Source organism: Populus euphratica, unplaced genomic scaffold (genome assembly GCF_000495115.2).
Source record: "Populus euphratica unplaced genomic scaffold, PopEup_1.0 scaffold36.1, whole genome shotgun sequence".
Lineage (NCBI taxonomy): Eukaryota > Viridiplantae > Streptophyta > Magnoliopsida > Malpighiales > Salicaceae > Populus > Populus euphratica.
In genome coordinates this window covers 601,272-652,680 of record NW_011499908.1, presented here as the reverse complement: position 1 = coordinate 652,680, position 51,409 = coordinate 601,272, and the positions used below count along the sequence as shown (strand labels likewise).

The 51,409-nt window shown below is 33.9% G+C and overlaps 9 protein-coding genes across 11 annotated transcripts; 1 reads left to right on the top strand and 8 right to left on the bottom strand.

Moving 5' to 3' along the window:
- Positions 1-1,385: 1,385 nt before the first annotated feature.
- Positions 1,386-2,315, bottom strand: LOC105133622 (WUSCHEL-related homeobox 7-like). Its single transcript, XM_011037695.1, has 3 exons — positions 1,848-2,315; positions 1,547-1,751; positions 1,386-1,515 (listed from the first exon to the last, which is right to left on the bottom strand). Coding segments are annotated over exons 1-3 (546 nt in total). The 5' UTR covers positions 2,188-2,315; the 3' UTR covers positions 1,386-1,514.
- A 4,568-nt stretch (positions 2,316-6,883) lies between these two features.
- Positions 6,884-9,618, bottom strand: LOC105133619 (eukaryotic translation initiation factor 3 subunit F-like). Its single transcript, XM_011037692.1, has 6 exons — positions 9,297-9,618; positions 9,051-9,130; positions 8,567-8,796; positions 7,703-7,824; positions 7,511-7,624; positions 6,884-7,219 (listed from the first exon to the last, which is right to left on the bottom strand). The coding sequence occupies exons 1-6, from the start codon at positions 9,522-9,524 to the stop codon at positions 7,130-7,132; spliced, it is 864 nt and encodes a 287-aa protein (XP_011035994.1). The 5' UTR covers positions 9,525-9,618; the 3' UTR covers positions 6,884-7,129.
- A 5,425-nt stretch (positions 9,619-15,043) lies between these two features.
- On the bottom strand, positions 15,044-16,631 carry LOC105133620 (probable aquaporin PIP1-2). Its single transcript, XM_011037693.1, has 4 exons — positions 16,155-16,631; positions 15,732-16,030; positions 15,478-15,618; positions 15,044-15,353 (listed from the first exon to the last, which is right to left on the bottom strand). The coding sequence occupies exons 1-4, from the start codon at positions 16,486-16,488 to the stop codon at positions 15,264-15,266; spliced, it is 864 nt and encodes a 287-aa protein (XP_011035995.1). The 5' UTR covers positions 16,489-16,631; the 3' UTR covers positions 15,044-15,263.
- A 6,363-nt stretch (positions 16,632-22,994) lies between these two features.
- LOC105133621 (3-dehydrosphinganine reductase TSC10A-like) lies at positions 22,995-26,161 on the bottom strand. Its single transcript, XM_011037694.1, has 4 exons — positions 25,505-26,161; positions 25,239-25,386; positions 24,383-24,672; positions 22,995-23,470 (listed from the first exon to the last, which is right to left on the bottom strand). Exons 1-4 carry the CDS (start codon positions 26,036-26,038, stop codon positions 23,420-23,422), a joined length of 1,023 nt encoding a protein of 340 aa, XP_011035996.1. The 5' UTR covers positions 26,039-26,161; the 3' UTR covers positions 22,995-23,419.
- Positions 26,162-30,250: 4,089 nt separating this feature from the next.
- LOC105133618 (glycosyltransferase family 64 protein C4-like) lies at positions 30,251-34,992 on the top strand. Its single transcript, XM_011037690.1, has 5 exons — positions 30,251-30,459; positions 31,435-31,831; positions 32,476-32,639; positions 32,734-32,804; positions 34,447-34,992. The coding sequence occupies exons 1-5, from the start codon at positions 30,260-30,262 to the stop codon at positions 34,605-34,607; spliced, it is 993 nt and encodes a 330-aa protein (XP_011035992.1). The 5' UTR covers positions 30,251-30,259; the 3' UTR covers positions 34,608-34,992.
- A 1,786-nt stretch (positions 34,993-36,778) lies between these two features.
- Positions 36,779-39,180, bottom strand: LOC105133617 (uncharacterized). 2 transcript variants are annotated; one of them, XM_011037688.1, is made up of 2 exons: positions 37,760-39,180; positions 36,779-37,289 (listed from the first exon to the last, which is right to left on the bottom strand). In XM_011037688.1, exons 1-2 carry the CDS (start codon positions 39,091-39,093, stop codon positions 37,055-37,057), a joined length of 1,569 nt encoding a protein of 522 aa, XP_011035990.1. In that variant the 5' UTR covers positions 39,094-39,180; the 3' UTR covers positions 36,779-37,054. The 2 variants fall into 2 exon arrangements, with proteins under 2 accessions (XP_011035990.1, XP_011035991.1); XM_011037689.1 differs by having other exon boundaries at positions 37,139-37,284.
- A 1,196-nt stretch (positions 39,181-40,376) lies between these two features.
- LOC105133615 (B3 domain-containing transcription factor VRN1-like) lies at positions 40,377-43,080 on the bottom strand. 2 transcript variants are annotated; one of them, XM_011037687.1, is made up of 5 exons: positions 42,928-43,080; positions 41,384-41,975; positions 41,131-41,300; positions 40,781-41,054; positions 40,377-40,688 (listed from the first exon to the last, which is right to left on the bottom strand). In XM_011037687.1, exons 1-4 carry the CDS (start codon positions 43,051-43,053, stop codon positions 40,788-40,790), a joined length of 1,155 nt encoding a protein of 384 aa, XP_011035989.1. In that variant the 5' UTR covers positions 43,054-43,080; the 3' UTR covers positions 40,377-40,688; positions 40,781-40,787. The 2 variants fall into 2 exon arrangements, with proteins under 2 accessions (XP_011035989.1, XP_011035988.1); XM_011037686.1 differs by having other exon boundaries at positions 40,377-41,054.
- A 953-nt stretch (positions 43,081-44,033) lies between these two features.
- On the bottom strand, positions 44,034-45,187 carry LOC105133614 (uncharacterized). Its single transcript, XM_011037685.1, has 3 exons — positions 44,669-45,187; positions 44,441-44,524; positions 44,034-44,093 (listed from the first exon to the last, which is right to left on the bottom strand). Exons 1-3 carry the CDS (start codon positions 45,185-45,187, stop codon positions 44,034-44,036), a joined length of 663 nt encoding a protein of 220 aa, XP_011035987.1.
- A 3,446-nt stretch (positions 45,188-48,633) lies between these two features.
- On the bottom strand, positions 48,634-50,306 carry LOC105133613 (nematode resistance protein-like HSPRO2). The gene has a single exon (XM_011037684.1). It carries the CDS (start codon positions 50,091-50,093, stop codon positions 48,654-48,656), a length of 1,440 nt encoding a protein of 479 aa, XP_011035986.1. The 5' UTR covers positions 50,094-50,306; the 3' UTR covers positions 48,634-48,653.
- Positions 50,307-51,409: the final 1,103 nt, after the last annotated feature.

The following is a 51,409-nucleotide window of genomic DNA, read 5'->3' as shown; positions in this document are numbered from 1 at the left end:
GGGGGGGGGGGGGGGTTGTGCGTGCATACATACTGGACTGTTGGAAATTAGCCAGAAGTCCTCCAAGTCTCTTTGAGAAGAAATTGCTGGACACTGCCCATTAGTGTTCTCCGCTCTTATTTTTCAGTGATGAAGCACTAAAAGTCAGTTGTGTGACTTCTCAAATACATACATGTCATCTCTCGCCTCCATTTTCTTACAAATCGAAGAGAAGCATTTTTTGTTAAATAACAGTAACAACAAGAAATTAATAATGTCATTTTGATAATTTGTACTGGTAGTGCTAGCTGACCGCATATATATCAGATTAGAGGATTGCAAGAATAAGTGTTGTTCTATGGTAGACAGACAAATTCAACACAAATAAATTTAGTATAGTGGCTGTGTGTCTGTAACTTAATTATAATTATAATTTAAATGTTTTTAGTTTGTTTAGTTACGATAATGTAATAGAGCTTGTGTGTGTGTGTGTTCTGGAAACCAAAGCTGATAGAATTTCTCAATAACGCAAGGAGGCTAAACAAACTTAATCTGGCTATGGAAAAGGTTGATGAATTCCTTGAAACCTCAACATATATATATATAAAGCGTTCTCTCTTTTTGCTGGAAAGAAAAGCGTAATATCACTCTACCTGGTGCCATGTGACGCTGAAGCATGTTTGCACCACTTTTTCATTCTTTTTGCAGATTAGAGAGGAAAGAACAACAAAACCAGAATTACTGCCACTATTTTTGAATTAGTTATGCTTTCAACTCCCTTCATGCTAAAATTAAAATAATAATAATTTAGAGCAGAAGAAATTAAGATGAGTCAGGGAAGGCCACAACGTTATTAGGAAGGACACGGATATTGTATTAACAAAATAATTATTCCTCTTGTTAGGGATGAAATTATTTTTCTCAAGTAAGCCATCTTAGTTATTTACCAGTTCATTAATTAGTTCGTAAAGTATCACTTAAATATATATAATGAAGAAACTTTTTAACTCGCCATGGAAAGAGAGGGCTGCAGAATTGTGATGAACAAGAGAAAAAATTAAATGAAATGAGCATATGCAGTTTGATTCCGCCGTGCAAACTACTAAATATAAATAATCATATTGACGTTTTAAAGACTGCTATATTCAAACCGCATCATGTTCTTTCTTGACTAAAAACTGTGAAGAGATCGGTTGCACATGATGAATTTTAAAGTTAGCAAACCCTAGGCATGAACCATTTCTACCAGTCTTTTATGCACTTCAAGGAAGCATTTCTCGTGAGAGGAAGCTAAATTCCAGTTTCCAAGCATTAATAAAAGTAAATTACTCCAACAGAGTAAGCACAGAGAAAGAAAAAAAAATCTTTTTATGAGCATGCAGAGGAGAATGTCGAAGCCTTTCTAATATTTAAAGAACTATATATAAATAAATAAAAAGAAAAAAAACCAACTTCAAGTACTTGCTACCTCCATTTTTTTACCATCCATGCTAAAACTAATATTCTTCGAATCATTATTACAACCATTTTAAATTCCTTGAGCTTTTTATCAATTCGAAGTTTGTTTTACGCAAAGCTTAATCGCAGATCTAAATGTGGATGATCCATTTCTGTACCAAATTTATAAGAAAATGCAGCTGCAGCTTCATTGCATTCATTTGCTTGCAACCTGAATTTCTCTGGTCCCGCTTCATCAAAGGAGTTTAAAGGGAAAAGTTGGAGAGTCTCAATCACTCTTTCTGGTTCGTTCACATGATTGATCTCAGTAAAATCTGCAAAAGAAGATTACCAAAAAAAAAAAGTATTTAATGCAACTTTCTTCATATTTATTTCTGAGAAGAATAAAGGCTTATGCAAGACTAATTTACATCGCGCAGAAGAAAATCTGTCATCTCTACGAATCATGGCATCCTTCTCATCAACAGAAACCCTGCGCCGCTTCTGTCTTTCTCTAGCTTTATGATTTTGAAACCAGTAAAAAACGTTCTTGCTCTCGATCTTGCCATAAAAACTAAGCTGGGTGGAGATGTTCTGGATCTCGTCAGTACTTGGGGTTCGAAGCCCAGACCGGAACAAGTCAGTTAGAAGTTTAACTTGTTCGGTAGTAGGATTCCAACGCCCACATTTAGTTCCTGTGCCACAGTTATTGCCACTACCACCACCACGACCAGCTTTTGTGATACAAAAGCCTGACATTCTCTCTTCCATTATCTGTGTTAGCTTCAGATGCTTACTTTCGACTTCGATACAAGTCTATGAGAGAACTTTCTTTTTGAGCTTCTGAACTCAAAAGATAAGACCCCGTGTGCATATATAATAGACTACGCGCTAACACACACACACACACACTTTATTTTTTGTTTTCTTTTTGTACTTATCTTTTGTTTTGTTTTATTGGTGATCAAACGATAGCAGAATCATAACTTTTGTTTATTAATTTCAGTCTGCTTTGATTTTAGGGATTGTGTGAGACTGAATATTTGTAAGGATTTGATCATGCCCGGATTTTTGTGCACTTGAATATAGAGAGAGACATGCGCAAAAGCTGCCACTGTTCAACGTATTGGTCTTCGAGCAGACAAGAGACAACAAGTAAGTTTGATCACTACTTATTAGTTAATTATTATTATCTTGTAGTATTATTAATTACATTGAATCTTTGTTCTATTTTTTTTAAATTTTTGATGAATTGATCTCCATAGACAGACAAACAGATAGGGTATATTGTTTGTGTTTTTCAGTAAAGTGTGCACTCGATGCTGTTGCATATGGCTTAATGTAGGGTTTAGTACTGTTTGATGTTGTGTTCGTCATGTTTGTAGTAGACTATCCAACCCATCAGGACATGAGAGTAATCCAATTATACTTTCTTTTAAATCAGTAATCCTAGTTTGTTAAAGAAAACTAAATTGAACTTCTATTTCGGTTTCTATCCTCTTAAGTTGATGTGCATTGATACATTATGCTGCTAATGTTGTTAATGGCTAGATGAATTTATAATATATATATAGCCTTCTAATCAAGCTATTTATATATAAAAAACCAAAAAAATAAGCTTAAATAATAGGCTAATTAATCTAGTATGGTCCAAATTAATTACCAACAGTGACAAGGGGATGAATCCAAGTTTTGTTTATAAACTAGAATTATATAAATATATATATGCTAAACAACACCAGGATGGTTCAAAAATCTCAGAATGTCAGTAAAGAAGATTTCTGTACAAATGAAAGTCAAAATTCACATTGTCTGATTTTGGTTGGACGATTGTGATCGCATCTACTGACATTGATACTTGGTTAGGCTGACTATAAACAATTACAGCTAGATCACTCAAATAATGTTGGTTTAAACCTGCTTTTAAGGATGTGGGAACAGAAACTAAAGGACAAGAAAGCCTCCGAATTGAGATTTGGGAGAGACAACTCATGAGCAACCAAAAAGGGAAGCAAACTTTTATTTTCTAATGTCATGTGGCTCCTGTCCTTGGCAACTACATGCCCTTTTTCTAGTTGTCTGCTTTGCCTTCAACTTTTAATTGGTTCAAATAGGGAACTTAAAAGGGCAGTCACTAGGTGAGTGCGCCCTTGTACTTTAGAGCTTGTCCTTCAACTACTAATTCGAAAGTTTAAAGTTGATAATATTGACTAGATAGGAAAAGCATGGGATTGATCTTTGGATTCCTACCATTTCAATGCCAAGTTCTCTTATCCTGCTATGTGATAGTTAAGGATAGAAATATGAAATGACTGAAGATTTGAACTCATTTGTTGGAGAAGTGTTTTAAGGATGTGGTTGTTGTTATTTTTAAATTGTTATTAGAATGATATTTTTTTATTTTTTTAAATTAGTGTATCAAAATTATTCAAAACATATAAAAAAATTAATTTTTAATAAGAAATTTAAATTTAAATTTTTATAAAATATAATTTGTACCAAATATTCTAGAGTTGCCTGAGATTATTTAATAATGATTTGCTGTCTTTAAAAAGCACTTGTCCCTCTTATGGTTAGGAATCAAAAAACCTGAAACCTGCTGATAAATTGTACTAGCTATTCGAATTGAACAATAAAGTATGAAGCATAAAATTAAGCTGGATTAATGCTTCATAACCTCATGTCTGTAAACATTGTAAGAAAAAATAGTGCTGAGAATAGATGTGACAGTTCTCGATAAATATCCTCTCAAACAACAAAATACAATTCAAACTTGTATTTCTTGGCTAGTATTTCCAATTCTCACTCTCATTCTTTTCTGTACCTGGTCCACCAGTACTGATCCAAAATTTAGGTTCACTTCCACTTTTCTTTTGCACACTTCTTAGTTCCTCCAATTCCCGAGGATGCTCTATACACGATAAGCATGAATTTTTCCCTTAATAATTTGGCACGGCAGGCTGCGGTGTTCTAACTACTAGGTATCTACTTGCCTTAAATAATCTGTAGTACTGTCTTGGTATTAATACCAAACAACAGGAAATAAATCAATCCGTCCCCAAAATCTAATCTAATTAATCCCTGATTTTATTTTTGGTTTTTGTTTTGTTTATTCAACAAGAGCCTTATTGACCATTGGAGTACAGAATGCAAATGCAATCTAATTAATCAATAAGCGTTCACCCTCTACTAAGTGAGATTGAAACTTTAGAGTACCTTCAACTTTAAATTCGATATTCAAACCGCTAGGTGTCCCCTTGGAGACCACAAATTCTTGCATATCTTAAAAACTATTCTGACTTGTGTTGCCAATTAACAGTACTAGGCTCACCACATATCAAAGCAGCCTATATTTGCTAAGCATGGGTGTTTGGCATGTGTAGTCCTAGAAGAAATTGGAGTTCGAGTTGCATCAAATCTTCGATTTGTGATTGAACAAGTTCAACTCAACTAAATCACAAGCTAGGAACTACTACGATCCTGAATGAAACAAGGAGTATATATGAAATGCCCATGTCATTAGAAGTCCTAGTATCAGCTAGAACTGTGAAATATCTTTCAGCCCATGATTAATATCTACAACCCGTATTTCCAAGCCATAATAATACATCTTAAGAAGTGCCCTTAAACTCGTTAGCAACAGGAGTTATTGGAACGATATGCAAACATGCACAAACAGTTATAGGAAGGATTTAAGAGGGAGATTGGAAAAAGTGCGAAGTGTTTTATTTGGCTGTCTTTTGTACGTGTCACCGTTGATTGAGTTAGAGAGAAGCACTTTATTTTGATGAGTGGGAGAGATAGGGGAAGTGGTTCCGACAAACAACAACAGAAAAATGATTAGTGCGAAACGAGGAGTGACATATAGTGCTAGAGGGGTAGAGGCTATGGAGAAATATAGGGCACGCGTGAAATCTAGGCCACCCAAGATTTCCGTCCCTTTTCTCCTGTCTGCTGCACTCTGCACTGCACACCACATTTATCGTTATTGCAAATTGCCCCATAGTGGAAGATCACCAAACATGGCCGCGGACAAAATGGGTGGGAAAAAAGAACTAATCATAGGAATTAAGATCGCATAATCTGCGCTTAACATTCTAGATGCCCAATCATAGGAGGCCCACCAGGCAATCAATCACTATGCAATTACTGCAAACTGTGAGAGTTGCTGGTGTCGGAGGTCAGAGCTCGGCATGGTTTGACACATGATAAAGGGAAATTCTGCTAACACGTAGTTGCTGCGAGTATGCAACCAAAATTACAAGCAACAGACTTCTGTTGCCAAATTTTACTAAAATCACTCCTTATTTCCCAAAACTCGAAGGTTGTTTTCTCGCGAATAAAAAATAACTAGGGTATGTTTGTTTGGTGTAAAAGTGTTTATTTTGAGAGAAAAAAATTTATAAATTTTTTTTTTATTATAGTTTTTATAAAATATTTTACAGAAAAACTAGTCAATATTTATAATTAATTTTTAAAAACATGTTACATATAAAATATTTGAAGGGAAGATATATTACAAAAAAAAAATGTTTTTTAACCTGAATGCAGGCATAGAGCTTGTGCATCTGCCGTGATAAACGGTAGACGAACATCGGAAGTCTTGCATTCCGTATCATTTCCAATATTTTGGTTAAAATATGAGGTACGATAGATAAATGATCGAGCTGGATCCCACCACTTACCTATCCCGCGGCTATACTGGCGAGATCTAATTAAAAAAAAAAAGGGGGTTGGAGGTGGTTTGCAAGCATTCCATGAATGAATGAATGGACAGTTGTTTCTCCATGTGAAAAGGGGATATCCATCAGTCCTGGAGGGGCACAACTTGCCTGGCCCATAGACCAGGCCAGGAGAACATGCTCAGCGGTCCACAAGAGACATAGATTCACAATCCAACCATAAGAATTTAAACCAAGAATACTGTATCCCGTGCAGCGTCTTTCCCTGGCCATAGACCTCAACAGTATTTAGATTCAAAGGGAAAACATGGTACGAGGAATATGAGAGAAGCCTGATCCGAATATGAGTTTATAAGGTAGCTGGTTCAACTTAGTTAACAAAAAAAATTCACAAGCTTGAAGGATATTCTTTACCTGATCATATCACTAATTAAAGTCCCAAAAACCTCAGACCTTAGGACCGCTAAAGCTTATATAAATGTTAACTTTAAGACCCGTAAAATTAATCAAGATACACACAAGCTGATTTAACACCCATATTAATAAAATAAAATAAAATAATTTTAAAAATCACACCCAACACGCCATATGCTAACATATCCCGTGATAATTTTGTTACGCACCGTCAAATGCAGTGCCACCATCCCAAAAGATAACCTAATAATCAAAAGATGTTACTAATCCAGTTTCTATAGCATACAGTATCACCATGTTGCAGATTTCGGATGCGACCCCAATCAGTTTGAGAAAACCCAGGTCAGGAGTTAGGATAACAAGACAAGAACTGAAAACCAAAGTATAACAGCATTGTAAGCAAACCAGATTTAACCTCGAGCTTACAAAAGTGAATAATGTTTCCTGGAGTGTAAATGAACAATTATAAAAACAATCTTGAGATGAAATTGCAGATAGCCTACCTAACAAAAATCAACACAAGCTTCTGATTCCCCAAACTTGACAATACATTACTATAGGTCAACACCTATGAGGATTAATGGTTTTGGGCCGTGAATTCACCCAGCAGACAGAAATCAGAGGATCTGAGCTGCTGTATTCAACTTCTCTGCTAAGCTGAGCTGTGTCCTAGTGATGCTTGACAGGTACAGCAAGAGTAAATGGTCCTGTGGGAACAGAGAAGGCAGAAGAAGCAAATAGAGAAAGATGAAATGATATATAAAGCAGAAAATCACTGACAATGCAGCAGAGTAATATGCCAACAAATTGTCATTAAAAATATCAAATGAATTGCCATTACAAAGTAGAAAACTACTCGCAACAAATGATTTAAGACCTAAATCTGAAACAAAGAAATTAAGCCTAAATTCTAATCATATGTCGTAGTTATGAATGATAACACTCCTGCAATCATCTTTATTCCTAGAAACAATCATATGAAAATAACATTAGCTTACCTGCATGTTGTCATTTACAAGCTTATCAAACACTGGTGGTGAAAGTTTGGGAAGGGAGGCGACCGTGTCTGATATAAAACGCCCTATGTTATTATCTGGTGCGGTATGCCCTTCCTAAGAAGAGAACTGATTATTAGCTTAAACAATAAGGAGGTTAGAACAAATTGATGAAGGGAGGGTCATCTTACTCACCACCACATCATCAACATATTTGTACACATCATCGATTAGAGCTAGTAGCCGTTGCATAGAGATTTCCATCCCTTCCAGATCACTTGGAATTTTGTCAACCATTGTGGTCTTCAAAACATCAACTGCAGTTATGATATAGATAAAACTTCAGATGCAGATAAATCTAATATATGCGCATCAAAAGAAAGGAATTCAACCAGCATTCCACAAACAGAATTCCAGGTGTTAAACAACCACAACAAACCGAATTTTGACAGGGCATCAAGAAATAACAACAGCAAGTGGCAAATTTTTATGCAGAAGAAACAATATGCAGAGCTTCATGAAATTCGAATTTCGTAGTTTTTCCAAAAATAATTATAAACAAGCCATGATCAGAGCTGATTGTTTCATGGAGATAGCCAGCACGGTAATAAGCAGAATCATTGTTACAAACAAAAGGGAACTCTATCCCCAGGAACAAGAAAAAGAATAGGGCGGGAAATTTTGAAGATTACAGAGCTATTACCAACTAGGCCCTTAAGATGTAGTTGATAGCATTGCTTCCTTTCATAAAATGAAATCTAAAAATTTATCACAATTAACTCCTTGGACAAAATCCATTCACGCCAATCCTCTTCACCCCACTCCATACACCCAACAAAAAGAATGAAATTAAAGACTTGAAGGAAGAATGTTTCACCAAAGGGTCAGAATTAACAGCCTAATCTATCATTGTCTCCCTTAAGAAATGTAATAGCAGAAGCATGTGTATGGGAACCTGTTTGTCTTGGCATGTGCACAGTGAGACAACAAAACAGAAAACAGAGAATGCCAACCAACAAAGATTTTACTAGGAAAGAAGAATTCAAGATATATACATACATCCAATGCGCTCAGCTTCAACCATACGAAGATCAAGAGGAACTTCTTGAAATTGTGCCGCAAGTGGACGGTCTCCAAGAGACAGATTCACAGAAACATAAGCCTTTATGGTACCCTCCCCGTTACTGAATCCTGTATCCACCGTCAGATGAATAGGGTTTGGAACTTCTCTGGAATAGAAATCATGAATCAAAGCACTACCGCCAGTAACTCCTAACCCAGTTGAATACCTGCATGCAATTACATAAGCACAACAATTGCATAAGCACAACACGACAAATTAATTAATTCCATAACAAAAAACCCATTGCCTCCTCGTCACCACCATTGGATATTGAAAGCTCCAGCATATAATGGTAAAGCAAAATAAAATTTGAACAATCCAATAAACACTACACTATTGCAACACATTCAAAACCTTCCAAGTTTTTTTCAAACAATAACTTGCATTGACAATAATGAAATCAGTGAAGATGAGAATTACCATCCAACAATAACTTCCTTAGGATTCACTTTTTGATGAGACAGCAGCAAGTTATGATGGTAATCGATATCCAAAGCCACCTTCATCCATTTTATAAACAAAAACCAACACAATTATTACCATGGGAAATAAAAGACTAGGATTGGAAAAAACAATTACAACTAACCTTCTGAGATATTTCTTGATTACATTTTTTCCAAGACAGTAGAAAAAATAGAAAAAATCTGGGAAGAGATATTTGAAAACCTGTTCGGAGGATTCATTATGAGGGACGGCATAAGAGTTGCGGATATCAACGGTGCCATCGGGCAAGACGGAGCCAAGGAGAGTGCCAATGACGCGCTCAGCTTGGTCAGGCCGCCTAACGTAGCAATCGCAGATGTTGAAGATGACAAGAGGGTGAACCTTCGCGGAGAGAGTCGATGAAGATGATGTTGCGAATTGGAGGACTGTTTGCTGCTCGATCGCCGCCATTCTCCGATCTCGATTTGAGGCAAAGAGAGGCCGAGAGAGGGGATACAGGGAGGGGGGTGTGGGAGATTAGGGTTTTTGGGGAGGATGGAATTTGAGGGTTGGTATAGGTTTTGTTTGGATTGTTGCTGGGCTCATATTCATCTGGCCTGGCCCAGTGAGAGAATGTTGTGGGCTTCGTGGAATAAAATAAAAATGTTAAGCTTTTTTTGGATTTATATTTTTTTATTTTCATCCACATGAAATATGAATTTTAAAAAATAATAATTAAAAAATATTTTTAAAAAAATAAAAATAAACTCTTGTCTCATATGTTTTTATTTAACTCCTTTTCAAGTTCAAGTCAATGGTTTCCAAAGGAAATTATTATTGTTAATATTATTTCCAGTGAGAGAATGTTGTGGGCTTCGTGGAATAAAATAAAAATGTTAAGCTTTTTTTGGATTTATATTTTTTTATTTCATCTACATGAAATATGAATTTTAAAAAATAATATTTTTAAAATATATTTTTAATTAAAAAATATTTTTTAAAAAATACAAATAAACTCTTGTCTCATATGTTTTTATTTAACTCCTTTTCAAGTTCAAGTCAATGGTTTCCAAAGGAAATTATTATTGTTAATATTATTTCCAATGAGAGAATGTTGTGGGCTTCGTGGAATAAAATAAAAATGTTAAGCTTTTTTTGGATTTATATGTTTTTATTTCATCTACATGAAATATGAATTTTTAAAAATACAAATAAACTCTTGTCTCATATGTTTTTATTTAACTCCTTTTCAAGTTCAAGCCGATGGTTTCCAAAGGAAAATAGTTGATTGTCCGGTGTGTAAAAATGGACGACATGTAATAATGTTTTCTAACATTAAAATTATGTTATTGGGAGCATGTGATACAATACGTGAGTTTATCGTATTTGGTATTTAGTGTTTCTTGTTTTCTTTTTTTTCTTCTTTTTTTTTCATTATTTCTCATGCACGGTTTTCTTTTTTTTCTTGTTTTTTTTTTTTCATTATTTCTCATGCACGAGATACACACACCAGGCTTACTGTTAGGCCTATTGGTTTGCACACAAAAGAAAAAAATATTGTTGTTTGATGCAAAATACTCATGTTGAAAGTCTTAACAAATTATTTCAGTGTATTTTATAGACCAAGAAAAGGCAACAAGCTATACAACAATGAGGGCTGATTAACATATAGTTTGTTTGCGATGTAAAAATATTTTAAAAATATTTAAATTTTATTTTATATTAAGTTACTTTTTATATTGTTTTAATATGTTAGTATTAAAATTTAATTTTTTTAAAAAAAAATAATCCTGATACATTTATTAATAAAAGATATTTTAAAAATCAATTATTTTTACAATACCAAACAGACTTTGAATCAAATTGATAGGGTTTACTTTTTATAATGGTAAGTGATAGAACCTTTTTTTTTTCATTGTCGATCTTTTATATTTTTTTCAATATAAAAAAAAAGTAAATAAAAAAAATATAAAATTGTCTATACATCAATAATTAGAAGCAACCTAATAAAATTACATGTGGAATTTAATTTAATTTTACATATAATTTAAATTTAATTGATAATTTATTATAATTTTTATATTTAAATAAAAATTTAAATCACATAATTGAGCTGAATTAAGTTTAATTATTCTGTTAGAAATATCTATAAACAAAATAAATCAAACGGACAATATTTACTATTTTACTTTTAATTTAAAAATCAAATATAAAAGGCTAAAAACCTGCATTTTCAAGTACTAGGAACTCATGCGATTCTGTTTGATTACATGATCTGACTCGTAGAAACAAAACAGGTCTAGAAACTTGTGGCCCTTGCAAGTGCTTAACCTCAATTTACCATGTTGTGTCAGGGCGACCAGTACCATGGATCGAAGACATGCATGACATGCTTATTACTATCATGAAATTGCTTAAAGAAACAAGGGGATGCTTGTTTTTGTTTTTTCTTCGGTTGAACCGGTTTGTGACAGCTGAAACTTTTCATGACTGGTTAATACGTAGTAGAAAAGTTAATTTAAACTCGTAAATTACTATATTCTTATCTGTGCACTTATCCTGCACTAGACACCTTGATAGGTTACCGGGGTGTTCTGTGTCTCATATATTTTTATTTTTTATAAAAAAATTATATATATAAATTTTTTCAATGAATTTTTATAATTTAAAAAATCTAAGTTCATATTAAAAATTTATATATACATGTAATCAAATAAATTAAAAATTTTATATACAAATAAATAAATAAATAATTATTTATAATAACTAAAAATAAAATTTAAAAAATCAAAAAATAAATATAAATATTAAAAGATAGGATTTTTACCCTGTTATATTTACTAAATTTATTTATTAAAATATTTTTTTATTTAAGTAAGTAATAATTAAATATATTAATTAAATTAATCGAATAAAACAAGAGGAGAAAAAAATATAATCCAATGCAACACATATTAGAAATTATTTATTAAAATATTATATGAATATTATTTTTTTATTTTAAAAATAAAATTCATTAATATAAAAGATAAAAAATACATAGATGAATAAAAAAAACTCTTCAAATTTAAATATATAATAAAAAATATTACTTAAAAGATGCTCCCCAAACAAAATGAAAAGGAGAATATGCACTAGTTTAAATATAAATTGTAAAAAATATAAAATAAAAACATAAAAAAAAGAATCATTCATTTAAAAAAAATTGTTTATAAAAAAGAAAATTACAAATCTGCCGCTGCTATAGGAACCGCTACACTAACCAATTTAAAAAAAATTTCAATTGTGCAAACTAGGGCTTGGCCTGGGGGTGGAAAGGGCCTGTCTCCTTCCACTGCACCTGGGTTCAAGTCCTAGTGTGCACGTCTGTCACCCCCACGGTGCCTTACATGCCTACTGGGTTTGTAGGATATTTAGTGGGTCATGGGGATTAGTCGTGATGCACGCAAGCTGGCCCGGATACCCCGCGTAAATAAAAAAAAAATAAAAAGTAAAAAATATAAAAAAATATAAAAAAAAAGAATCATTCATTTTAAAAAAATTATTTCTAAAAAAGAAAATTACAAATCTGCCGCTGCTATAGGAACTGCTACACTAACCAATTTAAAGAAAATTTCAATTGTGTAAACTAGGGATTGGCCTAGCGATGGAAGGGACTTGTCTCTTTCCATTGTACCTGGGTTCAAGTCCTAGCATGCACGCTTGTTACCCTCACGGTGCCTTACATGCCTACTGGGTTTGTAGGATATTCAGTGGACCGTGAGGATTAGTCGTGATATGCACAAACTAACCCGGACATTCCACGTAAATCAAAAAAAAAATTTCAATTGTGCTATTTATAACGTGAAATGAGTTTCTTGTACTGCATGTAAAATGATATCTAATTTCAATTTAATGGTTTTGACGCGGGTGCGTTCCTAGTAAATCCAACGCTCACTTTCAATTTAAATAAATACTCTAAAAATAATTCCTGACACCAAAATTAATTTCGCATTTAAAATTTAATTTAATTCCATTAATTCTAAACAACACAAAACAACCTCCATTTATAATATTAAAAATTAAAATAATATTCTTATAATTATTAAAAATTTACATGATTGTTAATTTTAGTACTAGTAACATTAGTTTAAATATCTGTAAATTAGTTTAAATATCTATATTAATAAATAAATAAATAAATAAAAGAGGAAATTTGGAACCCGCAGGAGCTCAATAGTTGCCCCCACCAATTTAGAAAAGAGGAGGTGACCTATCATCCCAGTGTTAGGCAATAAATAGTATTCAGACATTGAATTGATTAATTGCACGCCGTGCCCAAACTAAGACTCTTCTTCTTCTTCTTACCAGTTTAATTGTCACGAAGTATTTTCAAATCAAAGATGCATCAAACTCAAATTCGTTTCTTCAAATGTATTATAGTTATCTAATAACATATCTAGAATTTTTTGAATTGAATCCAATTAAGAGATTTTAATAAAATTTTATATTTAAAATCATTTTAAATATCAAGAATTGAATAACAAATGTAATTTTGTTTCTAAGAACTAGCACAAAAACAAGCCACTCCATTTGATTTACTATTTTAAAAGATAAGAAATTGATATTAAAATTAGTTTTACTGTATACTTATCTCTTTTGTTGAGAGGCATTTAAAGTAATAAGATAAAAAATAACAATGGTAATATAAAAAAATCGAATTATATACAATTCAGTTAAATTACATAACAGATTTGTTTTTAAAGCTCGCGAGTGAATTCAATTTTCATGGTGGCGGTACTATAGTTTCCACACGTGGTTAATTGCAAGCTAGATTCAGCGTGTGATTAGCGGTATGCTTGATCACCTGTGTTTTTAACACTCAATGCTTTGAGCTGAATTCTTTGCTTTAGCCAATAACCCCTCTCGTTGCAAGAAGAACGTCGAACTCATTGATAAAATTAACAAGTTTCTCCCTTATTTATTAACCCACTTTCGAGCTCAACAAGATTTCCTCTAATTTCAGTTCGCATCATGGTGTCCAGTGAGACCACCTTTTACGTAAAGAAGACAGTGACAGGAAGTTCGCCAGCGGTCACACATAGCTCACTCGATGGAGCCCATAAATGTCATCGCCGACACGGTTCACAAGAGCAAGATAAGGAAGATTCCATGGATGTGGTAGCAATGCTCCTAGTAAAGAGAAGGAGACGCAGAGAATAGACGGATGATGACTAATGGTCCACACCATAAAATATTTCCATTAATCTAAATGGGGTAAGGGCCCTTTCATTTCAAGGGGTTAAAAATTCAGGGCCGATTCAAGTGGATTAAAAAAAATAAAAAAAATAATTTTGTATAGTTTTATCGGTTAAATCCCAAGTTTATTTTTAATTTTTAATTTGAGTTTTATAAATTTTAAAATTGTGAAAGATTTATATAATTATTAATTTTAAAACTTTAAATATTAATCAAAAGATTTATATAATTATTAACTTTAAAACTTTAAATATTAATCAAGGTATAAATAAGCTAGTATATATATTTAGAATTAATAATAACAATAATAATTAGAATAGAATAGAATTTTCTTATCCCTGAGTCATCGAACCACCACCATTGTCATCATCTCGTGTAGTGGCTTGGTCCCTTTGTCAAATTCTACCCCGGAAAATAAATCTGAAATATGTAGTTTCACAAACGATCATGTGCCACATAGATATTGGTCAAATGGTAAACAACTAAAACCACTCTCTTATCTCACTCGAATATCCAAATATTATCCTTCCATAATGCGCGTAAGAGGACTCTGCTATGACATTTAACATCATTGGCTCCCTAATCCCACCTTACCATACGGAGAACGGACAAATTGCACAGGTCAGATAAGTTTAGAACACAAAAACTAGAGAGTAGGTCCGGGCATCAACTCGAAAATGACAATCCACCGGTCCATAACCATACAGCCACCCCATCAAACTAAATAGTGAAAACCAGAAAGGAAGAGGTCGTTGAAGAAAAACATTTACTATTATTACATTACATGTGCAATTGGGATAAAAAGCCCCTTCACTTGAAGAAACACGTATTGCTATTATTACGTGCGCTTACTTAATTATAGGTACAAATGCACAAAAGGCCAAACAGAGAAAATGGAACAAACTGGGTTTTGATGTTCATCTCCAAACAACATCATCGAACGGCCAATGTAAAGCACCATAATCATAATAATCACTTCTTGAAAGGAATAGCTCTGATAACAACCTGGTGGTAAAGAGCTGCGAGTGCTGCCCCAATGAATGGGCCAACCCAGAAGATCCACTGCATCCAACCAAAGAACATCATGAGATATCGAGTCAACAAAGGGCACTCTATAATTACAAATCAGGTTCTTGACAACCCAAAAAGGGGAATTTAATTAGCTGGCTAGCAAGCAGAGACTTACGTGATCATCCCAGGCCTCGTCCTTGTTGAAGATGATTGCCGCACCAAGACTACGAGCTGGGTTGATACCGGTTCCTGTAACTGGGATTGTGGCCAGGTGCACCAAGAACACAGCGAACCCAATTGGCAAAGGTGCCAAAATCTGACCAAACATATTTTCATCATCATTAGATCCCATGAAAATGAAGTAATTAATCAACTACAAGGGAGCTTTTATCTTGTTAGTTAGGAAGTGAAGAGAGATGGAGAGCTTACAGGGACATGGGAGTCTCTGGCACTCCGCTTGGCATCCGTGGCAGAGAAGACAGTGTAGACAAGAACAAAAGTGCCAACAATCTCAGCACCAAGGCCATCGCCTTTGGTGTAACCAGTATTAACCATATTGGCACCACCTTTGAACATCTCGTAGTTTTCTTTCCCATAAAATCCTTTCACTACACCAGCACCGCATATGGCACCAAGGCACTGCATCAGCATGTAGAACACGGCTCTCGTCAAGGACAATTTCCTTGCCAAAAATAGCCCAAAAGTCACAGCAGGATTGATGTGACCCCCTGCAAACACCAAAATCACATCGCAGGTTAATTTTTTAAAAAAAACTAATTCTATTTTCTATGCTAGAACCATGTATAAATAATCAAACTAGAAATTCATGGCAGCTCTTTTAATTTGTAAGACCTGAAATGCCAGCAGTGCAGTAAACAAGAGCGAAAATCATGCCACCAAAGGCCCAAGCGATCCCTTGAATTCCAACCGTTGTGCACTTAGTCGTGTCCTTAGAGACGCCCATCACAGTCAAAACGGTGATGTACAAAAACAAGAAGGTGGCCATGAACTCTGCAATACCAGCCCTGTAAAAAGACCATGAAGTCAGTTCGCCTGGCTCAAACAGTGGTGCCGGGGGTGGCTCCTTGTAATCCTTGTCATCTTGGCTTTGAGCTGCCGTGCCAAGTGGCTGCCTCTCGTTGAATTTGTTAGCTCCCAATCTGACATCTTCTTCTTTGCCCTCCATCACTGCTGCCTTTTATTTCTAGCTCGAAAAATGTAAATGCAGCGTTAACAGTGAAAGAAATCTCTTTCTGGTAACTAGCTACAGATCGTTTGGTCTCTGTTGAGAGTGCAGAGAGGTTTGTGGTGTCGAGTTTTATAGGAGGGATAGCGGGGCTTGGTGAGTGATTTTTATATTTTTTTTTTCCCTTGTAAATAATGAGTGTAATTATTATTTTTGTGACCGACCAATTTTTTTCTGAAGCCATCATTGTTTTTGCTTTCGTTTTCGTTTTCATTTTTAATGAATTAACTCTCTTTGTATTTTTTTCATATAAACCGACTTTAAAACATGTAGATGTATACGTATATGTTTGGTGAAAACGACGTTATGCATAGTGAATTTCATAGTTGGCACAATGGTGGCCACATGTATATAATGATGATGTTGGTGACAGCGCCGCCCGTCTTTCAATAATGGAGAGTGGCGCAAGCCAATTGAAGGGAAGTGTGGATTTGATACGGAAACATGGATATGGAAATGCAGTTAATCAGTGGTTCGCTAACAAACGGGTTCAAACTTGAATTTAATCACTGAATTAATTGCATTGTTGTTTTACTTTCGCTGGTTAGCATCGTGATTAGTGTAGGGATCCCATATTATCTGATTGTAATAATTAATTTTGCGAGATCCAAGTGGTAAGGTACCCTCTAACGCTGAAAATGGAATTTTATCGAAAATTAACACAATGTTTTTTTTTTAAATGGAACACCACTATCTTTAAAAAAATATTTTAAAAAATAGTTTATTTAAAAACTACATTAAAAAATTGCGTGATTTTAAACAAAATTATACTAGTTTCAAGAAGTTGGGAGGAAAAAAAACACAATAATAAAATTTTATAGGTATACAAAAATTGATGACAATATTTATAGTATTATTAAAAAAAAATTAATATCAAGAAAAATTAATAAAGTGTTGGTCTAACGATTAAGGTATTATTATATCCATACAAAAATAAAAATACAAGTTCGATCTTTAGAAAATATATTTATAAAGAAAAGCAGTCATGAATTCAAATAAAATTAGTCTCACCTTTTAAAAATAATAAAAGAATATCCGAGTAAAAAAAATAAATGTATAATTTAAAAGCAAGTGAAATTACAATTAATAACTTTGTTTAGTATCATTAAATTTATCTTGTCAAAATATTTTTAATGATATTAAAGATTTCATCATCGAAACTTTAATATAACTTCTAAGTCTTATTTATTATTAATTTTTTTTTATTTTTGAAATTTTTATCAATGTATTTTAACTATTTGTTTAAAATGTAGCACTTTTAAAGTATGAATTTTTTAAATGTCGCAGCTAGTATATGCAATTTTTATCAAACTATTTTATTTCCTATTTTTTAAAAAAACTGGTGCTAGTTCACCAGAAAGATTTCCAAGCTACGTTTTAAAAAGGAAAAAGACCCCTAAAAATGCCTGTACAGACTTGTAATGGCTGTGGTTCATGGTTTTGATCATTTACGAAAATGGATCAAGTTTTGCTAATGCCAGCGCCAGAGCTTTGTCAATGGTAAACGTCAACACACACACCCAACGTTGTTTGTTTGCGAGGTGACCCATGCGGTGTATACTTTACAAACAAACACATACCATGACATCATTTAATAATATATTAGTTTTTGTTTTTCAATGTATTTTATAAACTATTTTTTATTCTTAAAAAATATTAATTTAATATTCCTAGTTATTTTTTTATAATTTTAATGTATTGATATTAAAAATAAAAAAATTTATTTTATTTTATCTTCAATTAAAAATATTTGAAAAAAAAATACCACACCCTGCACTATCAAGAGACACTGGATATACAACTAAATATGATTTCCGCAGGTTTCATTTATCTAGAAAAATAAAATAAAAATGAAGGGGTCGGCTCCTAGCGGTGGAAGCATCAATAAATACTTTATCCTTCGGGTTCTCTATGGTATAAAAAAAACAGGTCGTATTTGCCTATTCTATACCGAATGAATCATCGACCCTTACTTCCTTCAATTTAATTTCAAGCCAATGACGATCCCAGCAAAGAACCAAAGAACCTGACAAGCTGGCGATGCGGTTTAGGTGGTAATGGAGGATTCGGCGACCATGATTATCCTAATCCCGGAGAACAATAACTAATGTGTCTTGTTGCGTATATACGATAGATTATACTAGGAGTGACATGCGAGGATAATGTTAACAACTCTGCCTTATTTTTCTTGTCCTTTTGGCCAGCTTGGCTTTTAGTTAAACTCTCTCTCTCTCTCTCGCCCAGCAACCCTGCATGTCGTATCTCGTATGCGATTGTGCGAATCTTTAATTTGTGATATAGCTTCACCGGCTTGTTCTGGCGAAGACTTTTCAGCCCGTTGAGTGATCAGATCGGACGCAGTGGCACCTATCATAATAGCCTAGACTTGGTATAGATTTCCTGCCTTAAATTTGCTGTTGCCATGAGAGAAAAATTTGAAAGTTTGTTTGCCAATGTGTTCAATCACGGCACGGTGCCTGCCCTCTAGTTTCTTCTTCTTTTCCCTCATGGTCTGATTGCTAAAATACTAGTCAGACGTTTGAGGAAATTACAGCAAAAAAAGGGGACCTATCACCCTACATGCAAGAGCTGTAGCGATCATGCGGGTTAAAAATCAGATAATTTACCAATCACGTCTGCGTTAGGGTAGCAACCTTAGATTGTGTTTGTTTTTTAATAATTTTTGTAGTTGTGATTTTAAAAAATAAATTTTTAAAAAATATGATTAGATATAGTTAGTTGAATTTAAATATATATTTTATAAAAATGATAATTAAAATTTATATATAGTAAAAAGTATAAAGTATGTATAAAATATTTGGTAATTATGTGATTGTGGTTATTTTTAAAGTATTTTTTATACGGAAATGCATTAAAATATATATTTTTATTTTTTAAAAGTTATTTTTAATATCAACTTGTAAAAATAATCTGGAAACTCAAATAAAATATTAATTTGAAGTAAAAAAATTAAAAAAAATTAAAAGTATTTTTAAAATATAAAAACAAACAGTTTTACAAAACTTAATTACAAATATATATAAAAATTATTTCTTAAAAATTATATTTTTAAACTTAATTTTTTTAGTAAATTTCATATTAAAAAATACAATTTAATATATTATCAAACAACTTAGCATATTTTTTAAATGGCAAACACAAAAGCCGGAAGTGAACAAACGCAGCCTTACAAATGTTATTTTCAAGGGCAAGGCGCAGACATGATAAGAAAATTGAGCTGGTGATTTTCTGTTAAACACATGTCAAACAGACAATCATTGCCCACTCCTACAAGATACAAATCATAAAACTAATGCTAGAACGTCACGAACACATTGTTATAATAATGTGCTGGCAACCGCCCATTTAATCAAGGCCATTTACCTCTTGCTTATTTTAACGGAGTTACATGCCCCAGGATTGGTGCTCCTGACGCGAGCAAGTTTTGTCTGTGCAGGAAGGGCCATTCTGCTGTTTGCATGTATTATATATTTTCTAGACCGTTCATGATTCAGATTATCCGGTTTTTTTAGATTGTTTCTTCCTTCCAGAATTATAATGTGAATGGAAGTACATTGCAGAAATTTGGTTTTCAAGCAGAAAACATTGTCTTTATGAATTTATTTACTGAAATGTGTACACGTGGATTTCTACTTCCACGTATAATGGAAGCCATCGCTAATGTTTTGTTCAGCGAAAGTCCTCCCTGAGAGTGGGGGACACGATAACTTTCCTACACTGTAATCAAAATCGTCGGTTAGAAGCAAACGGCCATTAGCTTTTCTCGTAAGGAACAAAAAAAAACTGGCACGGTGTATATTTTTTTCATGATATGAAAAATATAATATAAATTTTAGTTGTAAAACTATAAAATTATAAGTAATTCAAATAAAAATTTATATATAATTTAGGCAACTTAAAATACATAATTCAAATAAAAATCTAATAATAATTTAAATAACTTAAAAATATAATACAATTATTTATGTTCATGGATTTTCATTAACTAACAATTAAAATACATAATTTTAAATGTCAAATTTCATGCGTTAGTTGTTGATAAAAGAAAGAATTATGCAAGCTAAAGTACTGCTAAGGAGCGATTTTGAATTTATTGAGAATTCTGAAACATTAAAGAACCACACAACCTGCTCAAAATGGAGGTCTAATTAATTGTCAGTTTCTCTAGCTAGTTTGCCATCGAGAACTAGATTAACATGGAAACATTGATGGAGCAGCCAAACAATAATAATTGCCCGAATCATGACATACTTTTCTATTAATAATTCCCAGTGTCAATCACACTGTTCGACATCAAAGTATTTCATGTTAGATTGTCAAAACAATCAACAATAAAGAAATGTGGGATTGATAACAGCATCTCATTTTAGACTTTAAACTCCACAAGGATAAGGATAATGATAACATGTCTCTATCAGATAGAAACAATGTTATCACTTGGCTTGGTAATATATAAGTATTTATTTTTTCTTGAAATTAACATAAACTATCATGAACAAGTAAGAGAATGCTCCATGCCTTTACATTTCCAGGTAACCACAGAGCGATTGATGGAAAGACATAGCAACCAAAGACAATGATATGGCTTATCTCTTTTGATTTCTCCAAGCCCACTTTTTCAGCTCCTCCACGGTGCTGTAAATATCAAGATCACTTAATTACTTTGACCTCCATAATTGATTAGTTTTCCTGGCATTGATCAACTCGAAATAACTGATTCAGAAGCTCCATATACAAAAAAATCTTCAAGGAAGTAGATCACTCAACTAGTAGGTTACAATTTGCATATATAATTCTTTTCAACCCAAATTAATTGACTTGCTTCCAGGAGTACAAGTTGGTGGAGATTCGGAGAATGGAAAGGATATCGTCAACCGTCGATAAGTGAAAAAAAAAGGGCTGAAGGTGAAAGTTGCATTTGATGCAGATTGCAGCGATGATTTGTTGTGTGGGACACCAGAAGGACTTGGAGAAATAACGGCTAGGCTTAATGTGGTTGGCTAAGGTTTTTGACTTTTTGATGCAGTATATATATTCCTTGTAAACTTGTAAAAACAGGTTTAAAATCATGATTTAACACAATTTCAATGATTTAATATTATTATTTTATAACTTTTTAAGTTTTTAAGTTGATTCAGCACGATAAACATATGATAACTGTCAACTCATAATTCTAACAATAATGTTCTAATGCATGGTTATAGGACGCACTGCAGTAATTGATTTTAAAAAATAGAACTTGTGTTATTTGATCATTAAGTAAAGTTATATCGATTGTTTTATTAAAATGATATTGTTTCTATTCTTTACATTAATATTGTTTATATTTAAACTATATAATTGTTTTATTAAAATGATATTGTTTCTATTTTTTATATTAATATTGTTTATATTTAAACTATATCTGGTTATGTCAATTAAATCACTAAAAACATAATTGAATTAAATAAATTTTATTATATTAATATCTTTGGATTCAATTAAAAACTTGTTTTTAGCTATGTTCTAGGTCATAAAATTTATATATACACATGCACACGTGTGTATTTTCAACTGAAGACCACCATCATTTTTCTCTCGGAAGCCTCACTCGCACCATATGGAAAATGATAAATAATAATAATAAAATTTTAAAAGTTTGGATGTTAGTTTAATAATGTGGTACATAATATTCTTTTATATATTTTAATTTTTGACGTTAATATATTAAAATTAATTTAAAACAACTGAAAAAACATAAATTTAATATTTTTAAAATAAAATATAGCTTGAAACTTTAAAAACAATATTAAAATTTCGCATAGTAAAATAATATTTTTTTTATTTTTAAAATTAACGTATTAAAATAATTTAAAAATATAAAAAATATTAATTTAAAATAAAAAATAAAATATTTTAAAATACAAAAAAAGGGAAATACAGTTTTTTTTCCTTTTTACTGAAAATACACGCGGAACCGACTTTCACCTTCCCAGGTACACAATTCCTGTCATGATGTTCATGATAGATGTTTTGATATCGGAATGCAACGAGTTTTAGAGCTGCAGTTGAAATGCTTTGGATCGAGAATTGAAATTGGCTTGTGGGCTATTAGCTAGCCAGTAGATGGTCCATGACGAGAACTCTTTCAGCCGGCTAAGCACTCTAGTATCCTTTTTTTTTTTTAAAGAACAAAATTCTTGAGTTTTTGCATTTAAGAAAAAAATCATCAGAATCATTAACTCTTCACTTTTGAGAAATGGTTCTTTAAGAAGATAGCCTTGATCATTTTCTTTTAATTTTTTTACTCAACCTAGATTAGATTTTGTATCCACTCCTTGCCAAAAAGTTAATAAAACTCACTAATAAGAAAGTAGAATTATGCTTTGAGGCTGAGTAAAAATTTTGAAACAATGATTACCAAATATGAGAAGATAAAAATGAAATAAAAATAAAAACCTAGAAAACAAAGATTTCAAGCTTTCGTTTTCCTTCAAGAACTTCCCCTATGCATGACAACATTATAATTCGAATAATGTACACTGATCTGAATTACGACCGTCCCCTGGGAATGTCATCAGAACGAAATAGGAAAAGAAATACGTATCAGTGCTTAACTGCTTATATTAGTCTAACATTGAATGGAGATATAAGCAGTTCCTGATATACAAAGGAGGGATCAGTCGGTGCGAACACAATAACTCATAATCCAAAAATAAACCAGATATGGATCGAATGACTGCTAGTTCACAGTGGCAAAAGAAAGCGGGGGAGAGGAGGAAACCCGGTCCTGAAATACAGAGGCTGGAAATTTTGTGAAGCCCAAAACCCCATTTCAGCAACTTAGGGAGTCTTCGACATACATTGCAGCTTACATCAGAAAAATGCCTGCCTGTTTCAAGCACCAAGAGCTTCTAAGTTCCTGGGAAAAAGAAATCATGAGAAAAATTAGATCCTAATGCTTGTCCCAGAAGGTTCATACACTAAAATTGATATGAAACCAGAGATGCAATGATGCAGCATTCAGAAAAATGACATTCTTGCACGGCAAGTTCTTGAATATATAATGTCGATTCATTAAGGTAGTTTGACTACATAATGCTTAACCACTATCAAAATGCTAAAATTCAACACGAGACCAAAGGATAAAGGAGACTTGTGAAGCAAACACGAAGTTGACTAGATATAGGAACATCACACCACATCCTACTTTAGCAGTCTAGTCAAGTTAGCTTTCGAGTTGATTTTAATTGGCAGTGGAAACAAGGTTTTTAATGCCAATAAGAAAACTCTCTAGAATATCCAAATTTAACAACATGCAAAGTGATACTTGCTATCTCATTAGCTCATAAACAAATATATACTGTACAGAGGACACTAGAAAAACCATAGGCATATAACTTAGCAAGCGTCAAACTAGACTTTCTACACCCAGTTCCTCAGGAATTCAAAGATACTGGCAATAGCGTTAGAAAAGGGAGAAAAATAAAAGAAAAAAAATACTATTTTATTGAGCACGACATGGAAACAACCTCAAATGGAAGTTTACAAAATTGGAAAATTTCTAAACATTGCTCTTATCCAGAACATTTGAACAACAAGGAGCATCATGGAATAGAGGAATAGAAAAGAATAGGTTAGATTGATGACTTGATACTTCATTCCATTACCAGGATCTTCCTACATTGTAATTTTTACTAGGTAAGAAGTGACTCGTGACTTCTCCCTCAACCTCGCACCGCCAGTTTAGCATATACCATGGCCCAAATGCTTTCCTTATTAGTTATTACACAAAAACAAATCACAGAAGTTAAGGGGCCATTTGATGCTTACAGGTTTTTTTCATGTGCCACTTCTCTATGCTTCCATACCAATTCCACTGGAAACACAGAGCTGCAATACGTAATAAACCAGCAGCAACCACCTCAACAAATGCCATCAAGTATGATCTCTGAGGAGATAAACCGGCAGTTGCTATGGCCAATAAGAATCCCTCGGAGTTGCACGGGATTGTAAAACTACCAGATTTAATGCCATCTAAAGCTTTCTTTGCAACTTCATCAGCTTTCATCGCACCAGAGGATGCCGCTATGATACTTGTGAGTTGTGGTTTTCTTTTGTTTTCTGCAATGAAAATTCATCCTTTAGTTCCATGCAGCAATCAAATTACAACAGAATGGATCCCTCCAAACTTTGATGCAGATGCAAATTTAACAAGCAAAGCATATAACAAAGTCTACACATTCATATGTACAGAGTCTCTCACAACTACATAACACAGTATTGCAGTAAATTTAATGAATTTAAGAATTAAAATCCACAATTTACCTGAATAGCACAATAACTTTTCCTGACCAACTATTAAATACATATCAAAGATATATCTCACTATGTGTTCTTTCATCGTGACTTTCACTTTAATAGCAGCGATCTAATATATCATTATGCAGTATCGCAGTCTCTCTCGCCTCGAGTTTAAACATATCAACCATCATGAAAAGGCCATCGTTATATAAAAAACTGACACGGTCCCTTGTGCAGGGCTCGCAGGATAGGAGCCTAAACTGAGTTTGCACATCAATCAGATGCCAGATCTTAGAATCCAAAATAAACTCAGCCAAATTAGCCCACGCTAGGGAATGTAAGTATGTCATAACATACCAAGACCTTGTCCCACACAAATTCCATACCTTCAGTCAGACCAGGAGTTTCGGTATCTGGAGGGAATACTAGAGAGACATGGATATTGTCCCCAATAACCTCCTGTTGCAATGCTTCTGCTAAACCCCGAAGACCAAATTTACTAGCCGAGTAAGCTGTGTATCCATAAATACCTACCTAAACAAAAACAATCCCACATGAAAGATCAAGAACATAGACTCCTACTACCTTCATTGAACCACTAAATGAGCACGCAGGCACGCAAAAGAACAAAACAATATAAATTGATCAGTACCTGGCCAGCCTGGGAAGACATGAGAGCAATCGAACCAGGTCCCCGATCCTTCCTGCTTCTCTTCATTCCAGGTAAGGCGGCTTTAATCATATTGAAACTCCCCGTCAAATTAACATCTATAATGAACCTGACCTCTTCCAATTTCTGCTCCTCCAATTCCTGAGCCACAAAAACCCCTTGATTCACAACCAAGAAATCTATGGGGCCAGCTTCATCAACGGCTCTCTGTACTGCTTCAAAATCTCTCACATCAGCAGCAAAAATTGCCACGTCGATGCCGGTGGACTGTCTGATTGCGTTCTTAGCTTCTTCTAGCTTATCTATGGACCTGGATAAAATTGAGACACGGGCTCCCTCTGATGCGGCCCGGTGTGCCAGGGCTAGACCGATGCCACTGGATCCGCCGGTGATGAAGATATGGCGTTTCTTTATTGGGATTTGGATGGGTCGGGGTCTGGTGATTAGGAATAGAAAAAAGAGGAGGAAGAGAGGGAGAAGGACGAGGGAGATGTAGAAGAGGTTTGAGTCCGCCATTGATGAAGCTCGAGCTCGTCCGAGCGGAGTAGAAAAAAAGCAGTAATTAGGTTATTTCAATCAAGCGGGTCTTTTAGCACGCTAACGTCACGCGGTGTTTAGATTCTTTCAGATGGCCTTTTGTTATTAGGTCAAGATTTATAATTTGGTTTGGATTGAATGTTTATCTAAATTTTATCCGGTTCCACAGCCTGAATGTGTCTGTTTGAGGGCCCATTATGGATCTACCTAGGCCGTGGGCATTGTTGTAGAACCCGGCATGGCCTGGTGCGTGGGTCCCAGACTCCCAGTATCTTGGCCGGGTTTTACAAAACCCTACTCTTTTTTTATTCAATAAACTCTAAAATAAATAAATTTAATATTGTATAATCCTCTGAACCACGTGTCAATTATTAAATTGATCAGCCTACCCTCGCGCTTCTTTTTCTTATAGCCTAAGTCCACGCGCGTTGTTTCAATAAACTAAAATCACAACACATGTATTAGTGAGTTGTATCTCCGCATCGGGATTTGAAAGCACTGGTTCTCAAATCAAAACCAAGGATGTGCGTGCTTTATCTATCACTAAATATCACTAAATTGTTTCTCTTCGACATTGATTACCAAATAAAACCTTTTAGAATAATCGAATACCCAGACAAAATAATCATGTATAAAGCACCATGATCACTTGATGAAGCATAGAGAGAGGACTGTATTTTTATTCTAACCTTTTCGCATGGTTTGCTTTACTTTGATTTGTTTGATGTTTGTGTTTAAACTATGAAGCCGAATGATTAAGGTTTTCAAAAATCTTATTTAGGTCGAAGGTTATGAAAATCCGACAGTTATGAAGTGATCATTTGATAATAAAGAAAGTGATCTGGCACGGAGATGTTGGGATGCTTATGGAACTGATGAAATTGCTCCACGTAATTCTTTTTTATTTTTCGAGGTTAACCTGGGACCTGGTCAACTCACTACATTTCAAAGTTTAAGGTTATTTGAGTTTGAGTTGTAACATAGATCGATTGGATGAGAATCTTAAATTTGGCGTGGCTCTAGCAGGCAGCCATAGATGGCAATTTAAATTTGGAGACTATTTGATAATGTGATAGTTCATGCTTTTGCCCTGTCACGAAAAAAAATTGTTTTATTGGTTATATAATTTTTGTTTTTTGTATAGAGCTCCCGGCATAATTATATTTTAAATATTAATTTTATATAAAAAAAAACTACCATGTTTTTCATTCATGGATACTTATTTTTTATTTTCTTTGCATGCAAAAATTTATTTTATAACAATCTTAACCAGACATGTATATTTTTAAATCACAACTTAGAATGTTTTTTTGAAAAACTACTTTTTAAAACAATAAAAGCTAGTATAATATCAAATATTTAATTTGATAAATATAAGTTTGGATTACTTAAGGGTATTTCTTTAAATAATTATTTTATAATAATAACAATAATCATAACAACAACAACAACAATAATAACTAATTTTATTATTCAAATTAAATTTATGATTTTTTTATAGTAAGAATAATTTTTTCAAGTTTATTATTAATAATATATATAATAATATTAATTATATTAGATCCATGTTTAAGTTGGTCTGACGAGCATATCAAATCTGTCATGTTTGGGACGACAAGCTTGTCAAGTCCATTTTTTTTTATTTTTTTTTCTCTTTCTACCCCTCTTAAAAATTACACTTGATATTCAGAATTTTAAACAATAAAAAAAACAAGACAAGAGGGGCTTCCAATCCAAAAGTCTTGAAATTTTGTACTGTGAAAGGTAAATTAATATTTATATTGCAGCCTGAAAAACCCAGATAAATCATTTTATTTCTAATTATTTATTCAATATCAAATATATCATATAAAAAAAAAATCTCATCTCCAATTGTATGCTTGGTAAATTTCTCTGGTAAAGACAAGTCCATCATTAAATTGCTCTAATTCATAATAATTTGTGTGTAGTTGAACAATATAACATTGATCTCATTTAGTATATTGTTTAATAACATTAACAATAATAAAAATATGAATTTGAATATTAAAAATAATAATATTAATTTTTAATTTTATCCTTCAGGTTAAACTTATAATTTTATTCAATAATAATATTTAAAAAAAAAACATTAATAATAATGAATATGATAATATTTATAATATTAATAATAATATTAAATATGTCTGATTTAAGTTTGAGTGAATCTAACAAATAACTAAACTTATTTTTTTTCTTTATCCTCTTTAAAAATTATGCTGACTATTCAGAATTTTAGTCTTGTATTTAAATTATTTTAATTAAAAAAAACCTTTAACTCAAATGTTAAAATTTCATGTCCTAAAGGGTAAATTAATAACTTTACTGCAGTGCAAAAAATTTGAACAATTAATTTTGTTTTTAATTATTTTTTTAATATCAAATAATAAAATAAATAATCTCATTCAAAATTGCATTTATAGCAAGTTTTGTTAATAAAATTAATTATATTATTACACTATTTCAATATACAGTTATTCATGTCGAATAGCAAAACATTTATTTCTTTTGGGAAATTATATAATGTTAAAATTAGTTTATTAAAATAATTGATTTTTAACTCTCGATATGTCACCTGCTCATTTGCCCTCGCGTGTTCCCCTGTGTAACCTTTTCGGATTTATTAAAGACCGGTATTTTTGCCTTGCCTAGAAGTGCAAAAGGAGATGGTGGTGGTGAAATGGTTGCAGCGATTAAGGTGGGGGTGATAATGATTGAAATAACTTGAAGATATTATATAAAAAATATTATTTATAAAATATATCATGAAGAAAATATTTTTTTAGTGAGTAAAGTAAGTTTGATAGTTAATTGAAAAATATTTTATATTGATTAATACTTTTATAAAATATTTTAGGAGAAACATGTTAAAATATTTTTCATAAAATATTTTCAAGAAGTAAATACAGAAAAATCTATAAAGTCTTTTCATGTAAAATATTTTACATTAAATAAATTGACTCTGAATTTTTTTTTAAATAAAAAAAATAAAAAATCAATTAAATATTATTTTAAACCAAAAATATTTTTTAAAAATATCTAAAAGCATAAGAAAAGGTTGTGTTAAGCACTTTCTTAGATAGTGTTTGTTTATACAGGTTTTCCATGTTTTTGAGAATTTTTAATTTTTTTAAGCTTTGAGTTATTTTTTTATTTTTAATTGTTTTAATATATCTATACTAAAAATAAAAAATATTATTCTAATATATATTTAAATAAAATTATTTTAAAAAATAATACATGCCGCAATTCTAAACACGATATTAATACCAAAAAGAGATTTTGTGTCTTTTTATTTTTATATTTTATATTTTTTAAATATTTTATATTTATTTTTAATTTAATATTTTTAAATTATTGAGATTTATGCTATGAAAATGAGGGAAAGGGGAGCCAGCCCATATACGAAACAAATCTCCATTAGGACGGCCGAGAGGTCAAAAGACGACGATGGTGGCACAGGCCCAGACTTCATCAAACTAATCTCAGAGCATCTCCAATGGAGATGCGGAACTGTTTATTTTTTATTTTTTTAAACATAATTTTAAAAAGATTTATTTATTTTTTTATAAATTTCAAATTAATATATTTTTAGTATTTTCAAATTATTTTAATATATTGATGTTAAAAATAATTTTTTAAAAATAAAAAATTATTAGTATATATTTTGACATGAAAAACTATTTAAAAAGTAACCATAACCACATTTCTAAATAAATTCATATAAATAATCATAAATAAAAAAATTAATATTTTAATATTTTTATTTATTTTTTATACTCAAAAGAAAAACTAAATAAAATATTAAAATACATTTTCTTTCCCTCAAATACTATTTCTGTATATTTCTTAAAAAACTAAAACTAATAAAGTAGACAATAAAAGAATAAGCGAATTAAATCTAACTATATAAAAAAGATAATATTAAAATTATTAAAAAATAAAATATTTATTTATTCCACGTTAATAAAATTAGCTTTTCAAATATTTTTTTATTAAAAGATATATAATAAAAAAAACTATATTTATATTATTTAAAATATCATCTTTTTAAAATAATATTTTTGATTGAAGATGCTCTCACATTCTCGAAGCACTAATGAGCAATGCCCGCCAGACGGGTAAGTTCGAATCAGGTGTCATCTATCACGTGCATGAACACAATGATTAGCACGGGCGGTAATGAGAGGGACGTTATTGGCTAACCGTCGCGGGGTGCAGAGATTCCGGCAACTCGCGATCACAGCCGTTAAATCGTCGAAGATCAAGCTCCTTCTCCTATGCTGCATCGCGTTTACGGTACTCGTGGTCGGTACCCGCTGGTCCGATTTTATGGGATGGACTGATTACAGCGATTCTGTTGATCAGTTTCTTTTTCCAGAGTGCGTATAACTAATTACTAGAAGTGGTGATAATTATATACCAATCCTTTCCATTTTTAAAGTTAGATGAGATTTTTTTTCTTTTATTATCATTAACCATGAATCGTTATCGAAGATTTATTCAGATTTGGTTAAGAAATGACTTTAGTAATTCTTACTTCTTGTCAATGAAAGTGAACTTGGAAAACTAATTTGTCTAGCAAGGAAGTTTCGTGAATTGACTTAAATGTGGGTAGTATCAGTAATAAAGCCTTTAGTTTTTACTTTTATACATGTGCGTGTATGCTGAACTGGGAAAGTTCATTCTTTTTCGGTGTGTGAGGTCAAGAATTTAAATAATGAAAATTTATATATTTGCTTTCAAACCAGATTAGAGTGGACAACGAGAAATGACAGTTTGGAAATGAGAAATTTGACCTGCTTTCATTCCAAAGATGAACAGCAGAGTTGGGAAAGGGGCATACCTTGATGTTTGTATCTTTAGGATGCATAGTTTTTGAAAAGTAAGTAGGAATAGTATGTAATGGAACTGAATCCGTCATGGAAAAATCAACTTTAGGGGTTCAATGTTCCAACCTGCAGAAATTGAGTTGGCCATTGCTCCGATAGAACACCAACTTCCTTTTAATGTTATGATATCTTTTCCATATTTAAGCATGATTGTTTGGTGTTTGTGTCAAAATTGAAGTAATTTTGCATTAATAGATCGAGCCCTTCATGAATCTAACTAAAATTATTAGTTGCAGAAATGCACTGTAATGTTTCAATAAGTGAAAACATCTATCAGTAAATTGTTTCTTTTATTTTTTAGCCAGAACTCAGAAGTTGGAATATGTTTAGAACTGCCTTGTTGATATCTCTAATACTCCATGGTTTTTTTTTTTTTTTGAAAAAGAAGATATTCTTAATACTCTGCATTATGGCAGAGCATGTTAGATCTTATTGTTTTGTGATCAATTATATCTTTTTATACAGGAAAGGATATGCTATTGTAATGAACACATGGAAAAGATATGATCTGTTGAAGCAATCCATTTCTCACTATTCATCATGTGCAGGGCTCAAATCTATACATATTGTGTGGAGTGAGCCCAATCCTCCTTCAGATTCTCTTTCCAAATTTCTAAACCATGTGGTAGAATCAAAAACGAAAGGGCTGCATAAAATCAAATTGAGTTTTGATATCAACAAGGAAGACAGCTTGAACAATAGATTCAAAGAAATACCTGGATTGAAGACAGATGCTGTTTTTTCGATTGATGATGATGTTATATTTCCTTGTTCCTCTGTGGAGTTTGCTTTCAAGGTTTGGCAAAGTGCCCCAGATGCAATGGTGGGGTTTGTTCCTCGTGCCCATTGGGTTGATAAATCGGTATGGCTTCTTGAAGATCTTGCATTTCATATTCTCTTTTGCCCATCACTTTCAAGTTTGCAGTTACTTCATGTGACATTTATGTTTGGTTTTGATATTTCCAAGCTTCACACACACACACACACACACACACATCAAGCTCAACTTTGTAAGGAGGATTATGTTTGTGTCAGAACATATAACTAAAGTGTGGTTTTTGCATGCTGAAAGGCCTTCATGGGTTATCTTCTGGCCAAAGCCATTTTCTTATTTATGGTGTCAAGACCACACACGACCCTGTTTACTCAATCTATTTCTAATGTTCTTTTATGTTCTTTGTCATGGGCACCATTAGAGGAAGCAGCACTAAATGATGACATGTTCATATATCAATTTGAAGGCAAGTTTTAGGAAGCATTTACTGCTTCATAACTTATTGAAAACTATATGTTTGTGCATGAAATTACAAATGTAATCATTAGTTCAAGACAGTTATGAACTCTACCTAGAAATCATTTGTTTCTTGAAGTGCCAATATGCAAATTGTAATCAGGCACAATTTATTCCATTTGTAATTTATTCTTTAGCAATTTTTTTAACAATTTGGCATGATTGAGGATAAAGGATTTTTCGTAAACCATTTCATTTTCTCAAACAATGTGCAGCAAGGAAAAAAAGATTACTACACATACGGTGGATGGTGGTCTGTGTGGTGGACAGGCACTTACAGTATGGTACTCTCAAAAGCAGCTTTTTTCAACAAGAAGTATCTTAGGCTGTACACAAATGAGATGCCAGCATCAATCAAAGAATTTGTGACCAAGAATAGGTTTGTCTTGTACTTAGTTTTTTACTTGGCCACTGTTTGTGTTATATTTATTCAATGGCTACTATTCTTCTTAATCTTGGAATGGATTCACCAGAAATTGTGAAGATATTGCGATGTCTTTTCTTGTTGCAAATGCAACTGGTGCCCCCCCTATATGGGTGAAAGGTAAATGATCTATCTTATTGTAGCTTTCATCTGTTTATCCCCTCTAATTTCATGATTGCTAATATTACTAGTACTTTCCTAATTTAAGAGGGGTGTCATGTTATGAAATGCTCTGGAATGCACTATGTATTTTTATATAAAATCATGTGCAACGAAACTACAAAAAAAGCCATTTCTTGAACTATTTTAGTGGTTAAACTTGAAACTTCTTCTTCACTGCCAAAAAAGGGATGATAGAAAGATTTATTCTTTTGTGGCCATTAGAAAATTGTGTTCTGTTATTAGCTCCTGCAAGGCTAAATTCACTGATTTCCCTGGTCAGCTTGCCTTATTCTCACATCTGGTGGACCATTTTTTTTGTTTCCTTGTCTTTGTATTTACACCATGTCTTCGCTTGTTGCTGTGTCATAGAAATAATTGATATTTCTATTTTTCTTTGTGAGCTAAGGAGGTGAAAAATGATGTCATCCAAGTAATAATGTTTCAGTTAAAGCGAACGCAATGGTCTTCATTCATTATATGCTAAAACCATCTGCATCAGACCAGGGTTGCGAATATATCTACACCAATGTTCTCAGTTCATCAACTAAGTAATAGACTAAAATTAAGTAAAGATGATATACTAAAAACACTTGCACTGTCTCTTACCATATTGGAGGATTTTTTTGCAAGATAGTGTGCCAGTGAGCAGTCTTTGGAGATTCTGTACTATTGTGCATCAACTCTAATAGGGCATGCATCTTATTATACCATGTCGTGCTAGAGTGATTTTCTGTGAATTTGATAACACACAAAGTTGTAATGTATCTTGGTTTGCAAACATGTAGTTCCATTTCTAAGGGTCCAATCAAGGAGAGTGATGCAAACTGTGCATGACACTTCCAGGTTTTAATAACATTACCTGGACATTAGTTGGTTTCTTTCTTGAGCCTTAGACCCAAGGTTGGCTGATGAAAGTACCTAGCTCTTAAAATATCATGTCTTCTGGTATAACATGGTTTTTGTAACTTGTTCCATGTATAAAGTGTGCCTGCTGTGCTCACTATTCATCATACCTCTGATGAAATTTCAATTCCAAATTGTAAATTTTGTACGAAAATACTGAAATTTGTTGTGGTCTGGCATGGTTGAGTAATGGAGCTTTAGGTCTTGGTGTACAGGAGTTTTATCATTTTTACATATCCACAGGAAACTTTAGTAACTTTGTTTCTCTATGGGTGGGATGTAAGAAATAGGAGAAGCATGATACTGGGGCAGCTTTATTTCCACTCTGTGAACACCATTGTTTACTTCCCAAACCCCGAATAAGCCCTACTGCTCCGTTTTGGTAACTATCATTTATCAATAAGCAGCGCGTCTTGGTGAATGCTAGAACTGTGCGCCAGTTATGATCTGGATTTCTGTTCAAGACACATTCTGTCAAATCGTGTAAAATTTACCTTTTCAATATTTCTGAACCTTTTCTATTGTTGGAATCAGCAACAAGGGAGACGAAATTCCCCCCACCTGTTGCATCCTTAAAAATGCTTCTGCTTTAAATATTGCTTTGAAGATTTTAAACGATAATTTTTTGTTATTTCTCCTCCTTATTTGTTTGTGACATGGAAATATTTCTATTTCTTCTTGGCTGTTGAAATTTTAGGTAAGATACATGAGATTGGTTCGACTGGAATTAGTAGCTTGGGAGGGCACAGCGAAAAAAGAACGAGATGCCTCAATAGATTTGTTGCTGAGTTTGGGCGAATGCCCCTGTTACCCACTACTGTTAAGGCTGTTGACAGCCGCATTTCCTGGTTTTGGTGATACTTGAGTTTCCACTATATTTAATTGCAATATTTCCACTTTTTCTGGCAATCCTTCCAGTGATTGCAGTTCTTTTTATTTCGAGTTGTGCAACGCTATGTTCTACCCTACTGGTCTCTTTCCGAGATGGAAGCTAGATCAGCGTGACGCCCCAGAATGTTTACTTGTATTCTTACCATATAGCGTAACTACTAGGGAGTCGAAGTTTGAGATGGTTACCCTTTTGTCTTCTGATGCTGTAATTTTGGTTTAGAACGGGCCGCCATCGCTGTAATTTTGACTATCCTAGGCTAAATCATACATAAGATTTTGATGGTGTGCTCTGTTACGCCATACTTGTCAATGAGCAGCAGAATTAAATAAATGCATCTTGTCATATTCTGTAGACAGACATTTTTAACGGTGCAATCAACAGGACAGCTTGATGCTAACTTGTTTTAAACATGCACCCAAAGCACTACAGGTTAGAGATGCTTTTCAGGCGTCCTCAGAAATTAAAGTGGAAGAAACTATAAATTCCGTATCTAGGTTGACAGAATTGTCCCGGTTCATAAGCAGATATTTTCCAGGCATGCTAGGGATTTGTGATGCACGTGAAGAGACCTATCAACTAACAAAGGATTATGCATCCAAGCAGTTTTGAACTGCAGGACTCTCCTAACTTGCAAGGGAAATGTTTTTATTGTTAATGGCTGTATGAGACAGACTCTCAAAACCCGCCGCTTAGTATTTTTTTAAAATGTATTTTTATTTGAAAATATATTTAAAAAATATTTTTTTATTATTTTTAATATTAGCAAATCAAAAATGTAAAAAAACTAATTTGAAATAAAAAAAATATTTTTTCCAAATGTTTTTAAAATACAGAAATAAACATGTTTTTACTATACAAATTTAATCCATGGAAAGGAAAGGAAAGCAAATGCTTGTGAGGAAATAAAATAGAAGCCTTGTAAAATCAATTCCAGTACTATCATCTTCTTTAGAGTAACTCCCCCCATCTTGATCTAGGACTTCTCTGGACCCTACTTTCCTTCCTGTTTTTGCATCAAGCTTGTAAAAAAACATGTTTCCATCATACACTGGTGAACACAGAAATATAACATCAACCAAACAGCTTGTCTGGGTTTGTTGCTTTAACACCACGTCATCGCTCAAAGCAAATGCCAATGATTTTTTTTTTCCTGGTCCGTGTTCTGATTATTTTAGCCCGGTCAAAGTCAGACCACTTGAAACAAATGTAGACATCATCCCTGCGTTTTGTGGTTGGAGACTTGTGAATCCAGTATTATGCCGGCTCCAGGTTTCTTGCCACAGACCAAGTGCTGCTATTTTCCACCACTTCTACCATTTTTATATTGAGTTGGAGTGCACTAATGGTTCTCAATACAATCAGCTTGACATAATTTCAATGACTAGGTAGCTGTTTAGATTCAGTTGTTTGGTAAAACAGATCATGCATGCTGGGTATCTGAATACTTTGATGGTCTTTTTTGTTCTATTCTATTTTTTTTTGGAGACAAAATTTGACTTTCATGATCATGGCAGCTCATTGGGGGTATGATCCTATTAAACAGGAAATGAAGTGAACGATTTATTAGTCAATCTGACATTTATTTCAACGGCGCCGATCCCTTTCTTCCCTTTTCATCATCCTATCAAACTAAGGTAGCTGCAGAATTAATATCCTCTGTGATATTTTGCAGTGATTCCCGCTCTCTCAACTACCATTCTACCTGGTTGAATTCATGGATATTTTGCTTTATCTATGGGCAGAGCAACTCTTAGTATCACGTAACCAAAGTTCAACGGTAATAGCTTCAAACCGGGAGGATTCTAGATTCATATTCGGTCATTGCATAGGAAAAAGAAGAGCAACCTTCAATATTTGCATTTTTTTTTTTCTTGAAGATTTGTGAAAAGAAGTTTGTCACGGCGATGTGGCCAGCCTAGTCTTAGCTAAAACTAATACATTAAACTGGGAACTGTTCACAATATTTGGGATAGCCACCCATCCAACTGATCCAAGAACAGGATATCGATCTTTTCAGACCTAGAATAAGAATTAAAAGGTTCTAGCTTGTTGGTGCTGAAACTACACCTGCTTAGCTAGCACCTTTGGCTCTAAGAGCTGATTCAACTAACATAAGGATTCAAATCAAATGCTGGTGTTAATTGAAGATCATATTTCATATTTGCTTATACAGTTTCTTGAACTAGCGATGTATATGGAAGATAATAATTTGTTTCCAGAAGAGATCTGCATATCAATGCACAATCTTTTTGCATACATTACAAGTCTCAGAACAGCTTCCTACAGAAGAGAACAAAGTTAAAAGCTAAAATCAGCATTCTTTTCCTTCGTAAGTGCCCTATACTAGGATTATAATGGCATGCTCTTTTAATATACTCATCTCTGTTCAAATTACAAAATCTTATTCTAGTTATCATTGAGAAGCATTAAGAGGAAAGTATGTCTCATCGCCTCCAGTGCTCCAGAGGAAAGAAGCATATTTGGAAGCATGCTCAGTGTTATTCGGTTCAATTGATAAAGCTTGCAGATATCTCTCTTCTGCACTCCACAAGTCCTTCCTTACCCTCCACAAGAAATCTGCGTAGTGACTGAATGCCTCAGCATCTGGTGGTCCAACCATTATAGCACGCTTGAAGCATTTCTCTGCCCTATTATGTTCCCAGATAATTGAGAAAGAAAAGGAAACAGAATCAGAAATCACATGATTGTCACAATATTTGATACCAGAAGAGAAATACTCTCTAGTTTAGTTGGTGGTGAAGGGGAAACCTTTCCGAAAGGCTTCTCAATCACCAACGTCTGTGGAAGATGAATTACATAAGACTCATCATGATTACATAATTCGGTAAAAAGGAGTTATGATAGTGAATGTCTCCATCCCTTCACTAATCGAAGGAAAGAACTAGGATTCATTTTCTTTGAGGAATCAAAAGGTCAAGGCAGCTAAATGAAACACTTCAAAAACTTCTCCATATCTAATTTTACTATGTTATAAGCATGTGGACCAATCTTATGCTGTTATGCAAGATACAATTGCTTTCAACTGATATCTAAAAATACAAGAAAAGGACTTGTAAAACACTGAGAGATTAAATTAAAGGGTAGGAATCTGGATCACCTGTCGTAGTCGTGACGAACTGTGCAGAGGAACTGCGCATAATTAGAAAGCAGAAGAGGGTTTTTTGGATCCTCAGCGATAGCCATCTGATAAAGAAGATCAGTTCTGTAATACTCAACATAATCACTCGGTTCAAGATCCACTGTTACACGTGATACGAACTGTTTCATAGTCTCACGAGCAAGAACCTCATATCCTGATTCCACTTGCATTCTTGAAGCTTCCTCTACCATTGCGTTCCACAGTACAGTCTCTTCCACCGAAACCATTTCTTGATTTCCGGACGAAGAAAACTCACCTGTCTCTTCGGGAACAAGGTTGGGATACCGAATAAAAGGTGATATTCTCCCAAAAAGCCAGTCGCCCCCTTCACTCCCACCGATGCTTCGGTCAACTTTCCCAGCACCACCGTTGTTATTTCCTACAGCATGATCAGCATTTGATTGTCCTTGGTCCATTTCGTCTGGAGTTGTGATAGTCTCTTGGAAGATTCTTGGTGATGGAGCAGCAGCAACACCTATGTTGCCAAACATTGAGTGTACAGTGAAATTGGCTAAAAGGAGCATCACATAAACCATGAGCGTTGGTGTCCGCGAAAAGACTTGTTGAAAGAGCCACACAAATGAAGCATTCAGTTCCGAGTGAACCTTTTCCAGAATCCTTCGAAAATCTTCACCGTGAAGACTCCCCCTTGTATATAAAGCATGGCTCTGAAGCTCTTGAATTATCAACACCATGGAAGCAAAAGCCCTCTTCACAGAGCAGTATGCAGAATTCCGCACAGCTGCAAAACCCTTTTGCCATTTTAACTTCCTCTTAAGCATCCTTAATGACAAGGGAATATCAACGCTATTTGCTCTCAGTTCAATGCTCATCCTTGCAATCTCATTTCTCCCTGGCCAATCTGGTGGCTCTGGTTGAATTCCAAGCAAACTAGGCTCCAGAAACTCAATCTTAGAAGGCAAAAACGAGTCGGAACTATTCCTTTTTTTGCTGCTTTCTCCATCATTACTTGTAGAAATATTAGAACTGTCTGATACTGCATAAGCAGTGTCGTTGTGATCATTTTCGTCATCATCCATAACATCATAACTCGCCAAATATTCAATCTCTTCGTTGTAAAACTCATCAATACTGTCACTGCAAGATCTTTTCAAACCATGACCTTTGAGATTCCTAGAAGAACCAAAAAGGATTGATGGATGGGGTAATAGACAAGCCAAACCTTGATTGCTTCCACCACCAAAATAAGATCTTGCAAAAACAGGTCTTCTACAAGTAGATGATAAAGGGGGAACTACGAGATGCAAGCTTTGCAAAATCTCCAGTCCCATTTGTTATTGGAGACTTAAAATTTTCTAACTCAATAGAAGAGATGGCTAAAAAAAACTCAAGTTTCTCTCACAGAAGGGGGGGGGGGGGGGGGAAGAAGAAAGAGAGACAAGATACAGCAATTTATAGTCAAGTCAAAAGTCCCATGTTGCCCGTGGAAAATCTTGCCTTTCTACATAAAATCAAAGGACAATCAAGTCCAGAAGGTCCTGTTGCTTTTAATTCAATCCCACCTGAAAACATGGCCACAAAGCTACCCATTAGATTAAAAATGAAAAGGAAAGGGAAAATGAAAATGAAAATCTCCTTTTCATGACATTGCTTTCACTTTCTCCACTCGCAGATTTTAATAATTGAAGAACTATGTAAACATGTCTAAACAAAAGTAACGAGGTTTTAATCACACTCACACACACACACACGAAGCTTACCAGAATTTTGATACTAAAAATGATAATCCTGTCATGAAACCTGTCAGGAATTATTTTTATCTCTTCTTGTACTTGGAGAAAGAGAGAGAGCTAGCTAGTACTAGAAGCAAGGGTGCTTGTCACAGAAGAGTATTTATTTTTTTCTATTGTAATATACTAGGTTTTTTTTTTTTTTGCTCCTCTCCCAAAAATTCAAAACTTTTCAGTATCTTTCTATTGGCTGTTACAGGTGAAGATTTTACGGGGTTCTAGTAACTTGCAGGAAATGGACACGTGTCCTGCGATACATGACACGTTGACACTTTTTATTTCTCGTGAGTTGCGCTGTAATATCGTTAGCGACATGGCTAAAGGCCTACAGCACACGTAGGAGTTTCGATACTGTTACACGTCTCTTGCTTTACCGAGTCAAGTGCCCTCGGCGGAGGGGATTTTAACAGCTTTTGCCTCTGGATCTTTTCCTTGACAGGCCCAAGCACCAAAAAACTGCTTCACGGGCATTTATATACAAGTGGCGAATTTTGGATGGGTTACAATTATTAATGGCCCAGTGATTAAGTGGTTATGAGCTTTGAAACTATTCTTGTAAGCATAATAGTATCAGGCCTGTCCTGAGTTTTAAAAGGCGAAGTGGCCCATCAAACATGGACTCCCAGATCTAGGACTGTCGTTTACCCCAAGGTCAGGTTTCCCGGAAATATGAACTGGCAGCAGAAATACCTTCGCAAAATGATTATAGATTGATGCCCGTCAATGTGTTTTGTGCTGGAATCAGATTGTCCTAGTCTAGTTTTTGTTTGTTTTTTAGTGTCTAATGGATCCATAATTAGCAGGGAGATAATTTCCTCTTTACAAAGGAACAAACTGCAGAATATTATACATCAGCAGAGCGAGTTCGTTTAGCAAGCGAACTTTACACAAGGTTATGATCTACATTTATACATTACAAAACACAAAAAGAAATTCAAAGAACAGAATTTGTTGATTCTGTGCTCGTCAGGTTTCGCTTCCATTTCCTGCTGTTGTGTGCCTTCAACTGCATAGATATGAAAGTATAGAAACCAGAAAACTAGTTGCTTATAGCTATAGTTCCGACTAGTTGAAATACTAAACAAAATGCCATTCAGTAAGCTGCCCTCTGACAAACTAACTAATCAAACCTTGATCTGTGCTCATTTGAAATAAACTGTATCAGTAAACAATATACCAAACAGGAATTAGGTGCCAATATCAAAGGATTACTTACAGGTGCTCTTACCCTCAATTTAATCCAAAGGCACGCTGTCTTCAAGTTCATGAAAAATAGCGACTTTCAGCACGAATTTCTCCTTGTTGATTAGCTCAAAGACACATACATCTCCTTCCTTCAGATTATTTTCCTGGGAAAATTCATTCCATCCTTTTGAGATACTCAAATAGCGACATTGGTTTCTATTGATTTGTATAGGCCACTCTCTTCCGTCAGAAACTTGAAGTTTAATACACCGAGGAGCATCGCTCATATGTCTTTGAGCAAATTCAAGTGGCACGTACTGCACCAAACAAGAAAAAATGAGAATTGAATATAAAATTTGAGAATTTCACGAGCTTATTCTATGCATGGCATACCAAAAAATGGTTATAGAAATTATATCGCCGCAATATAACCATGAAAGATGGACTTTTAGGCTTGAACATTCTGGCAGCATGAATTGCCCTCTTGCTTTTTTCCGATGCCTTCGCAAACCCACGAGGAGCAAATTCTATAGCTTCGCATTCTGGCAACAACTCGTTTTCACCTGCGATTAATGGAAAAAAGACATCATAGAGCATAATATCACACAAGGAATGTCGCAACAAATAAACAAAACAAAGAGCTCACCAAGTTTAGATTTTGATTTGCTTTTCTTGGCTTTGGTTTCTCCATGGGGGCCAGACATTCTATGTTTCTTCAATGACGTCCCTCTTCTTGATTCACTAGTATTATCTATATCGGTCATCTCAAGATACTCTTTCTTTACAGCTGTCTCTGATGATGGACCGTGCCCTTTGCTTGAACCCCCCTCTCTAGCATTTAGATTGAAAACTCTACTTTTCAGAGCACGACAATAATGGGTATCCAAGCTTTCAACAGAGCCTTCATCTTTCATTTCATCTTCATCATAGAATGAGCATTTTTCAGCATCATTCATCCCCTCACCTCCAGTTGGTCTCATACGTCGATACTGAATTTCACAAGCAGTCATATCAAATATAAGAACACTGAAATTGGAGTCGCCTCTATATCGAAAGACTACAAGGTAACCAGAACCAATAGAATGATGCTCCACAAACTCTTGCCAACCCTCATCAAACCAAATGTTGTTATGCTCTTTTGTTATTCCTACTTGCCATTCATTGCCATTGGGGACAGCAACTTTAGCAATATCAGAGAGCCCTTCCCCAAATTTCTCCACAAACTTCCTTGGAATTCTCTGCATGAATTTTTTCTTGAATTAGACTGGTGTCCCAGTGCAAATTATATTACAAGTAGAACAAAAGGTGCATCAAAGAGCATTTTTCAGCATCATTCATCCCCTCAATAGATGGCACGATAATAAATCTCGTTTCGAAAGCATTATAGTATATATAGTTTTCATTATAAAACGAACTCACATCGGCACATTTCAGCTACAATAGATGGCAGGGTATCATAAGAATTGTAAGTGGTTAAATACAAAACGATATATGCCATATGTAAATTATATCGATTACATTGAAATGCATCATTGAAATCCAAAGCCCTGAAGTCAAATCCTGTTTTTCCAACTACAGTCGATGCTTTATGATCAAAATCCTTATCAGGCACTTTACTTTTCCACTCCAATAATAACAGCGCCTTCTGAACAACTTTAAGCAGACATGATGAGATAGAGTCTTGTATTGGCCTGGGCTTGGAGGTTTTATAATAATGAAAAGTCTGTGCTTAGGCTATGGCCAATAGGCTCATGACCTGACATTATCAGCTAGGTCTCCTTTTGCGGGAAATCCATTTGTGATTATATATAAAGAGCTGGCATTTTGCTGCATTCAGCTGAAAGATAATTATATAACTTTCTGGAGGATGGCCCAATACAACAAAGATTCCTCACTATAGCTTCAAAATTCAAATTGAACTTTCATTATGCACCTGAACGCGTACGATTACGACTAAATCCCTGTTTTCTTTCCGTTTTTAAAAACAATACCCTTTCTTTTTTGTCCTTTTTGGACATGCAAAGCACAAACAATGGAATTGACTAGCTGCAGAATCAGAATGAACCAGGATTAAGGGTCACTTACTGATAATTTTTAATCTTCAGTCTTTTTACAACAATGAACTTGAATCCACAATACATTACCACATGCAAGCAAAGAAAGCGGAAAAAACGTGTAGTAATTAATTACCAGCTTCTTGTCTTTCAGTGTGCTAGGGAAGACTATTTTGAAGAAATGGCATAGCGGGCTCTCTATCTGAGAGTGTGACCGCAGGTCGCGGCTCCGGCTGGGCCCACCTTCCTTCCGAGAAGACATAGAAGGAGACAAAGGCAACTAGCTATGAGGAAATGCCGGTGCTGCCAGAGATCCCTTGACTTATACTGACACTGCTTCAATACGTGTTGTAACCTGAAAATTTGACAGTACAAGAGGCCCATTATCTCGGTTGATGTGTGCGCTAGTTGCCCTTAGATCATGCAAAATTACAATTATAAACCCAATTGGTTCCATTACGAACAAGCATGGACTAAACATGATTAAGATCCATTTATGAAATTTGAAAATGGCACGGGGGGTTGGGTACCAGTAATACTTAGATTCGATAATAAACCCTCACTAGCTACATCGACATTTTTTTACAAGTAAAGCTGTCAATGAAAAAAATTATTCATATTAGATTTTAGATTGAATGATTTTAATGCATATTAAAAATATTATATTTTATATTATAATTTATTTTTAAATATTAGCTCGATATTCTCTAACGGGAAATTATAGACGAAGCTCAAACAATTGCTTTGAGTTTGATACCATACTTTCAAAAATAAATGCCTTTGGGTCCATAAAATTAATGGAAATTATAGATAAAATAAATTTAAGCATTATTAATAATCAGTTGTTTGAATCAACTCGAATATAATATTTAACCAATCAAATCACGTGTTTTGCTGGCTTCCTTCTCTAGTTGTTAAAATAGTTCGGAATCCTATTTTGATGTATTATATGTACATGGGTAGCTAAATTAATCAAATATTAGATTTACATTTTAAGCATAATATATACAAGCCGTCTCAAAAACTGTATTAATTAAAAAAATAATCTCAAACAATCATTTAATCAAATTATAAGCACTTATCTGATAATAAAAATTTCGATTGCAATCAGAAAGGACATTAATACGAAAAACACCTTGAAGCCAATACAGAGTCGTTTCAACAAAAACTATAAATGTGCCTCGTCACAATTAAAAATCCAAAAAACAGATGCTGAACAAAACAGCCAAATCATCCATTTTCTCACATAATGCAACATCTAGAAATCACCGCCCCAGCGAAGGATGCTGCGAGATGCCAAATCTAGAAAAACAAAAAATTGGTGAATAATATTTTATGAACGTGCCTTGTGGATACTATTATACGCATAGACATTATAAACACGATGCCAGAAATAGAGGTAAATGAAATTGAAAAAACAACATTAATAATTTATAGTTAAATACGATAAGAAAATTGTCTGAATATAATTTTTTATTTCTAAATTTATCATTTAAATATTGAAGTGCAGAATTGAGTGTGCGTCAGTGTCACTTCGATTGAGCATGAAGCAAATTAAAGAAAATTAGTTTGATTAGATTATAGTGTATTTCATGCCCCCAGTGATCATGAAATTAGGCAAGTAGTACTACTAAAAGGCAGAAACTTACATTTCCTTGATGTGGATTGTAGAGGACAACCTCGTGTCTTACAGGTTCGGGGAGCCGTTTCGTGATAACCTCTGGGGTTGGAGCCTGCAACAAAAAAAGATTATTAATAAATTGAGAAATTTTGAAAAACATTTAAACTCCACTCATAATTTGAAATTAAAAAATGCAACAGCAACTGGGTTTACATTCTTCTTTCTTTCTTCTACTCTTTTCTTCTCAGCTTCCAGCTTCTTCTTCTTCCACTCTCTTCTTCTCAGCTTCCAGCTGAAGCTTCCTCTTTGCAGTGTTCTTCTCTTTCAAAGCATCCAACCTCTTGGTTTCGAGGAAAACATAATTATCCAAGAATTTCTTGTGACTGTGCACGTATCGTCCCTGTTCGCAACATGCACAGCAGAGATTGAGGGTCGTATCCTCATGATCAAAGCATTCCATGCAAGAGAGGAAAATTCCCTTCATAAATTCACCGCAACCATCGCAGAATTTTCTTCCACTCTCAATAATGTAGCAAAGTGTCATTGCTTCCATTAAATCTAGTCTGCCAGTTCCGTTTTTGTTTAGCTCTTTGGAGAAGCTGGGACTTGCTATCTCTCTGCGGCCCTCATTCTTAAGGAATGCCAAGAACTCGTGAAGACTTATCTGGCCATCATCATCCATATCCATTCTCTTGAAAACTCGGTGCCCAAGACCTTTATTATCAATATTGGCTGTTTCGTAATAGGCCTTTGCAATTTTGTACAACTCATCCATTTCTAATACGAAACAAGATTGGGAAAAAAGTTTAGTTTATCTGTAGCAACGAAGGAAGACTTCTATTATCCCTATATATCATCATATAATCGGCGGCTGCTTCGTCTTCCACCACAGTTTAGTACAATTAACTCACTTTATTGTTTTCTTTTTTCAATAAAGTATATCATGACTCTTCGTTTTCATCTAATTTTCATTGAATGGATTATTTATTATTCCAATGTCCCAGGTCCCTCCCTCCCTCTCTCTCTCTCTCTCTCTCTCTCTCTCTCTCTCTCTCTCTCTCTCTCTCTCTCTCTCTCTCTCTCTCGATGCAACTCGACAATGTGTGTTCGTTAAGGGACGGAATAGAGATAGGACCACATTTCCACTATATACAAGAAGAAGAAGCTTGTTGGGTTCTCCTCCTTCCTCTATATATCATCATATAATTGGCGTCTGCTTCGTCTTCCGCGACAGTTTAGTACAATTAACTCACTTTATTGTTTTCTTTTTTCGATAAAGAATATCATAACTCTTCGTTTTCCTCTAATTTTCATTGAATGGATTATTTATTATTCCATTATAATAGAGCGGCCGAGAGCATTGTAGCCGAGATACATTCATTCTCCTCCGATGTACTGGAAGCATAAACTGCCCAACTCGATGCTGGAGTGACAACTTACACGTGCATTTTTATTTCGGCCATCCATGTCTGCAAGTCGTGGGCCAAGTTGGCTCAGACAAAGCACACCAGTACTTTAGTGAGAATAAGTATTACAGTTGCTCCAGTAAATCATCATATGCGGTAGTTAAATGATAAGAATTTAAAGGTCTGCAAGTCGTGGGCCAAGTTGGCTCAGGCAAAGCACACCAGTACTTTAGTGGGAAAGAATAAGCATTACAGTGGTCAAATGATAAAAATTTGAAATTAAGAAATTTGTTTTTTTTTTTATTTTAAATTCGAATCCTTGATTGCTCATATAATGATCATTAGAGATTTACATGGTTGCTCATATGATAGTCACTGGAGGCTTGTATAGTCGTTAACTTTAAAGCCCGTGAGATTAATTATGGTACACACAAGCTAGCCCGAACATCCACATTAAGCATTTCAATTCCAACTTCCATGTGATTATTAACTTTAAAATCTATAGAATTAATTATGATACACGCAAGCCAACCCAGACATTCACATTAATCTGAAGAGTATTACAGTTCCAACTTCCATGTCACATGTGTACGTGTCTTCAATGAGCATGGGTTTTCTGCCTTGCTTCTTTTTTTTTAATTCCAAATTCAACGTCCAGAAAACATACTCTTGTAATTTTGACTAGTATTTTTTTTTTCCAACATTGACTCGGTACAATAAAATATTTAGCACTCGGTGAATGACATGGAAAGATTGACCAGACAGGCTCCTTGATTAATTTGACTAATTAGTTATGATTCTTAACATGAAAATGGCAAGATCTCCTAGGATTATTTTCTCAAATGTGTATTAATTCGTTGGACGACTGTTGACACGAGTGAGGTGTTCAATTCTTGTGTTGGCCGCTGCCTCATCAACTTGAAAATGTAAGAGTGAAACGATCCAGATGAAAATGATACGTCACAGATTTTTTTTTCTCAAGTTGGATTTGAACCAAGTTGTTTGATGAAAATGATACGTCACAGATGACATTTTTTATCCAGAAGTTTGACGTGCTGATTTAAATTACAAATATTGTTGGTTGGATAAGCTGCGGGATAAAAAAGTTTTAGATATAATTTTTTTTTTATGTTTGTAAATTTTTTTATAGTAAAAAATTTAAATTTTATAAAAAATAATTTGATATAACCTTATCAACTTCACCTGTTAAAAATAACTCAGATAATTATTAAATATATAATTCGATTTTAAATAAATATTTTAAAAAATATTAAAACGATAATATATTATATTGATTAAAGTCAACCTGTTAATTTCTTTACATACTAATAAGATTATGATAACTTAATAAAAAATAAATTATAAAATTTAATTTTTAATAAATTTAATGTTTAATAATGAAATAAAAATAATTAAAAAATAATCCAAGTTAATTTCTAATTAACCTACTAAAACCTAGAACTTAACATATGGGATTGAATAACTCAAGTTAAAGCAAATTATAATATTTAATTTTTAATAAATTAATATGAAAAGAATTAATTAAAATTAAAAGTCAATTAAAAATACATAAAAATAGCTCCAATCAACCCATATTAATTTGTAAAATTTTATGAATTTAAGTATTTGATAAATCTAATATTAAAAGATAAAATTAAAATTAATATATATATAAACTACTCAAGTGAATACTATTTTATGAATATGAATAAAATAAATTTAATGTTAAAAAATATAAATATAAATATAAATTTTAAAAAATTATTCGAAGTATGAAGATGAATAGTATTGTTTTTTGTTAATCTGCTTTTTTACGTTATCTTGGATTAGAAATTCATGATGAATGTATAACATCGAGTAACATGTCTGTCAAATAGTTTACAGAAAAAAATTCTTTACTTGTAAAAATCAACAGAACATGTCGCTTGTTTTTCTTTTTTCAAAACATGGATAATTACTTTTGCCGAAAACCAGACCTCTTCAAGACCTCATGTCTGTTTTTGAATTGTTAAAAGACAGCGGTAGTAGTTACTTTCTTTCAATTGAGTTTGTTTTTAATTTAGTTAGATTTGAATATATATTTGGTAAAAATTATTATTAAAATTTATATATATTTAGTAAAAATTATTATTAAAATTCATGAATGTAAAAAATATACATAAAATATTTGATAATTATATAATTATGATTTTATAAAAAAAATATTTTTAACTTAAAAATGTATTAAAATAATTTTTTTATTTTTAAAAAATTATATTTGAAATATTAAATTTTATAAAATTTAATTACAAAAACATGGAGATAAAAAGATGTAAAAACTGCAACTTAGAAACTCCATTTTAAACTTATTTTTTTAATAAACATTATAATAAAAAAATGCAATTTAATATGTTACAGACACCTTACTACTTTTTGCCTCGCAAATACAAAGGCTGCCAGTAAACAAAAGCAGCCAAGTTCTTGCAATTTCTTTCTTTCGTGTTCGAACTCCGATACAAATTAAATAACTGGTTTTTTCTAATTTATCAAATACTCGTGACAGGTTAACACGAAACTTGCTGCAACCGATTATCATCTGGAAGACTAGAAAGGTTCACAATTTCTTCAGAAGATAATGATTTTAGACCCTAGAAATATACTTCAATCGACGCTACAAATTTTCAAAGAATAATATTATCAAAATTTCTATAATATCAAATATATTGATGGTACAAAAAAATAGGAAAAAAAAAAGAAAGAAAGAAGAAAAAACAATGCAATGAATAACTGTATAATAAAAAAAAACTATTAAATCGGACTCAGTGGAGTCACCCACCGATTCCATCCCCAATACCTTCACTGCTTCCTCCGACTCCGTCTCTCCATCCCACTATGTTGTCGATGACCCCACGACTCTCCTAAAAAGGTCTTGGCAGCATCCAAACTCGGAAAATAAGTGGGTTCAAGGAACAGCTGAGTCAACGAGTCACAACTCTCGGAACTCACCAAAACCCCATTCCCTTTGGCCTCCAAACTCCCCATAACAACAACCAACACCTGTTTATACGCATAAAAGAACCGCTTCAAAGCACCCTCAATTGCCTGTAAAGCCTGAAGCAAATAAACCTTCTCAAACTCCCTTTTCTCACTGTACAACCTCATGGCTGCTTCTTGTATCCTGGGCCCACCTTTAGGGTCCACTTCAACGCCTAAAATCTCCGGTACCTTATGCTTCAATTCCTTGCACGATTTGGTTATCTCCACCAATTCTCTCGATCTGAAACAAAACGGAGCCGTTTCGTCTAGCGATCGCATTTGTAACTGATTTTTTAGCCTCAGGAAATCATCTGGATCCATCAGTAGATGCAAGTCTTCAATTTCTGCTAGAAGTTTCCAGATTCTCTCGACTAGATAACAATCGTTTGCTGCTCTTGAAAATTCCTTGCTTTCGATTCTTTCAGTTACGCGCTGGATTATTTGTTTTGCCACGTGGATCCATGACTCTAAGATTTGATGCGTGTTATACACTGACTGGTTCTCCTGGTTGTTTATGTGATCGTAAGGACTCTTTTTGAGGGCGTGGATTTCGTTCGGCCTGCAAACAGCGTCGTATTCAAGGTTTGGCTTGCCGGTTAGGTTTGGCTCGCCGAGACCTAGTGTGTACGGGCACCGTCTCATCTCGCACTCGATAGAGTACAAGATTTTCTGAGCTACATCTTCTGATGTCTGCCACGTTGCAAGCCTGGGCAGCAGACTTGCCTCGCTGGTTTTACTGACCACTGTAGTTTCACCTGGAACCTTCCAGACCTCCGCATAGCTTCCATCTCTAACCAGAACACTGTTCGCTGAGCTCAAGTCAACGATCGGAGCCGTACCACGCGTTGTGCTACCTTCTGCCTCGTCTTCGATGATGATCGCAATTAACTCAATCTGAGAGGTGGTGAGTGACTCGATCCTACGCGTCAATTCTCTCCGATTCGCGTATGGTCTTGCGTCTGAAAAAACCGTTGAAATGAACCGGAAAGTGATTTCTAGAGCTTGCAGGGCTGGCTTTAGAATAGACTCTGTTTTCCAATTAGGGAATTCTTTGCTGTTCCATATCTGATGCAGCTCTGGGAGGCGGAAGCAGTGCTCGTAAGCTGAACAAGAGGAGTCGGAAGCAGGAGTCGGAGTGATATTCGAGACGCCACGAAACGGAATGGCTGGGATTGAGATTTGGAGTTTGTTGGAGAGTTTTGGGGATTTGTTTGGGAGATCAGAGGATACCATCTTTGCTTTCCAATCTAAATCAACCATTTTTTTTCTTTTGCTTTGGAAGAAATGGAAGTGGAAATTAAACGGAATTCGTTGTGTTTTTTTAGCCTTTCGAGTTTTGTTTTTGTGGTGAGAAAATTGGCCGGGGTTGTGTGTGTATATATATAGAGAGAGGGGAGTTCGCCAGTTGGAGCTTGGAGGGATTAAGCCGTCTTGAAAGTAAAGGGGAGGCTGGGAATTTGAGTTTTTAAGTCGTGGAGATAGAATTTTAATTGTTTAATTGGATTTCTTTTATTTAAAAAAAAAAGGAGTTGGGAAAATTCGAAAGACAAAGAGAAAGAGAAAGGACATAAAGCTTATCCATAAGGACCTAACGTGGAAGGTGTATCGGGTGGGCAAGGCATTCAATAAGGAAACTGCGTTTTCTTGGATTATTCTAGCAAAAAGAGGTTGGCAGTGGAACGGTTCCAATGTCTGACCTTGGTCTTTGGCTGGCTATTTTGTTCAATTAAATCCGCCTTTGATTCTGATCTTCTAATGCGAGTCTTGTTTTCCCCTAGTCAGTACCTCCAATCACGTGCTGCCCAGGTGATTTTTTGATTTGACTCCCACTGCTTTAAATTTTGAAGTTCTATATGAATAAAAATGCTCATTTAGAGGGAACAATTATACGGCACTCGTAAATACACTCTTCTCGTATTTACATGTTATTGAATTCAGACCAGTGTGTAATTAAAGAAAAGTGTGGTATAAGTTTTGTAAATATTTCGAGTGCGGGGTATTAGTTTGTTCAAGGACGTGTTTGGTTTTAAGCAAAGTAAGTGGGGGATTGATATGGTAGTGTAAAGTATTTTTTGAAAGTGTTTTTCGTTTGAGTATATATTGAATTTTTTTATTTTTAATATTAGAATGTCAAAATTATTAAAAAAAAACAAAAAAATTAATTTAATAATTCTTCATATTAAAATACACTTTTAAAACATAGTTAAACACAATCCTAAAAAAATGTAAATATCAAAGAGTCAATATTTAATTTTTTTTTATTGTATGCTTAATTTAGCATATTCGTTTTTTTAGCAGTTGAATATAATCCACGAATTAACATCTAAGGAGGGCGAGCGACAGGAACCTCCCGCTCTCATCAAAACAAAAATCTCTTCCTAATTACCAACCACGAAATTACGGTATGCTCCCTACCCTGCAGTTACCGTTTTGATCATTGACCTTAATTTTCCACCGGTCAAGATTACTGTTCAACTTGAAATAGTAACCGTCACCGGGTAGACATCAAGTGTTTTCTGACCCTTTTAAGATCTATAATCGCAGCAGAGCCACTGTCCGGGTTTTTAGAGGAAAAG

Excerpts from the sequence above, each read along its gene's own strand:
- LOC105133620 (XM_011037693.1), bottom strand. The coding sequence starts at position 16,488 with ATGGAGGGCAAAGAAGAAGATGTCAGATTGGGAGCTAACAAATTCAAC. Across the intron at positions 15,619-15,731 it reads CCAGAGACTCCCATGTCCCT|ATTTTGGCACCTTTGCCAAT; the intron begins GTAAGCTCTCCA and ends ATGTTTGGTCAG. Across the intron at positions 15,354-15,477 it reads ACGAGGCCTGGGATGATCAC|TGGATCTTCTGGGTTGGCCC; the intron begins GTAAGTCTCTGC and ends GGTTGGATGCAG.
- LOC105133618 (XM_011037690.1), top strand. The coding sequence starts at position 30,260 with ATGAGAGGGACGTTATTGGCTAACCGTCGCGGGGTGCAGAGATTCCGG. Across the intron at positions 31,832-32,475 it reads CCCATTGGGTTGATAAATCG|CAAGGAAAAAAAGATTACTA; the intron begins GTATGGCTTCTT and ends AACAATGTGCAG. Across the intron at positions 32,805-34,446 it reads CCCCCCTATATGGGTGAAAG|GTAAGATACATGAGATTGGT; the intron begins GTAAATGATCTA and ends TTGAAATTTTAG.
- LOC105133617 (XM_011037688.1), bottom strand. The coding sequence starts at position 39,093 with ATGGGACTGGAGATTTTGCAAAGCTTGCATCTCGTAGTTCCCCCTTTA. Across the intron at positions 37,290-37,759 it reads GTTCGTCACGACTACGACAG|GGCAGAGAAATGCTTCAAGC; the intron begins GTGATCCAGATT and ends GGAACATAATAG.
- LOC105133622 (XM_011037695.1), bottom strand. The coding sequence starts at position 2,187 with ATGGAAGAGAGAATGTCAGGCTTTTGTATCACAAAAGCTGGTCGTGGT. Across the intron at positions 1,752-1,847 it reads CAGATTTTCTTCTGCGCGAT|ATTTTACTGAGATCAATCAT; the intron begins GTAAATTAGTCT and ends CTTCTTTTGCAG.
- LOC105133619 (XM_011037692.1), bottom strand. The coding sequence starts at position 9,524 with ATGGCGGCGATCGAGCAGCAAACAGTCCTCCAATTCGCAACATCATCT. Across the intron at positions 8,797-9,050 it reads AAGGAAGTTATTGTTGGATG|GTATTCAACTGGGTTAGGAG; the intron begins GTAATTCTCATC and ends AATTGCATGCAG. Across the intron at positions 7,825-8,566 it reads TGAAGCTGAGCGCATTGGAT|TTGATGTTTTGAAGACCACA; the intron begins GTATGTATATAT and ends TCATAACTGCAG.
- LOC105133614 (XM_011037685.1), bottom strand. The coding sequence starts at position 45,187 with ATGGATGAGTTGTACAAAATTGCAAAGGCCTATTACGAAACAGCCAAT. Across the intron at positions 44,525-44,668 it reads AGAGAGTGGAAGAAGAAGAA|GCTCCAACCCCAGAGGTTAT; the intron begins GCTGGAAGCTGA and ends TTTTTGTTGCAG. Across the intron at positions 44,094-44,440 it reads ACAATCCACATCAAGGAAAT|ATTTGGCATCTCGCAGCATC; the intron begins GTAAGTTTCTGC and ends TTGTTTTTCTAG.
- LOC105133613 (XM_011037684.1), bottom strand. The coding sequence starts at position 50,093 with ATGGTTGATTTAGATTGGAAAGCAAAGATGGTATCCTCTGATCTCCCA.
- LOC105133615 (XM_011037686.1), bottom strand. The coding sequence starts at position 43,053 with ATGTCTTCTCGGAAGGAAGGTGGGCCCAGCCGGAGCCGCGACCTGCGG. Across the intron at positions 41,976-42,927 it reads CACTGAAAGACAAGAAGCTG|AGAATTCCAAGGAAGTTTGT; the intron begins GTAATTAATTAC and ends AAATTCATGCAG. Across the intron at positions 41,055-41,130 it reads ATTTCTATAACCATTTTTTG|TACGTGCCACTTGAATTTGC; the intron begins GTATGCCATGCA and ends TGTTTGGTGCAG.
- LOC105133621 (XM_011037694.1), bottom strand. The coding sequence starts at position 26,038 with ATGGCGGACTCAAACCTCTTCTACATCTCCCTCGTCCTTCTCCCTCTC. Across the intron at positions 25,387-25,504 it reads TGTCTTCCCAGGCTGGCCAG|GTAGGTATTTATGGATACAC; the intron begins GTACTGATCAAT and ends GTTTTTGTTTAG. Across the intron at positions 23,471-24,382 it reads AGTGGCACATGAAAAAAACC|GAACTTAGAAGCTCTTGGTG; the intron begins TGTAAGCATCAA and ends TCTTTTTCCCAG.